Source organism: Coffea arabica, chromosome 10e, assembly GCF_036785885.1.
Source record: "Coffea arabica cultivar ET-39 chromosome 10e, Coffea Arabica ET-39 HiFi, whole genome shotgun sequence".
NCBI lineage: Eukaryota > Viridiplantae > Streptophyta > Magnoliopsida > Gentianales > Rubiaceae > Coffea > Coffea arabica.
In genome coordinates this window covers 47,904,283-47,965,230 of record NC_092328.1, presented here as the reverse complement: position 1 = coordinate 47,965,230, position 60,948 = coordinate 47,904,283, and the positions used below count along the sequence as shown (strand labels likewise).

At 34.7% G+C, this 60,948-nt stretch overlaps 4 protein-coding genes across 10 annotated transcripts; 3 read left to right on the top strand and 1 right to left on the bottom strand.

Annotated features, from left to right (window-relative positions):
- Positions 1-305: 305 nt before the first annotated feature.
- Positions 306-12,628, bottom strand: LOC113711712 (protein ALTERED SEED GERMINATION 2). Of its 4 annotated transcripts, none has more exons than XM_027234879.2 (20): positions 12,276-12,628; positions 10,665-10,733; positions 10,230-10,307; positions 8,593-8,727; positions 8,405-8,512; positions 8,137-8,265; positions 7,463-7,578; positions 7,262-7,379; positions 6,075-6,180; positions 5,267-5,409; positions 4,981-5,151; positions 4,784-4,894; positions 4,148-4,259; positions 3,023-3,372; positions 2,470-2,560; positions 1,795-1,890; positions 1,586-1,656; positions 1,376-1,503; positions 876-973; positions 306-633 (listed from the first exon to the last, which is right to left on the bottom strand). In XM_027234879.2, the coding sequence occupies exons 1-19, from the start codon at positions 12,345-12,347 to the stop codon at positions 892-894; spliced, it is 2,286 nt and encodes a 761-aa protein (XP_027090680.1). In that variant the 5' UTR covers positions 12,348-12,628; the 3' UTR covers positions 306-633; positions 876-891. The 4 variants fall into 4 exon arrangements, 3 of the variants coding, with proteins under 3 accessions (XP_027090680.1, XP_071923469.1, XP_071923468.1); XR_011821905.1 differs by having other exon boundaries at positions 416-633; positions 823-973; positions 4,148-4,262; positions 12,276-12,524; XM_072067368.1 differs by having other exon boundaries at positions 416-633; positions 4,148-4,262; positions 12,276-12,524.
- A 3,641-nt stretch (positions 12,629-16,269) lies between these two features.
- On the top strand, positions 16,270-20,509 carry LOC113711717 (uncharacterized protein At5g43822). 4 transcript variants are annotated; one of them, XM_027234902.2, is made up of 7 exons: positions 16,270-16,414; positions 17,268-17,426; positions 17,528-17,646; positions 18,127-18,306; positions 18,854-18,910; positions 19,726-19,793; positions 20,011-20,509. In XM_027234902.2, the coding sequence occupies exons 2-7, from the start codon at positions 17,295-17,297 to the stop codon at positions 20,052-20,054; spliced, it is 600 nt and encodes a 199-aa protein (XP_027090703.1). In that variant the 5' UTR covers positions 16,270-16,414; positions 17,268-17,294; the 3' UTR covers positions 20,055-20,509. The 4 variants fall into 4 exon arrangements, with proteins under 4 accessions (XP_027090703.1, XP_071924177.1, XP_027090701.1 ...); XM_027234900.2 differs by lacking the exon at positions 16,270-16,414 and adding an exon at positions 16,437-16,986; XM_072068075.1 differs by lacking the exon at positions 16,270-16,414 and adding an exon at positions 17,015-17,184.
- Positions 20,510-30,725: 10,216 nt separating this feature from the next.
- LOC113711718 (abscisic stress-ripening protein 1-like) lies at positions 30,726-31,850 on the top strand. The gene is made up of 2 exons (XM_027234903.2): positions 30,726-30,944; positions 31,405-31,850. Exons 1-2 carry the CDS (start codon positions 30,741-30,743, stop codon positions 31,585-31,587), a joined length of 387 nt encoding a protein of 128 aa, XP_027090704.1. The 5' UTR covers positions 30,726-30,740; the 3' UTR covers positions 31,588-31,850.
- A 733-nt stretch (positions 31,851-32,583) lies between these two features.
- On the top strand, positions 32,584-33,886 carry LOC113711719 (abscisic stress-ripening protein 2-like). Its single transcript, XM_027234904.2, has 2 exons — positions 32,584-32,846; positions 33,413-33,886. The coding sequence occupies exons 1-2, from the start codon at positions 32,724-32,726 to the stop codon at positions 33,599-33,601; spliced, it is 312 nt and encodes a 103-aa protein (XP_027090705.1). The 5' UTR covers positions 32,584-32,723; the 3' UTR covers positions 33,602-33,886.
- Positions 33,887-60,948: the final 27,062 nt, after the last annotated feature.

Genomic DNA, 60,948 nt, shown 5'->3' with positions numbered 1-60,948 from the left:
CAAATTTAAGATTAAAAGTGCTCATCTACGTACATGGCAGGCATTTCCTCCTTACTTATTGGCAACGCAGTTTCCTTGTGACTTCAAACTCGCTAAAATTGAACTGCGATGGCCACACAGATCATACGGCTGTGTCATTATAGGACCACCACGTAGTTAGGTTATTAGCGCACAAGCCAAACTTAAATCATCGATCTAACATTTGCTCTATCTATTATTTGTTTGCATGCTGACCCCTCGACTTCATGCGCACAGGTGGTGCAAGCATTATTGTCATTCGAAATTTTACAAAAATTGGCACGAAAGACTCGAATTGTAGAATCTAATAAAGCATTACCCCCAAAAGGTATAGCCTGCCATGTACAGTTTCACTCTTGCACGACCAAAAATATAAGGATACACTATACAGCAGTGATGCACAAAGTGCAACAGATATGTATATATACACATATATATAACGTTAAGGGTCAAAAAAGAAGACTCAAAGAGACAGCCATCAGCTGCCAACAGAATTTGGAAAGAAACTACACAGCGAAGAAGAGACAATGCTTGACAACTTTAAGCCAAAGTGCTTCACAAAGGTCTCATTGGCATCCACAATGACCAACATAATAACTTCAATCCCTGATCCCCCTGAATGATAAATGTTGCATGCTCCAAAAATTTACATCCAGCATCCGACCACATGCAAAGAGATCAATGAGGATCAGAGAGAACGTCATTTGTAACTATTGGTGCAGAGTTGTATTTCAGTAAATAGTGCAATTTGGCTAGTATTCCATTGTTGTAATATTTAAGAGTGGAGCGAGGGAGAGTATCTACAGGAATGCAAGAGTGGACTTTTCAACTATTGGAAGTGCTCGTTACCCTTGCACCTGAGGTAGGATGCTGCTAGCTCTGTGTGCACTCGAATGGATGCAAGCTGCCTTCTGCAAATTCATGCATCCGAAATCTTTCCAAGATTTCAAAGGGCCTGCCAAGTACCAAGGCAAAGGTAGACAGTCAGAAATCTTGTGGAAAGAACGATATTAAAATAGCCAAGAATATTTGACATGAGGACGGCAAAACAAAGAGAAATTGTTTGCTTAGCGTAATTCTTGGACATAGATCCAATTCTTCAATTTTTTTTGGATTCCTTTGAACTTCGTCTTCCCAGGAACTCAGAAATTATAAAGTACAATTTGATTATGGCTATTTTGAGAAGACAGCAATGCAGAAATATTAGGCACGACGACTAGGACAGAAACATCATTAGTGGCTTATGTTTGTGTACTTCTAAGACTGCTACCACTAATCTTTCCAAATGTCTGTATGACCATGCTTTTCTATATCATTTCTTTGGCGAGAAAGAGAGCGAGCGAGACAGAGGCCTTACAAGATTGCTTCCCGACTCTGACTTAACCTTCGCTGATTGTTTTCCATTGCATCTAGAACGTCTGAAGTCTCTGGTCCAGCCGCTCCACCAGCTACACTGGAAGGAACTGAAGCACTAGGTGTCCAAATCTGCATCAACACAACAGATGACAAACAAATTAAATCCTCACAGATACATGAAACAAATATGCCTGTTGTTTCTCATTCTAACCTTTATTGTATTGTCAATTCCACTAGTAGCCACAACACAATCAAATGGATGACACTGGATGCAATTCACAACTGTAGATCCACGAAGGAGAAGATTCAGATCAAATATACATCAAATCTACATATATATAAATTTTAATGGGAAAAAGACAAGTATTATAGAGCAGATCAATTGCCAATTGTCATTTAGTTTGAGCAAGTAATAGTTACCCGCATCATCTCCATGCAGTATTTTTACTAATCTACCAGTTCTCTTCTCCCATATGAACCATCTGCCATCGTCACTTCCACTAGCAATATATTCACCTGATTTGCAAAGAAAAGGCTGAGAAAAAATTTCATCAAAAGTCACTGAGCATAAACATGACTCCATGATCTAAAATCAGATAGTAGCAGCTAACGCATGTCAAATGCACTCAAGAACCTCAAACTAAATAAACCTCACTTTACTCTCTTCAACAACATTGCACCCATTGCTTTATACCAAACCACTACCAATACCAAATCGATTACAATAAACAATGAGAGGAGAATCTGTGTGAAAAAAAACTGTTGAATACATAAGACTGACAAAACAGCAACAAAATGAATCAAATGTATACAGCACCTATGAAAAGATAATTTTAAAAAAGAAATCTTATGTTCCTTAAAATACAATTTCTAGTTTTAGCATGACGAGAATTTATATACACAAGATCAAAGAGGTCCAAGGAAAGTGCATTGAGATTATTATTTAGTCTAAAGCTTATAAAAGGCATATGCCTTATCCAATATATATATATTATATTTATATATGTATGTATGTATGTATAATATTCCTATTTCCAGTCAAATTAATTAAACATGTTATGCTCAAATATCTTCTAAGTTAGATTCAGCAATTACCTCTTTGCCCAAGAAAACTGGCTTGTTTTATATCAGTGCCAACATTACAGTGGCCAACATATCTTTGCTTCATGTCTGTGACTGCCTCAGGCTGCAAGGAAAGGACAACAAATGAATTACAGAGAAAACAAGACAAGGATAGGTTCTGTCAATAACAGCAAATTGTGATAGTAAGGATATAACTATTGACTCTAATCTGAATCCAAACATGAGAAGATTCCTATATAATCTATTTAGAATGTGTGCATATGTCTGTGAGAGGAGACTACTATCAGATTTGTCCATGATAAATCCTGCACAAGACATTGCCAATGGGATTCAGAAAGCAAACAAAATATGACGAAGTCCACAGAACATAAATTGAAGATATTAGTTTCTGCACAAAAATTGTGGAGTTAGTATATGCCCAGATAAAGAAAAGAGGTATCCTGGATATAGGATCCACATTATTGTACAAATATTTCCTCGGAAAATGGGGGAGATGGCAGATGCTAAACAGAAGACAATGACAACAACAACAATAAAAAAAAAAAGTAAAACCACTATTCACGACCTCATAAGGTGCTTTATCATTTTGACACGATGATGCAGGTGATTCACAAGAACCATTTGCACGTCCTGTCTCCATATTTGCATCATCTCTCCTATGGATCCTTAAATTTAAACTCCCATGAAGAACATTGGACTCAATATCCCGTCCTTCTTCTTCTGGTAATGCTGTCTCAAAATCCAGCTCTAATTCCTCATCATAATCTGAATCTTCTCTTTCAGACCTTGGACCATCTTGTGAAGCATCACTATTAGCCTCAGAACGATAAAGTATGTCACTCAACGACAGTAACCTTGCAGATCGAGGTTCAGAATTAGATCCTCCATTGGTAGTCTTGTTTTTCTCAGCTTCAGCTGTCAATTAAATATGTCACGCAACAGGTGAACACATCATTAGCCGCAATGAAATAGCTACTATGATTACTGTATATGACATATAGATGGCATACTTGAAGCCTCTCAAAAATTAAAATTCAACAGTCCAGCAATACCATGGTAATAAAGCCTTAAACACTTCAAACACGACAAAGTTCAAGTTTTCTTCTGGTTAAGCATGACAGCTTCACCATATGATGATGGAGTACATGCTTTTAAAGCATTAGGGCACTATGGAAACGGGCTACAAAGGTAGCTACGAATGAGATAACAATGGCACATACCATAGCAAATGGAGTTATTGGTGGATAGCAGAAGTAATTGTTTTACAAATATGTGAGGGTTGAAAATGGGCAACATGTCAAAGAGAATTGAGATGGACTGGTACTTCAAGGGCAATCACCTGACAGCTATATAATATTATAATCAGTATCGAGCTATTAGCCACTTACAAATAGTATTTAGTCCACCAAAATTAATAGCAAATCAGGTCACTTCAAAGTGGGCCCCCTTCCCAAGGCGTCCACAACACCCCCCCCCCCCAAAAAAAAACTCCAGAAGAAGAGGAGCGAAGACAGATGTGATTGTAATGCAATCTTGTTTTAGTCCTTTAGAGTAAAACAGTGAAACATGACAAGCAATACACACAGAGAGAGTCCCTTGCCAACGTTTTAAACTTATGACTATATTATCCATCCACAATATATTCAGTGAAACGCATCTTCTTGCACTTTTACTAGGAACTAAAACTCACCTGCAGCTATGAGATTCTTTATATTCTCAACCTTTTCTAGAACTTCAGAATCAGATGGAGCCAATGTTTGGGCAGCAAAAGCAAAGTCAAGCGCTTCTTTATGCTTCCCCAACTGCTAGATAAGAACAGAAAGACCTTGCAGAATTAAACATAGAGCTACATACCAATGTTCAAGGTTTGCATTTTGAAGAATATTTAAATGCCAAAAAAAAAAAAAAAGCACGTGTCTGCATATGTTATTAGTCTGTCTGTAATAAAAATAGAACAAATGATCCTGATATACCAAACTAATTGAAGCAACATGCAGAAAGGACAGCTTATTTAAAGTTAAACATCAAAAAAAGATATGACAATAAACAGACTAACCACTACATCTTAAAGAGTTTCACATAAATTCCATAAAAGAACTCCAGAGAAAATTTGCATATGCTAGAAGTCTATCTGTTCCATATAGCAGCCAAAAATCACAAACCAAGTGCGACCATGAAAATTTAGCCACAACTTCAATCTTATCACTTGTCTCAGATTTTAAAAAAAAAAAAAAAAAATTAAAGCATAAACAGTGCCATCAGTTTCAACCCTTGTCTAGATCATTATTAATCTATGCCCATTCCAAAAATATCAAAGTTCACTTGCCTGAAATAAAGCTTCAGACATACAAAGCAGTGCCTTCAAAGAAGAAGAATTGATTTTCCTAGCTCTATAGCAATCTCTTATTGCCATATGAACATCATTTTTCCATTTCCGCTGAAAAACAGTGATATATATGTTAATCTAAGCAACATTATTAGCAAGTAAAACATTAAATTCTTGGACAATGATTTTTTAATAACCTTAAGCAACAAAGCTGCACGTATACACAAACACTCGAGCATTAATGAAGGTCCAATCTCATGACCGTGGCCATCCAAAACTTCATTACAAGCCTCAATTCCATCATAAGAGCTTGTTTCACCCTTCAGTGATTTTCCAGCAAACTGGATCAGTTTTCTGCACTTGTCAAGCTGGGGAAAACCCAAAAGGGAAAGAAAATTAAGTTCCCATCTCTTAAAGGAAATGACACAAGGCTTTAACAGACCGTACAAACAGAATAAAAATGGAGAACACACAGAAGCACACCCTAGCAGCAACATGGCCTTTACTAGATCCATTAGAGCAGACACGAGGAAATGACTGTTGCAATTCCACTCCATTGAGTATGGGAGTAAAGCTTGTCAGTTTTGTGATATCTCCTACCGTGTACCGCATACTACTTCCAGTTGCTGCAAACACAATGTAGCATCAATAATCTGGTATCCTATTTTTCATATAATAAAATCAGACCAACAAAAGAAGCACGTTGAATGAAAATTTCTAATTCCCAATTTTCCAAATGAAGTGCCCTTAGTAGTTTGCTAAGCAAAGCATAATATACAAAATCAATTTAACATGGATACAAAGGTCTTAAATATGCATATTTTCAATATGTTGTTTTTTTAATTGTCAATACGTGTTATAGTTGACTTGCCATTACAAGGTATTTAACCCTTTTTTTGGTTCAAGGTACTCAAGCCATTTTTCTAAAACCATCAATAATGTAAGCTTGAAGCCCTGCTCCACTGATAAAACGATCATCTCTCTTCCAACTTGAGGAATCAGAGCATTTGAAAGAATAGACGAGCAATTGTGCCTAAAAAATGAGGTGCCAGTTTTTCTATAATAATTATATTTTATCCAGACATTAGTAGTCCTTTCTTTATTTGTTGACATGTTGGACTCAAATTTCAAGTAAAGGTTATCCTCAATTACCGAGGAACATTTTAGATCACTAAAACATAAATCAGAAGACAAAAACCAGAGTAGAAAAGCTTTTCTAGCACAGAGCACCATCATAAATTAAACAACACGTGAATATATACATACACATGAGTTCCAGTGAAAACTATACCGGGATTTACATCCATCAGGTATACATGCTCCCCACTATAACTGAGAAGAACCTCCTCAGAATTGGGGCTAAAGGCAACGTGGGTTAGATGTATGCTAGAACGCCCCTGGACAAAAACGAGTAAATCAGAATTCGCAGGTATAGACTGATAAGACTCTTAACCCAAAACATAGTGCAATAACTGTCCCCCCAAAAAAACGATCAAAATATTACTTTCGTCTATGAATAGATCTAGAAACATCAATCCTGTGGATAAAAAAAATCTAAACACAAGTTTATCATAATGCCAATATTTGTCAAAAACAACCAAAAAATGATCTAAGCTGCTTTTGATCAACTTGAGTTCTTTCTACTAATTAAATCATTCATGTCTCTTCAGGTGAAGAACCAGGATTCCGCTAGAGTTTCTGCTTCTCAAAGAAAAGCCAAACAAGAACCATATTCTTCAAAAATCAAGTTGATTGTCAAGATAACTCAGCTTACAGTTATTTAAAAAGATAAACAATTAAAACACCTATTTCTGTTCACCTATTTCGTTACAACTAAACTCAATCAGTCTGATTTAGACAAGCTATGGTATGGTAAGCCTACAAAACACACTATATATATCCTGTAAAAATAATTGGATATTACAATTATGGACAAATCACAACCAGCAGAATAGTAACTTACAAGATTCAATGGAAATACAACCAAGATAGTTGTGCTTTTCTTATCATTATACCTTAAGTGAGAAACTTTTTTTTCTTTTATTCCTAGTAATTTGTGCATTACTATACCAAAGTTCTTCAGTATATTTTGCAATTCTATGCGTCACTACAAGAGCACAAGAGCTCACTTAAACAAGGTACTGCAAGGTAATTTTCAATGACTAGGAATAAAAGAGAGCAAGAATTAAAAACCTCAAATGCACCTTCCTGCAACAAAAGATCAACAGCAAAGCTTATACAATATAACAATGTAAATAGTCCGGTGCAAATCTCTATCAACAAGCATAAATAGTAGTTCCGAGCATAATAACAGTGCATACAAGCCAAGTAGAGCTCAGCTGATTTAGCATCAACACCCATAAAATACTAATACAAATTCATAGTGAGACTAATGAAAATCTTAGACAGATATAGAGTTAGGAAATAGCATAAATTGGGCACTATAAACATATAATTATTTGAAAAGGCCAGACTAACACGATCAGAAAGATGCATTGGACAAAAGTAGCTGACACAAGGAGGTGGCGGCAACTTCTTTTCACTGGATGATAATGGTGGCAGCATTCTTCTATCATACAAACGGGCAAATGCATCGCTGCAATTTTAATTGTGGAGATTAGTTTTAGCAGTAACACGTGGAAAACCACATATTCAATTACCATTAACTACAAAGTTTACCTCCCACCAACAAGGAGCAAATGCGGCCTCGTAAAACTGAGATCACAAGACTTCAGTGCAAGAGATTGCTTGGGAGGATCAGCTAATGACTTCTTGGCTCCCCAACGCAAGTCAAGCTGCCATGAATGTCAAACTTTATCATGAATTTGATAACTTTAAACAAACAAAGTTCAAGCACCATAAGCTAAAAGAACACTAAGGGAAATGCAAATAGAGGAAAAAAGGCTGGGTAAGATCAAGATTTAAACTTACTAGATTAAATTCTCAAATAACAAAGCAAAATAAGGATATTTACACTAAAAATAATTAGTTCAAGCTCAAAGCTTGATCAACTAAGAGCAGATATAGATACAACCACCAAATTCAAAAAGAATCTAGGGGAAAAACTGTAAAGAAAGGAACCAAAAAGATCATTCTTGATCTCTTAATCACAAGCCTGAAAGGCCCATAGTTTTTGGGACCAATAGAATGAAATGCCACATGACCTAACCCACACTCTCTCAGAAAACTTCTACAGAATGCGTTTAGTCCCATCTCAAGTAAACTACAGCATTGAAAAATCCAAGATTGCATCTCAAGAAATATTGGGATAATGGGAACAAAGTGATGGTAGAAACAAAGTGCCTGCAGGAAGGAAAAATCAGGGAGTAGGTGCATGAGGGTTAAGAACTAACTAGAATATTGCGACATTCTTGGTGAGAAGATCCTGCTGGGGGGCATGAAGCACCTTCCCGAAAATCGTGCTGCCTCAAAGTCCCATCTTCACTAGCACTCCACACAACATTTGGGTTTCCAACTTCTACCTGGCAATGAATATGTAATTAAACATAACAGCTGAGGAACAAGATTGCGAACTGTAATTGAACTTTTTCACTTAAATAATACATGACAAAGAATTGGAAATAAAGACCAACACCTTAGGGAGTTACACTGAGATCTTACAGCTAATTTTTTAACCCTCCTGGTGTGACATTGAAAAATTGCCGAAGGAGTAATCATGTTTTCATCAAGTCCTCTACCACTCAATCGAGACAAATTAAAGAGCCGAACCTGACATACAAGAATATACACTAAGTGAAAATTTCATCCACCCAACTCTTCACAAGTTATCAATACCAATATATAATTACTTCAGCATCTCCGGCCCCAGAAACCACAAGCTCATCTGAAGTCTCAGGAACAAATTTTGTACAGAATATATTAGTAGAATGCCCAGTCTCAATAGAGTGCAAAAGCTTCCGGCTTGAATAACTCCAAATGTTAATCTGCAATAGATAAAAGCATGTATGAAGTAAAACTTGGAAATTTTAAAAAAGGGAAAGTAAAAAGAACGTACAACTAAAATACAAGAAACCAAAATCATCACACCAACTTACAAGCAAAGAGTATTCTTTCATCATGGGAAAAACAGTGCAACACAAAAAGTAGAAAGTTGGCATCAACAATGCACAGTAAGCAAGGTAGTAAAACACATCACATGTAAACCAATTCTAGATGACATGCAAAAGTACTGCAGCGGCACCACATCATTTGTGCATACATCATTTGTGCATTCATTTATCAGACTAGACACATCACATCACAGCTAATAAATCCAAAATAGATACGTTCACTAATATATTTCAATGGAAGAATCTTAAAAATCCAATTTGAAGAACACAATTTAGAGGAGGAGGTATTCCTCTGATCCAGATAATTATTTTGAGTACAAACCTCATCATCATGATCACAAGTTAAAATTTGAAGCAATCCATAACCATTCTCCTTAAAGGCAGCCAAACCAGCACTAAATCCCTCCAGCATGCCATTTAAAGGCTATATTACAGATTGCTACACAATAATCAAGCAGCAAACACATGGACTGAACAATTATTCAACAATCTCTTCTTAATGCCTATCTAAACAGGTGACCATCATGCAGCCTCAGAATCTTCAGTTTAAAAACTCAAATCCTGTCAATGAGGTACACAAAAAAAAAAAAAAAAAAAATCTTCCTGTCACAATCAAATAATAGTATTTTTGTGTAATTTTCAGCAATTTTTTTCAAAAAGACCACAACAAAGTTGCATCCGCCCTTTTTCAGCTTAAATCCAATCTTCATCTCAAGAATTCCATCGTGGTACTGTTATTATAAGGCCCATCACTGGCTGAATCTACTTTTCATCAGCATAGACAAAACTCCTAAATTGTCACATCCTATCTTTTATCACATATGCACTAAGACACAACTATTAAATACCTTTCTGGTAACAAATTCATACAATTAATACAACGCAAAATTTTTTTCCCCACCAAAAACAGCAACAGCCAACCCAAAATTGAGTAATTTCATGTGCCTTGGCACAAAATTTTGAGCTAAGTTATGCTAAGATGAGTCACATTCAATATTTTTATGCATATCCACATCATGTTCTAATATAGAACAAAGCATCTCCAGAGTTAAGAGCTTCATACTTTTCCTTGTAAACTATGGAGAAAGGGAACAAAAAACTGACTAAAAAAGTATACGAACTAACGAAGAAATGTGATCCTTCATATAACTCCTGAGACATCCAGCTTCAAATTTTAAACAAATGTCTCTACTTTGGGTTATTCATCACATTTTCAATCCAAAGTGCTTCAACTTGTCCTCGTTAAGTATGCTATACAAAAGAGAAGTACTTTGTTCAAATTCACACCAAGAGTAACAATTGAACAAAAGCCTCCAACAGTGAATTTGCAAAAGCATGCATCACGGACAATAAATGAAAAAGCCACAAATTCATACCTGTGTATCATCAGATCCAGATATTAAAAGTGAGCCTTCTGAATTCCAAGCCACAGCATTCACACAACCCCTATGCCCCTGACAAAAATATGGAGAAAGTGAATTAGAATCATCATCTAGAACATACCAAAATAAACCCAACATTGTTCTCATAAAAACTTAAAGAGCATAGATTGGCAAGAAGTGTAGCTTCCAATTAAATAAGCAATAATACTCAGGAAATTAGATGTTTAGCAAACAAGAAAAATTAGCATTCAGGAATTGGCATCTTTCAGGTGGAGAACTAATGGAAATAATTAAGAGGAAACACAAAGGGACCATAATTTGGCTATCCAAATATATGCATGTTGGCCAGAAACACGACATGAAGAAGCAATATTTTTCTTTTTGTCAAGTTTCTACCAGTAGCAGAGTATCTGTTTAACATTTACACACCTCCAATTCTCTCTCCAAGAACAACCTTCGCACCATTGAGGAGTGCACTTGCAAACTGTGAGTAATGTCCTATTAAGCAACAAAAGTATCAGAAGAGCAAAGATATATAATTATTTTTTTTGTGGGGGGGGCCGGGGGGACAACAAATGAAACAACCAACACAATTGAATAAAAAAAAGAGTATATACGAATAAACAAATCAAACCAAAAGGCAAGAGTTCATATTGCTAGCTTGCATGACCTTTTCAAACTGGAGATATATATATACAGATGTGTACATATACATACATACATACATACATATACTGGATATGGAATTATAAAACTTTTGTGATAGAACAGGGATGTATGTAGTTATTATGTGATACAGAATTTTCGTTTAAGCCATTTTGAGCATGAAAAAGTCATGAGTAGACAAGAACCCAAGCATCGTGCTTGGATGAAATTTATCAAGTCTTCAAGAAGCAGCTCAAATATCAGATGGGCCATTCTCAGGAAGCACAAATATCAGATGGAAAACTTTGACAACTCTAAAGGATGATGCATGGCTCGCTCAAAAAGAATTTGCTTCGTCAAAAAACGACTCTAAGGAAAGTACGAACCAAAATGGGAAATGACAAAACAGCCCATAACCAGTGATGATGTTATCAGAGCTCATCAAAAGTCAATGTGAACAGAAAATACGTATGTTTTAATGTTTTCTCTCTAGCATGTAAATAATGATGATAGTCAGGTTTAGATCACATCATCCATGCATGGTGCACACGACTTGCAAAGCAAGTAAAAGGGTTTCCAGGATATAGGTCACTCATCACCTAATCAGCTGATTGAGCCAACTCCTTATTCACTTTATTACACCTCCAACAGGCCAATCTCTCTCAACCTACCTCTTTGTTACAGACCCTCACAAATTCAGCAATTCCACCTTTGAGCCACTTCTTGCTGTCTACTTTTTTATCATCGAGATGGACTCTGGCTATGAAGCTTGTTGAGGACACCTCGTCCATGCTTTATGAGGAAATGTAAAGTAGCTCACTTCCATTATGAATGAAAAGATAAAAAAACCACTAACACTTAAAATTCATTACTTGTCTCTACAGCATGAGCAGTCATTGACCCAAAGAATCTTTTGTAAACACTCCTATTAATTAATCAAGAATCACTATCGTCCAATTGCTGTATAAAAACAGACGCCAATTCCGCTCCACATTAATTTTCACTAAGCACATTTTAGTCCGAATGCCAGCAATAGCTTTACAAGAAAAACAATCACAACAATCAGCAACTAACTTGATTTAATTATACTCGATCACATTATGACGCAATCAAGGCAGTACAAAAATCCAGTATATAAAAAAAAAAAAACCAGAATATTACGTCACATTACCACCTGAAATACAAATAACTTCCAACACCAGAAACAAATAAAATTTGAAATTAAAGAGAGAGAGAGAGAGAGAAAGAGAGAGAGATTCCATAATATTCCTATTACAAGCAAATTCTAATGCACCATAGCAAATTGAGGAAAAAGCATTGATGAATAATGATCATCAACCAAAAAACAAAGAGAGAGAGAGAGAGAGAAGGAAGGAAAGAGCATGGATAACGTACGGAACGAAGGCCGAGAATACGAAAATCGATCAAGTCGGTGATGTTACCGTCGTGAAAACGCAGCGACTCCATTTCCGGAACCTTCCAATAATGGAACTTTAGACAGAACTAATTTACTTAAACAGCCCAAAAAAAGGGAGAAAAAAAAGACATTTAATTAAAGACGAGAGAAAACAAAAACCCAAGCCCTAACATAGCTCAATTTACAGTAATTGGAATCGAAGATGGTGTTGATGATGATAATTATGGAAAAAAAAAAAAAAAGTTTACACTGATGATCAAAATAGACTTGAAGAGCTGGGTGACGGAAGTGAAAAAATGCAGTGAGTCGGTTGGACTGGGCTGGGCTGGGCAGGCCTGGCCTGGGTTGGCGTAATAGCAGTAATAGCAATACACTGACGAGTGACGACGTCTTTGCTTTAACAACGTCATCTTCATGGTTTTTCCCGTCCATTTTATGTTTTTTTTTTTTTTGCTTGTGATATTTTTTGTCCCGGCTGGCTTTTCGAGCGTTACGGGAACACGGGTGCAAGGTGCGTGCCTCGTGTGCTAATCAGCTTTGTTTATGGCCCACATTAACATTAAGTTTCTTCGAATATTGTAACCCTGTTTGCCAAATGAATTTTTTGAAAATTTATCTAAAATTTTATTATAATTTACTGTATTTTTTTTTGTCAATCGTCATCATCTACTACTACTTTAATCTATTCTAAGGAAGTGATCTAATTTGATCAAGGGGAACCAGGGACTGAATCACCATCGGATTGCGTATCCATATGAATCTAAGAGAAATCACATTAGTGGTAATATGATGGGAGGCAAGATTTGAACCATTGATCTATCATCTCACAAAAACATATGGTGGCAAATTATTCTAGTGGTAGTTGGTTTCCTATAACTTATTGTCGAATTTGTAAAAAAAAAAAATTTAAGATGGAAAACTCTTTTTTCTTTTTCTTTCCTCTCCTTTCCTTCTCCCTCACCTCACCACTCACCGACCGTCGGCACCGCATCAGCAGGCTTTCTTTTTTTCTTTTTCTTTTTTCTTTCTTTCTTTCTCTTCTCCTTCTCCTTCTCCATTTCCCTCCCCTCTCAGCCACCGCCTCTCTTCCCGCATCCCTCTCCTGCCACCCTTCCCCTCCCCCTCCCCCTCCCCCTCCCCCTCAGTTGCGCGATGAAGGGAGAAGGGAAAGGTGGCAGGGGAGTGATGGGGGAGAGAGCCAGCAAGTGAGAAGGAAGAGGGAGGAGAAAGAGAAAAAAAATTCTCTTTTGGCGCCGAAAGAGGTGCTAGCTGGTGTTGGCGGGCGGCGGAAGTAACGATGGGTTGAAGTGAGGAAAGAAGAAAAAAAAGGGAAGAAGGAAAATTTTTAAGAAGAAAAAAAAGGGAAGAAGGAAAATTTTTAGTGTTTTTATGTATTTTGAAGTGTATATTTTATAAATTTTGAGAAGTTTTTGAGGTTACTGTAACTAAAGTTATTTAAAAACTTGTAAGAGAAAAACTAGGCAAAAAACCTAGTTGCCAAACAGGACCTATGTAATTCTTGCGGCTATTAATATTAGGATTAATCTTCTATACAATGAAAAAATATACACTTTTACTATTAAATGCATGACACATAGTTCAAATTTAAATTTAAAACTCAAATTTTGCAGATGTGTCGTGTATCCAACCGTGATAGTGTATACACCGTCAGTGTATATAATATTTACTCTTAATATAAACTCGTATGTTGAGTATAAATTTAAATAATGAAAACTCAAGTCCCATTTGAATTGCTATTTTTAGGAGTTTTTATTTAAAAAAAATGTACTGTAGCGATTTGATATATGCAATATAAAATATAATTGAAAATTGGGTTTACAAAAAACATGAAATTTTTTTGCAAAAAATCACAATCCAAACTAAGTTAAATCGATATTGGTTGACACGGTGTTATACTATTGAGTAACGAGCCTTCCACTTTCTATTTATAAAGAATTTGTGTGCTTGGGAGTCCCTGATGATTTAATAATTAAATAAACTGAGATTTACCATGATTGCAATTGTAAGAGACGCGAAAGTGAAAGCCTATGGATCGCTTCCGTAATTGGATAACCAGCACTGAAAACCATCTTTACAGTGGATAGTTACATTTTTCATAAATACATTTTTTAATCATATTTTTATCTCATAAATATCAAATCGTTACAGTACATCTTTGTTATATAAATTTCTAAAAATACCAATCCAAATAGGACCTGAGTTTTATTTATTTAAATCTATAATCAATATACGAGTTTATATTCAAAGTCGCAAGAATATTGCGTCTTGCAACTTTTAATATAAACTCATATGTTGAGTATAAATTTAAAGAAAACTCAATTCTTTACAACACGATAGATGTAATTCTTACAGCTTTTAATATAAACTTGTATGTTTGAATACAAATTTAAATAAACTCAATCTATAGATGTAATTCTTACGACTTTTAATATAAACTCGTATGCTTGAGTGTAAATTTAAAAGATTTTTCTATTCTGTGTCCTTAATGCACAGGATAAACATACAAAATATAAGGGTGGACACACTTTAACTTTTAAACATTATCATCCCACCGAATTCAAGAAACTTTAGCGAAAAAATTTTAAACAGCTAACACTTGCAACTAACACTTGGTTCCACCTCTTATATCATGTGCCCCTGGACACAGAATAGAAAAAATTTTAAATTTTTTCGAACAACTAACACTTGGTATTCCACCTCGTCATGTGCTTGAAGAGCATGGAATAGAAGAATCAAAATTTAAATTTATAACTCATACAATTAAATCAATTATACGACTTTACACTAAAGATAATAAGAATTATACGAATCAATTTGAATTGAATAACACTCAACTTGCGCGTCCTAGATCCAATCCAAATAGCTATGTTGATAAAAATTTCCAATCCAGGTAGCTAAGCTGATAAAAAGTTGTTAATGGCCTTTATTGACACCCTTATTTTATATATTTCCATCAACGAATTAAGCAAAGGAAAACATTAGGGGAAAGAAAAAATAAGAAGACATGGCTGCGGAGGGTTCGACTCCAGTGGGTTCTCATGTTAGCCAGAGGCAAGCGATGTTACAAGTAATTTTCATAACGAATGACTAATTATTATCATAAATAAAAGTTAGTGCATTAGGATAATTACATTATTGACAACCATACAATTATTTTGTAAAATATTATTATTAATTTTAATATACACAACTATTATAGAAATGCATTTGATGTTACTAACTACTCTTTTTTGCATGCCAAATAGTGTTGTTCAAACCAAAATCGATCATCCTTTTGTTTTTTAATGTTATGAATCAAACGCATTTATATTGTATTTTAGATTAAAAACATAACAAGTGTTTAATTTCATTTTTAAAACAAAATAGAAACAGGAAAACACTAATCGCAACAGAACGACTGTACATTAGGATTATACGACCTATTGGTCGTAGGTCCTATTAGAAACAATCTACGGCATTAATTTACAATCACAATAAAAAAGATCATTATGCCTCTAATAATAAGATTTAAAGCACGAGATTCATTGAAATGAATTTGAATAGAACACGGTTCAGGGTTTTGTCTATAAAAAAGAGAAGATGAAGTCCTTATTTATTTTTTATATATGAACAAGGGATTAATTAGGACGGGTGATTTCATCCAAAAGTTCCCACTTGTAAAAAGTGCTCCATCTTTTTCACAACGTACTTGATTCGAGGTTACAATCAATTTTATCCGAGTGTGGAAATGGAATTTAAAACTCATAATACTATTAAAATGTTTGCATGGTCAAATTGCTTTACTTCCCTCGAGTTTGAGAAACATATTTTGTAGCTAGAGTTTAACTTGTCTTTGTTCCTTTTCGGCATGGCATAATGAATAATTTCTGTCGCAAAGTTTCAAATTAAATGCTTTAGGTATTTTTGTTGTAAACTTAAATGCTTTAAGTTTCAAATTAAATGCTTTAGGTATGAAAACACGAGTAGATAGAAACCAAACAAAGATTGTTGTACACTATCAAGATAGACTGTTAGGTCTGAGGCCACGCTTATAGGCTGGATGTTGTAATATGGACCTTCACCAGTGATGTTCCAATGTATGTGCAAAGTTCCACAGGTAATGTCATTTACTGAACTGAAGTGGCTAACGAGTTCCAGTTTTCATGGCTGTAATGTAACACTGGAAATTTCATTTATATTAAAGACCATTTTGATTTTGAATCAAGTCTATCTGCCTTTCAAAGTTTGTTTATTTTGTTTTCTTATTTTTTTTGGGTGCATTTTAGATTTTTTTTTGCCTATGCCCGAACGCTCTAGTGAGCATTGCAGTCATACCATTTTCTAGGGCATCGCAAGGGCAGCTTCATTAACTAAAGTAGTAAAGTGATCGGGTCAAGCTTTGAAGTATTACCACACTTCAGTTCAAATACTCTATTAACTGAAGTGACTCTAAAATGTTCACCACAATAAAAATGGCAAATTTTCTCGACCTACTGAAATTTCCTAATTACCGGTGTACTGGGCTCTCTTCTCCTCCACCAGATACTAGACTCTCTGGTCTGATGCCCCATTGCCTGAATACGAGTACAAGCCGTTCTTTCCTCTTTGACGAAGCGGCGTAGCATTGGGAGAACAATCAGCTTCACGGTTCTTCATAAGCTTAGCTTAAAGGAGAAGGAAAAAAAACCCGTAATTTATTTCAAAATTTTAGTTTTTTTTTTTTTTTTTGCTTTTGTGGATTAATTTTCTGTCACGCAAATGGTTGCACACCACATGTTTGATAGAATGCCTGAATGTGTATCAACTGCATACAGATGCTGCTGAAGGGTCAATACATATATGTTGTAGTACCATCCCGGGAGACGAAGCATTTGCTTATAGATTAATGTCACTTTGATTGCGATGATATGATTCGCTAGATAGTGATAAAATTCATGGCACATAATTCTGCTACCACTTGTTTGATGTAGGATTGGCAGAGGTGTGGATTGAGGTAGATGGAGTCAATGGTGAAAAAGTATCAACAGAAGTTTAGGAAGGTGAAAGAAGAGATGGGTCGATGGGAAGAACTTCAATCTCGGTTAATTTCACAGTTCACCAGTGCTTCTGCCATCATCCAGAGGCTGCAGGTTTTCCCGCAGCATCCTGTCTAGACATGTTTGCATGTGTGCCTTTCTTCTTATTGTTTGATTCCTGATGATATTGATGTTGGGTTAGCTCTCTCATTTAGTTACTCCAAGATTCAAAGAAGTATGGTGCATTAGAATGCGTTCAGGGCATTCAAGATGTTGTCTTGGCGAAGCAATTGGAGTCACTGCAAACTATTCTGCTCTCCATGAATAAGACCTTGTATGGTTTCTTGTTTTACATTTTTTCTCTCCTTGAAAGTTCCTTTTATTGATCTCAATGCATTTTGTAACAGAAGTCAGAAAACAAATGTTGGCTAGGGGTCTCTTCCAGTGTTTATGTTTCTTTCTGATTCGACCAAGTTAGGAATAGATATTTTATCTTGTTTCTTAAAGATTGTGGTCACCTGTATGTTGAGACTTCTACTAACCAAACGTTAAAAGACGATTTGATTGGCCTCCAGATTTCTTTGTTCCATTAATTTCATTTCATGGATGCTGTCAACCTCTAGAACTCATTCTGGACCTCGTGGATTTATGTTTCAGCAATTGCTTATCCTATGTGTGTGTGTGCGCTTTTTCCCCCTCTCAATTGTCCCCTGTATTAGTCTTGATTTGCATGTCAACACACTCCCATATAGGAAGCTGACTTTCTGTTCTTCTTATTTTGTCTTTTTGCTTAATCCATCCGCCATTGATGTAGGGAAGATTTTCGTGGTGTTTCTTCATCCCTTGAGAAAGTTGTTCGTGATGGTAGGCAGCTAGTTAAAGGAGGTTCTGCCGTTACAACGGCAAAGCAACTGCAGCAAAGAGTTGGTGTCAAACCAAGTCTTGCAGATTGCCTGGAGGGACTTAGGCTTCTTAGCGAGATGCACCATTCAGAGTACGTGTTAGAGGAACTTTACATAATTCTCATAGTTAACTTTCCTGTGTGTTGATGTTAACTCATCAAGATTGGGCTCTGGAAAACAGAACCTGTTATTTGTTTCTTTATTTAAAATTTTCTCAGAAATGCAATCTGAGAGATGTCAAAAGTTGGGTTAATCTGATCATTTGATATGATTTTGTAGCTAATTTATTTTTTACGGTCTCCAGTTTTTTTATTCGGTCTTCTTTACTATGTAAGATTCAAAATAAGGTCACCCATGATAGTGTCAAATGAATGTTAAACTTCACATATTATGACAATAAATCACTGCCATTTCTTTCTTCATTGTAAATCATTTTGTTTGCACTTTCCTGGGATTATCTGATCTTGTTTAGACTAATATTTTCCTTGACTTTTGAAAGCATTCGCATTGCAATTTGTCGGAGTTACCTTTAAGATGTGCAGGATATTAGTGACCAGCATCCTGGAGTCCATGTTCTCCTTTTCTCCCTTCATTTTTCACACTCCATTTCCTAGTAACCAGTTGAACATTTTATTTCAGGTACCTTCTTAAGTCGTCTGTGATATTGGCACTTGCAAAGGTTTCCTTGACGCCAAGGTATCTCTTGATAGATGTGGGTGCTTCCCCCACCCCAGCCACCTCTGTGTGATTAATTCTTTTGCATTGGCAATTGCCCAAGTTAATGTGTATCGTATCTTGTGCAACTTATCTAAACTTGAGAAATAGGCATGGCCTGTTTTTGAAAACTGTCATATTATAATTGGAGGTTAAGGCTGGAGAAGTTGGCCTAGAATATTTAGCATATTTAGGGCTTTCAGTTATGTCAATTATTAGAAATAAGTCAGGTTCAAGGTCTTTAAAAAAAAAAAAAGGAAAATTTTGCGGTTTATGTTGGTTTAAGGCTTTTTATTAACTTTGAAAGTAATAAATGATGGCAGCCTGGAATCACCTTTCACGACTATGATGCATGAGAAGAGCACATTCATTATATAAATATTTGGGCTTGATCCTATGATTTAGTTAGTGTTTGATTTTGGTTACCATGATACACTACAAATCTTCTCAAATTGAAGTTTTGACAGTAAGTAGATGGGTGGAGCAGAAAAGTTTAACAGCTCTACCCTTAGAAATACTAAAGTTTAATGCGCCAAATTAGATTAGAAGTTGAAAGTGTCCAGTTTTATTAAATAGTGGAGCTTTTATTTCTTTGTTCATTGCACAGGATGGCTATGTGTAACATTTTTTGCTGTCCTTTTGGTGTGGTATATTTGTCTTTTTCTTCTCCTTTTCTGCCTTTGCCTCTCTTTCCTTTTGATGAATTAGTTGTTTACTGTAATTACCTCTGATGCCATCTAATTGAAACATCTTAGTATTCTAATTGTGACTATGCCACGGCTGAATTCTAATTGCAGTGCTAGTGACGATCTAAATGCCCTTCAGCAACTGCTCGATGACCAACCTAACATCCCTAGAGAGGAGGGTAGGTAGTTAAGAGTTTGATGAACAGAATTAATTGCTATGCTACTATCTGCTTGTGATAGAATTATGAAGCTCTTGCTAAAATCTCCATACGCATCACAATTTGATCATATTGTAGAACTCAACTTTTTAAGGACGTTTCAGAATTTTTAATATCTGTCCTTTACAATGTCAAATACTGTACATCAAACGCTGAATTCTGGCCTCTCTTGCTGCAGTACACGGGATATTTGATATCATATTTGCTGAAGAGATCTCTTGATGCTTTGTCCTCGTATCAATTTGTAAGTGCATTACAAATCTGTGTTAAGGCAGAAAGAAAGGAGGCACCATCTTTCACCATCTTTCAGGGATAGCGTTTGAGCATAAGCATCCAAAACATGTCATTCTTGGGTTGGTTGTGAAGCAAAAGCTGTCAAATTCAAGACAGGTTAATTGTTTGTGGATCATTCCCAAGCACGAGTTCTGTTTCCTGAAGATTATATATCAAAGAGTCTAATCTTCTGTGGGTGGATGGTAGTTTGGATGATTTTAAAGTGTAAATGAATCATAGATGGCCTCGAATTGTATGGAGAACTTGGTTAAGTTGTTATCACTATCCCGACGCGACATCATGAAACTCTCTGAGACGCAATGTAAGAGTTTTATTGGATGTTATTAAATTCCATTTGGAGGGAGTAACTCAATGCTTGTTAGTAAAATGTCACATTTCGATTGTGGGCTTTGTTTTAAACATGAAGTTGTAAGAATGTGTAAAAATTTCCAATGGACGGAGTCTAGGAGAAATATCAAGTCTAATAAGCTGATAGAACTACTATACCTTGTTGGTTGCCTTGTCACTAATAGTTGGTAGAGAAGTTAACCATCCATAATACCACATTTTTTCAAATTGTCATAACAAAGAGTCAATCATTTTATATATATATATATATATATATATATATATATTTTTTTTTTCTTTTTTTGGCGTAACTAAATTGGATAGATAATTTTCACACATGATTCATGAGGCATAATCCTATGCATCTTTGGAGTCTTGTATAATTTTAATTAAATTTGGTCAATAACACTAAAGAACTCGTGACGACAGCGTAGCAAAGTCTAAGGTCCGGTTTGATAACGTCATTTAACATTTAAACTTAATGGATTCAGATCTTAACATGTTCAGACGCGTTTAATAACTAAAAATTGAACATTTGAATTAATTAAGTGGCATTGAATTTTCTAGGCAAAATTTGCTCCCAAAATTAAGTGATAAGTTATTCACTTATTACTAATGTGATATACACTCAAATGTATTAAATTTAGGGAAAATGATCGGTTTCATCCTTCATATTTCACAAAAATATTCTTTTCGTCCCTCACTTTTGAAATGGAACAATTTCATTCTTGACATTTAAAAACTGAAATTATTACATCCCTAAACCTAAATTTCAATTTGAATCAAACCACCAATCAACCTGATTACAAATTTTGGGGGTGTAATTGGAAGATCATTTGGTTAACTCAACTTGATATTCATGTGACATTTAATGAACCTAAAAGAAAGATTAATCTTTTCTATATTATCATTGTATACACTGACGGTTTTATGTACAGCATTTCATTTTAATTTAAATTTAAACATCAAATTTTATATTTATGATACACATCTAGATTCGTAAGCGGATATACTAACGGTACATGAAAAGATTTATCAAAAAAAAAATTCTACTATTCCAAGACAAAGAATGGCATTTTATGTTATAATTTTTATTTTTTTGGTTTAATAAATGTCATGTGAATATGATGAAGTTGACCGAATGATCTATCAATTTTATTTTCGAAATTTATTGTTGGGTTATTGGATGGTTTGATTCAGTTATTTTCGAAATTTTCATGGAAACTCCCCTTGATCTCGGAACTCGTATTACTTGCCGGGATAGCAGAACTGTTTCCAGACATGAAGAAAAGGAGCATACCAACCTAGGGAGAGCATGTCTCTTTCAGCTTGGTCTCCACTGCCTGCATTATGCAACATACTTATCAAACATCTGTTATGGCCTAAATTCCCTGTTGACAGGCGAAGTTTGTCAATCTTCTATACTATGAAGGTATGTATAGTGGCTGGTTAGTTCAACCAATTTGGATGAAAATATTATCAAAAAATAGCGATGTGAAAAGGTCATCAAGTAGATGGTGATCAAAAAGCTCAATTCATCACTCGTATATACCGTATAGTTGAGTGTATCTTTCCAGGATTGAATTCTCACAGAGGGTGATCAGAAAGCTCAATTCATCACTCGTAATGCATGCAGCCAAGCAGGAGCCCAATATTTCGTCCTCTTTCCATTTGCTATTTTTTGGGCCACAGTCCTAGAAATAAGCATTTCATGAGTTAATTTTGGTCTACTGAATTGAATAAGAGTGAACTTTTGGGCCAAATAAGGCTCCAATTTCAAATGTGGGTGCTGTTCTTGGGCCTCAAGAGATTGGATAAAGCCTGCTACCTGACACCTAAGTGTCAAGGTCAAATAACCTCAAACAATATATTGCAAACAATGTAATATCTGCTCGCCATTACTTTTATTTGTTTATTTTTTCTTGCCTTCATATTACACCCTTTTTGCCTTTATATTGTCAGATTCAGAATTCAAAATCTGAATCTTATAATTGAAAGGACGCTAAGAGCCTTTTTTGACAAATTTTTATTTATTTATTTATTTTACATTCTTTCATTCTTGTTCATACCTTTTTCTCGCAGTCATACTTACCCTTTTCTCCTTCGTACCAAGAGATTCAGAATTCGAAATCTGAACCTCATAATTGAAAGGACGTTAAGAGCCTTTTTTTGACTATTAAACGAACCCTAATGGTTTTAGTACCCATTTAAAAGAGTTTGTCAATTTGTTGTTGTAGAGAGCCACAATGACTTTATGAAGGTGAAGTAAGCATTAAGTTTGACGGTGATGAATTTTACCTTTTCTTTTTCCCTTTCTTTTTGGTAGTATGATATTAACTCCACATTATAAGATTTTTGAAGTCTCCATTTTGTTGCAACTATTCAAAGAGTCATGAAATCTGTGATTTCATTTTCCAAGTGTGAATATTAGATGGATGGACAAATCAACCTTCTTTTTCCATTCTTGGGGCAGAATTTCTTCTCCCACAGATGTTGCCTATCTTTATCACGATAATGTACTCTTCTTGAGCGAGTAAATTAACTTGGTCCCCAAATGGAAATTTAGTTGGCACGTCTCACCGACCACGTTTCCTTAACAACAAAGAAAGGAAATATACAAATGGAAAACCTGAATCTAAACCTCCCCAGATAACAACATTCAAGGATGTGAACTCCTCACCGGCCAATTGAAATCTGATCCAGAGAAAAAAAACCCAAAAGGAAAATGATCAAATGAATTTAGTTATTGAAACCACCTTAGAAAATGAAAATAAAGAAATGCTTAGGCTCAATGTATCTGCCAAATGAAGCAATAATTGTCACTTAAAAATAGGGAGTCAATGCATTGAAACATTCAATCATACATCTCCCAAGTCCCAACCTTGCTTATAAGTGCAAACAAAGGGAGGCAAACAACATCATTTCTACCATGCAATTACAGTTTTGGAAACTAAACCACCTTAGCAAATGAAATTAAAGAAATGCTTAGGCTCCGCTCAATGTATCTGCCAAAATGAAGCAGTAAATTGTCATGTCAGATGATGGATAGTCAATGCATTTGAATCATTCATGCATCCATCTTCCAACTTTGCTTCAAATTGGGAACAAAGGGTGGCAAACAACATCATATCCATATGGTGGAGGCCATACCTGTGACTTGGTAGAATTGACCCTTCCAAACAGGCGTTACAGCACAATTGGTGAGAGAGAGGAGAGACTTGAAGGTGCATATGGCTATGAGTTACATCTGTAAAGTAAAAAAACCCAAGTTGCATCCTGTATAGTTTGTTTGGGGATGGGGTCTATGTCAATGAATTGGATGAAAGGAGAAGAAACTTCAAACTATGAATTTATAATTAGTGATTGAGCTTAATACTTCAACCCAACCATACCAAACTTCTTGGTTATTGGAGAACCAAATTATTTAATAGTACTTCTTTTTTTGGTAAATATCTAGAAAATATCTCTTTGGCTGAAGATCACTAGTTGTTATCTTGACCAAGAAGTATTGATTATTGATCACTGAGATAAGTTTCAACTGCTTAATCATGATCTTAATAGAGTTTTAATTTCCCACTACCCCTTGTCAATCAGCAAAATTGTGTTTGATAACGCGACTAATTACCCTTCCATATATATATTTCCTCCTTAATGGTGCCAAAAAATTAAACAGTTCTGATATCCCTCATTGATATGTTACCCCAAAATTAAAAAAAAAAGACAGAGTTAAAATCCAAATTCACCTAATTCAACGCATTGAAAATTTGTGGAAATGAATTTAAACCTCCTCTTTCTATCAAAATTTTTTTTTCAACGCCCGTTTAATCACGCTCCTAACACTATCCAATAACTAAGATTTCTAGCCGATTACTACTAAATCAGCGCCTATAGGCTATAAATAGCCTCCTCTCCACAATCCAACAAACAAACAATCACCACTCAGATCAGATATTTTTCATAAGTTGTTGGGCAAAAAATCTCAGCGGCCATTAAACTATTGTCAGGATCATGTTTTGGCCATCGAACTATTTTTTGTCAATAATTGACCACTAAACAATTTAATCAGTAAACCTGTGGCCATTTCGTCGGTAATGGCTCTTAATTTCTGAAATTAGCATGACACGTGGCAAAGCACAGGGCAAATTTGTCCAACAATTTACTGTCACGATTTTGGATCTTAATATGGATCTTGACCAAAAACACTCTGTCAAATTTCTAATTCCAACATCCATCTCTGGTGAAATCAAATTAATTTCAATTCTCAAGTAAAGATAGCGGATACTGCTAGTAATTAATGGGGAAGGTGCACGGGAACAACCGCGGATCCATGGTGCTAGACCACCCGACTCCTGGCGGAGGGCGTTCAGTTTAAGATTTGGTCAGCCTCATTCCGCCGCATTATACTGGACACAGTTTGGTGCGGGACGCGGCAGCATCATAAGCACAACAACACTGGCAAATTAACCATCCAAGAGCCCAAGCCCGAGCCTGACATTGATCTAGTTTTGCCCTTTCAGCAATGAAGAAGTTGATATACAGCAAAGACTTAAAAAATCTTACAATTTTCTTTGCAGGCATATCTGGAAATGATTGCGGAGCGCAGAAAGAGAGTTACAAGTGGTGTGGAAGATACATACGGCTTGGGAAGATTTGACAGAGAAGCCGGGGAAGGGGATGCCGGACCCAGCACCAAGTAGTCCAAGGCTGTCTACCTTTTCCCCTTCTCCTTTCTCCTCCCCGACTAGTGTGAAGAACACACACACCTACTAATAGCTCCAGTAAATTTCAACTGATACTGGCTATGTATTTGCATTAAGCACAGGCGTTTTGCCTGGCACGTGTTGTAAAATATATAGTATTTCAAAATATTCTTTGTCCCACATCGAAAAATGAGAAGTATTATTTTCTTTGTCCCACATTGAGAAGTGAGAAGAGTTGCAGTCTTTTGTCCCACATCGGAAGTGGGAAGGGTTGCACCTCACTCTAAAATCTATAAATAGGATCCATTCCCTCCTCAGAAAATCACCCCAGCAGCTTCAGTTGATATCTTTTGATAGCTGCTCTCTCTCTCTCTTTCTCTCTTTTATTTTTTGTTAGTTGATATCCTATTGATAATTCTGTTCTCATCTTCTTGTCTTTTATATATATATCTGCTGGTTTTAATTTGCTAGTTCTGGTCCTTCTAGTTTGCAACAAGAAGAAATCTTGTCTTTCTTGTTAGCAACAATTAGAAGAAAACTTGTTTAATCCTGGGGAAACATTTCAATTTCATGAAATAGTTTCTTAGGACAGTGCTACGCACGACTCAAGCAGATAGTGTTAACATTGTTGTAGCTATTTATCCAACAATCTAAGAAATTACGGCATCTGACAATGTTAGCACCCCACAGTTTTCATCAGCAACTGTTGCAGTGACACTACCTTTTGCGAAGCCATTTCCTGGCGTCTCCAGAATTGAGGTTTTTGTTGACGAAAACTTCAAAAGGTGGCAAGAACGTGTCTACTCTCTACTCGACATACATGGAGTGGCCTATGCACTGACGGAATCTCAACCTGCTGCTACCATAGATGTCAAGCTACAAGAGTCGTGGAAATATGCCAATAAGGTATGTCGAAATACTATTTTACAAACACTTTTAAATGAATTATTTGATGTGTATTGTAGCTATGTGCAAGCCAATAAGTCCCAGTATAATATACCAAAAAATCCCAATTACAAGCCTAATATTCCCAACTTTAAGAAAAAGAAAGGCAAATGCCATTATTGTAGAAAATCAGAACATTATGCTGCCTTGTATAGATACAATAAAGGTGACAAAGCAAATGGTAATCCTCCTAAGGTTAATTTAACCAAAGGAGATGAAATAATTGCTGCAGTCATCTCTCAAGTGAACATTGCAGCTAATGTTAAAGAATGGGTGGTAGACTCTGGGGCTACTCGGCACATATGTGCAAATCGAGAAGCGTTTTCCTCCTATACTTCAATAGGGGATGATGAAAAATTAGTCTACCTTGCAGACTCACGAACTGCTAAAGTTTTGGGTAAGGGCAAAGTACTATTGAAACTCACTTCAGGAAATACTTTGGCTCTTAATGATGTGCTGCATGTTCCAAATATTCGGGCAAATCTTGTTTCTGTGGCTTTGCTTGGAAAAGTTGGGATGAAAGTGTCATTCGAATCTGATAAGATTATAATGACAAGAAATAATGTGTTTGTTGGGAAAGGCTATTGTAATCAGGGACTTTTTGTACTTAATATTTCCAATGTGATCAATGAAAATGCATCTTCTTCTGCTTATATTGTTGATTCCATTTCTTTATGGCATGCTAGATTAGGACATGTTAATATTGGTTATATAAAGAAAATGCAATCATGTGGCCTAATTTCTGGTATTAATGATAATATGGACAAATGTGAAATATGTGCAGAAGCTAAAATAACAAAGAAAAGTTGTATAACTGTCCATAGAGAAACTGAGTTATTAAATTTAATTCATACTGATTTAGGTGATTTAAAACAAACAATGACTAGAGGTGGGAAAAGGTATTATGTCACCTTTATAGATGACTATTCTAGATATACCAAAGTTTATTTACTTAGAAATAAGGATGATACTTATAATGCCTTTTTATCCTATAAGTCTGAAGTAGAAAATCAACTTAATAAAAGGATAAAAAGAATTAGATCAGATAGGGGTGGAGAATATTTAACTTTAGATAACCTTTGTGAACAGGAAGGCATAATACATGAAATAACTCCACCTTATTCACCAGAATCTAATGGAGTAGCTGAAAGGAAAAATAGAACGTTAAAAGAAATGATGAACTCTATGTTAATTAGTTCTCATGCTCCAGATAATTTATGGGGAGAAGCTATATTATCTGCATGTCACTTACAAAATAGAATCCCACATAAAAAGACTGGCAAAACACCTTATGAGTTATGGAAAAATTATAAACCAAATTTGAAATATTTAAAAGTTTGGGGGTGTCTTGCTAAAATCTTGTTGCCTGAACCTAAGAAAAGGAAAATAGGTTCTAAAACTTCTGATTGTATGTTTATTGGATATGCTGAACATAGTGCTGCATATAGATTTCTTGTGTTAAGAAGTGATATACTTGATTGTAATACAATTATTGAGACAAAGAATGCTGAATTTTTTGAACATATTTTTCCACTGTCTAGTAAAATTTCTCATACACCTGTTGAAATAAATAAGGAAATTATTCCAATTGAGGAATTAAGAAGGAGCAAAAGGCCAAGAAAAGAATTTTCATTTGGAAAAGATTTTCAAACCTTTCTTGTTGATAATGATCCTTTAACATACTCCGATGCTATTTCTTCTCCTGAGTGTAAATTTTGGAAAGAAGCAATTAAATCTGAAATTGATTCTATCTTGTCAAATAAAACTTGGATTTTGGTAGACTTACCTCCTGGTGCAAAACCTATTGGTTGCAAATGGATTTTTAAAAGAAAATATAACTCTGATGGCTCTATAGAAAAGTACAAAGCTCGTTTAGTAGCAAAAGGATTTTCTCAAAAACAAAATATTGATTATTTTGATACATTTGCACCAGTAACTAGAATTGCGTCTATTCGAGTTTTATTTGCTTTAGCTTCTATCCATAAACTTGTTATTCATCAAATGGATGTCAAAACAGCCTTTTTAAATGGTGATTTAGAAGAAGAAATTTATATGTTTCAACCTGAGGGATGTATTGTATCTGGACAAGAAAATAAGGTTTGCAAACTAATTAAATCTCTTTATGGTCTAAAACAAGCTCCTAAACAGTGGCATGAGAAATTTGATCAAGTCTTGATAAAAGATGGATTCTCGTCTGTAGAAGTGGATAAATGTGTATATTTCAAAATTATAAATGATCAATATGTGATAATCAGTTTATATGTGGATGACATGCTTATATTTGGTACTAGTCTAGATATTGTAAATAGTACTAAATATTTTTTGTCTTCTAATTTTGATATGAAAGATTTGGGTGAATCCAAAATAATATTGGGTGTTAAAATCATAAGGAAAGGTGATGGTATAATGTTGTCACAAGAACATTATACAGAGAGACTTCTTAGGAAGTTCGAAAATTATGATGTGACACCTGTGAGTACTCCTTATGATGCTAACACTCAATTAAAGAAAAATAATGGTGACCCAATTGTTCAGTCTAAATATGCTCAGATTATTGGGAGTCTGATGCATCTGATGAATTTCACTAGACCTGGTATAGCTTATGCTGTATGTCGACTGAGTAGATATACCCATAATCCCAACCGTGAGCATTGGTTTGCATTAGTCAGACTAATGAAATATTTGAGAGGTACCATGAATTTTGGTATCCTGTATAGTGGATTTCCCACTGTATTAGAGGGTTACAGTGATGCTAATTGGATCTCTGATTCAAATGATACGAAATCCACTAGTGGTTATGTGTTCACCCTTGGTGGTGGTGCAATAGTATGGAAATATGCTAGACAGACAATCATTGCTAGATCAACAATGGAGTCAGAGTTTGTAGCTCTGGAACTGACAGGGACTGAGGCCGAGTGGTTGAGAAATTTCTTAGCTAATATTCCTTCAACTAAGGATTTGTTGCCTCCTATGTCCATACATTGTGACTGTCAAGCAGCGATTGCCATAACTAAAAATAAATCGTATAATTGTAAAAGTCAACACATGAGATTGAGACATGATGTCGTAAAGCAGCTGCTTAGAGATGGAATTATTTCCATTGATTATGTAAAGTCAGAGTTGAATTTGGCCGATCCTCTGACTAAACCCGTAGGAAGAAAATTGATTCTTCAAACTACAAAAGAAATGGGACTTCGACCAACAAGTTGTCAATAGAGACAGTAACCCAACCTATGTGATTGGTGATCCCATGAAATAGGTTCATATGGGTAATAACAAGTCAATATTGATGGTAAAGCACTTCAATTTAAGTCCCTCCAGAGAGAAGTACTTTGAGTAATTGTGAGGATGAGTTAAAACTCTTAATGAATTCATATCCCATTAGGGAGGTGTAGTTAAAGCAATACACACTTGATGAATTCACCTATATGAGAGTGGAGTGGGGCCGCTCCTATAAGATCCATTGGTCAAATCTTTAGAGCTCTCATGAATAACCAGGCAGGCGCATGGCCAAAAAGCGCAAAATCGCGTTAACAGCAAATTATGGGTTGTAATGTGATTGATAAAATCTCTGTCATACATCAAGAGTTATTGGTTCATAGAAATTTATATTTCACCAATAATTCTGTAGATCATGTTTTATCAATCTATGTTTAGTTCATAGTCCAAAAGACACCAATCTAATTACATTTCAACCAAATTCAGCAGAGTACTTTTAAAATTCTTCCTTTATCCAAAGAATTTTTTGAAATAGGAGGGAGATTGTTGTAAAATATATAGTATTTCAAAATATTCTTTGTCCCACATCGAAAAATGAGAAGTATTATTTTCTTTGTCCCACATTGAGAAGTGAGAAGAGTTGCAGTCTTTTGTCCCACATCGGAAGTGGGAAGGGTTGCACCTCACTCTAAAATCTATAAATAGGATCCATTCCCTCCTCAGAAAATCACCCCAGCAGCTTCAGTTGATATCTTTTGATAGCTGCTCTCTCTCTCTCTTTCTCTCTTTTATTTTTTGTTAGTTGATATCCTATTGATAATTTTGTTCTCATCTTCTTGTCTTTTATATATATATATCTGCTGGTTTTAATTTGCTAGTTCTGGTCCTTCTAGTTTGCAACAAGAAGAAATCTTGTCTTTCTTGTTAGCAACAACTAGAAGAAGACTTGTTTAATCCTGGGGAAACATTTCAATTTCATGAAATAGTTTCTTAGGACAGTGCTACGCACGACTCAAGCAGATAGTGTTAACATTGTTGTAGCTATTTATCCAACAACGATCTCCAAAAAATGGAACTTCGAATATTGTTCGTTGAGAGTCTTGAGATCTGCTAGATTTCTTAATTCCATTATCCAAGCGTGAAAAGAAATCGTCATCCAAGCAAATGTGCAAAGAAGCTGGAAATACTACTGAATTTGTTGAACAAATTTGCCCTGTGCTTTGCCACGTGTCATGCTAATTTCAGAAATTAAGAGCCATTACCGACGAAATGGCCACAGGTCTACTGATTAAGTTGTTTAGTGGTCAATTATTAACAAAAAATAGTTCGATGACCAAAACATGATCCCGACAATAGTTTAATGGCCGCCGAGGTTTTTTGCCCTAAGTTGTCCTATTATCAGTTTTACACCACTAAGAGTATCATGGCTGAAGAGAAGCACCACCACCACCTCTTCCACCACCACAAGGAGGAGAAGCCTGTCGAAGCCGTTGCCTACTCCGACACCACCTACTCTGGAGGCTACGGTGGAGAGCCAGCACATGATTATGAGAAAGAAAGAAAGCACCACAAGCACCTTGAGCAACTTGGTGAACTTGGTGCTGTCGCTGCTGGCGCCTATGCCTTGGTATATTTCCCATTTTTTGATCCTTTTGCTTATATAACTCAGTTTTCATGATAAGCCACGAAGGCATGCTTGTCCATAAGAGGCCACAAACTCAGATTTTTTTTTTATTAGTCCATAAAGACTAAACATTTTTGTTATTATTTCGTTTGATCAGACAATCAAAGATTATATACGTCCAATATCAAAAGGGTCGTTCAGTAAATCAGAAAATTCTCTTTCGAAAAAAAAAATTAAAGAATCTCTAGGAGGGATAAAATCGTATGGTATGGTCTAATTATAGTGTTGTGTTGAATTCTATGTTCTAATTGTACTAAAAATTTTGCAGTCAATTGACTGTATCATAAACTCTTATTACTAATACCAAAAATGAAAAAAAAAATCTCTAAACTCAGTAGGACATGGTTTTTGGCTTCACTAATTTCTTGTTTGTTTTTTTTTTTTCGAAATTTCCATAATCCAGCATGAGAAGCACAAGTCCAAGAAAGATCCGGATCATGCCCACAAGCACAAGATAGAAGAAGAGATTGCTGCAGCAGCTGCAGTGGGTGCTGGTGGATTTGCGTTCCATGAGCATCACGCGAAGAAGGATGCCAAGAAAGAAGAGAAAAAGGCTGAGGGAAAGCACCACCACCACCTATTTTAGTTTAACCACTCTGATTTTCATTAATCCTTGGGTGGTCTTTTTAATATTGTTCCCTTTGTCTATTTCCAGTATTGAGCTCTTACAACCAATAATCATGTTTAATAATCTGTTACTCAGCAAAAAAAAAAAAAGTGTTGTTTTTCATTTGAGAGATGCGCCTGATTTTGTTGGCGCTGCTGACTTGATTAGAGTTTGTGTGAAGTGCTGTTGTTATTAATGAAATGTTTGATTGCAGTATAAAAATTAGATATCAGTTTGGAATATGCTCAAAGGAGGATGAGTATTCTTTTGGGCTCTATCTGATGATCCGCATAGAAATTTGTTTTTCCCAACAATTTGTGACGTTACTCGAAATGAAATTTGTTATGGTGTTGATTATCAGATCGAGTGGCATGTTTAATGAGAAAAAAAGAAATCAATAAAAGATGTTAAACATCTGGATTGCATTTCCTTATTAAATTTAAATAGAGAAAAGCTCAAATTAAATTCGACTCCATAATTCCTGCAAATGCAAAGATGTACAGTTAAATCATCACAATTAAAGGTGGAAGTAAATGTCCTAAATTAGCATTGACTCCACAATTTCTGCAAATGCAATGATGTACAGTTAAATCATCACAATTAAAGGTGGAAGTAAATGTCCTAAATTAGCATTGACTCAAACCAATACACACTTATCTTAAACTTAATAAGGTTACAGATATGATCAATTTAGAATTGTTCATGATACAGGAGGACCAACTAAACAATGTTCTTAGTTAACATACAACTCCAGCAGATTGAATAATGAATGTCTATTATACTTAAACATTGAACACTAATTAAGTCAAAACTTTCATTTTTTTCTAGCATAAATGTAAATGCAACTTGAGGTTCATTTTTCTTTTTTCTTTTTTTTTTAAAAACTTGTCTACTTTCATCGAATAAAAGAAAACTAATAGAACGTTGAGGTATGGCCATTTCTTGCGCCCCTTCCGTCTCCCACTATTAGGATTTATCCCAACTGATTGGGAAAGGATCACCTATAAATAGCAATGTCATGAAATTCCTAGCACTCAATACTCAATATATATATATATATATATATATATTTATATCAAATTTTCATTCTTAACCATTACAAATTGACAACCACAATGGCTGATCAGACTCAGCACCACCATCTCTTCGGCCACCACAACGAGGAAGAAAGGAAACACCACAAGCATCTTGAGGAGCTCGATGAGCTTGCAGCTGCTGCAGCTGGTGCCTACGCTTTGGTAAAATTCTAATGTTCTTGATTTATGCTGGTTTATTTTCCCATAGATTAATCAATCAAATACTTAACCTTGCTGGTGTTCTTAACCCCCACCCCCCCCCCCCCCCCCCCCCGAAAAAAAAACACCAAAAAAAAAAAGGATTAATCATGCTTTTCATTCACAGAAGGTGAAGATTTATGCATCAATTTTTGGTACAACTATTGTTAGACGTCTCCCCTAAAATCAAGATTGATGATGGGTTAGACAGTAGCGGACATTCATTTGTATACTCTACTGTTAGGAGGAGAGGTTGCATTTTATTTTGGAGAACGTCAAAATCCAGTTTTCTTAAAACCCATATGATAGTGGGTTCAAAATGGACTAGATCTGCAAGTGGCTAAAAGGTGTTACATCATCCGCTATTTCTAAGATATCGAAAGATTGAAAACTAGAAGTGATTCCTGAGCAAACCAAGCCCAAGTACTATACTAAAACTTGTAGACATTAATTAATATGGTCTGAGCCAAAATAATTTCTGAACTTTGTTAGCTGATCTATGGTATGAATTTGCATGGAATGATGGTCAGCATGAGAAGCACGAGGCCAAGAAGGATCCGCAGAATGCCCACAGGCACAAGTTAGAAGAAGAGATTGGTGCAGCAGCTGCAGTTGGAGCTGGCGGATTGGCATTCCATGAGCATCATGAGAAAAATAATGCCAAAAAAGAAGAAGAAAAAGCCGAGGGAAAGCACCACCATCACCACCATCTATTTTGAATAATGATAAGGGTTCCTTCAATTTTCTTGCTAGTTTACATCCAGTTTTCTACTTTTACAAGAAAAAATTATGTTTGTTTTCTCTCTAAAAAAAAAAAGGTAATGTTAATTTATCTTCGGGATTTTCTCCTGACTTTATTGGCGCAACTGACCTAGTACATTTGTGGTGGAATTGGTCTCTGTCTTACGCGCAATTATTTGTGTAATAATTCTATCATTATGTTGGTGTCTTATAATCTATGTCATAATTGATGGATTTTCTTAGCCGAAGATATAACAAAACAACCGATTGATCACTGGTTAGAGTCATCAAGGGATAAGTGGGAAATCACTGTTGATCATTTTTAAGGTAAAAAAAAAAAAAGAAGTAAATTTAGAGCATTCGATCTTTTCTTGAGGCTTTACATGCATTTAAAGACTCCTGGAACAATTAAACTTGTTGCAAAAATAATTTTGTTGGTTTTGCGACATGTTAAATCTCAATTGTTAAAATTGGACACTTTGCTTGGTGTGACTGTATAACATCCAGCCCATTTGGAAGTATTGGGACCCAAAACGTATTGTGAGAATTCCAATATCCTTGGACCCTATTGGATGAGAGAGATTCTTGATTAAGTTCCTTATCTTCATGAAGGTGACAGGCTATCTACATTACTTCTCAATTTAGTTCCTTTATCTTCATAAAAATTGGCCAATGTATGGTAACATTTATGATTTAACTGAAAATTGTAGGAAACTAAAGAATGAATGAGTTACTTGAATTGCTCCGAAACTATTGGAAAGCAATCTTTCAAGTGCCAAAAAATAAATATTCTGTGGTGTTAAAGCAATGAGATGCGAGGAATGACTGGCTTAAAAAATAGCATCCACATTTGTTTTTCATTTAGAGGTATTTCAGATTTTCGATCAGGTTAATCCCTTAAAATTATGTAGAGTCTTACTTCAAGAATACACAGTGAACTTGTGTAACTCATAGAATCAATCACGGAACCTACTGATAACTACCAGATTACGAAACCAGTCAAATTAGCACGGGGCAAGCATCCATATTTACAAATGTGAAATATTGATACGAAAAGTTTTGACTGGCATTCTGTAAAGTTTTGATGAATATGGCACTATGAACCCTTATTGAAATATTGCCGAATTCCACATTATAGTAAGACATCTATTAGAAAATTGAAAATCTTGGTCCTTTGTCTTAATTAATGTCATTGTTCTGTTATCATGGCTAAGTCTTAGTCCCTTAACTATAAAAATTTGATCAATGTAGTCCGTTGAATAGAAAATTGGTCCCTAATAAATTTTAAAAAAATTTAGTAGCATCAGTTACACAACCTACACAGCACGGTTAGATATTCCAGGCACGATACTTGACTATTCTACTTGTGGCTTTGGTTAATGGAGGAAAAAAGGTGAGAAGAAGACTTAGGTCTCCGCCTGCAAGTGCTGGCCAAATGGTCAAAATGAATACCAACGGTCTTTGATGCTGGCCAAAAAAGCTGCTTAGAATATTATTCAATTTGATGTTACATGAATTGGACATTAGTCTTTGATGAAAATAGCTGCTCAGCAATGACAACGGTCTATAGACACATTAACAACCCACAAAGTAAAAATTTTGGCCTCAATTGGTAGGTGGAGGAGCGTACCATGTTTGTCTTTTGATCAACATATAATGTGGCCACAAATCTCACACCAAGATTTTGATCATGTTTGTCCCCGTTAAGGGCCATAATTTTGTGATGCATTTTTTTTTTTTACCCCTGAATCAGTTTTAAAAAATATTCAAATCAATATTGGAAGTTCCCTAGTAATTCATCAAATAGCTTCTACGAGCTGAGTTTCAAGCTATGTTAGCCGAACCCAAGCATGAGAATTGGTTGTTTTAGTGCAAAATGAAGAGTCTAACACTAAGAACGGCAAGGCAAATTGATTAACGGTTAAATTTCAACATTCATTGTGTCTTGGATATGATTTTTTTGGTCAAGCATATTTGCAAAAATTGATAACACGAATTAGAGTTCAGACTTCATAATTTTACTGAATCATTTTAAGGATTGAAACTGAGTAAAACTTTACCTCATTTCATTTTTCATTTTGCCCCCTTTCTCCCCCATCTCCAATTAAGGATCTTGGGCTTCTCAAGTTGCAGTTCTCAAGTAAGAGATTTTGAATTCAGAATATTTTACATATAATATAATCTTTGTTTTATCACATTAGAATTAGAATTGACATTCTAATTATAATATGATACAAAGATGAAATATCCTACATCCGATGGAGGAAAAGAAAAGGAATCATATATAACGTCCAATCCATCAAATTATCAATAACTTTGGATTAATCATTTTGATCCCGTGATTTTAGCTCAAAAGATATTGGGTCAGTCCGACTGGCACAGGGGCGTTACAAGTGGTATTAGAGCGAATCTGCGTGGAGTAAGTCTAGACTAGCAAGTTATGGTTCACATTGCGCAAAGAAGTGCAAGAAACTAAATATTATATGGAGTTAAGTGTCACGTCGGATGAGGGCCAATTTTAAAACCCGTATGAGCCACGTCTAGAATCCGCACATGACTAAGTGGATAATTTGAACTGTAACAGGCTTTATGACAATATTTATGCAAAGTTCTAATTTGCGCACAAGCTAACGAGTCACCTTTAAAATTCGCGCATGACTAATGAGAATGCAAAGTTCTAAAGAGCCACCTCTAGAATTTGCGCACAACCTAAAGTAGATTTTGTGAGAATGCAGAGTTTTAAAAGATGGAAAGAGTGAAATATCCCATATCGAATCCATGAAAAGAAAAGAAATCGTATATAACATCCGACCCATTGAATTACTAATAACTTTGCATTAACGATTTTGAGAACCTAACGTCAGCTCAAAAGGCTGTTGGGTCAGGCTATTGGGCGTGGGACGTTACAAAAGATCTTAATCATTGCATCGCGTTCTCAAAGACTAATTAAAATGATCCAACATCTGGACTCTGACGACTCGGTATACCGATGGGATGTTAGTTAATGATATTCTTGAATTATTGCAGAATATTGGTTGTTGAAAATTTTCATGGGTGCCTAAATGTTTAAGTGGTGCTGCCCACTGTTTTGCTAATCTTTTATTAGATTATGTGAGTATATGGGATCCTAGGTGCAACTCATACTACTTCTATGTTTATGTCAAGGGTGCTATTTATTTAAATTGTCATGTATTCTTTAATTTTATAGGGAAAATGACCAGCTTCATCCCTCACATTTCGCAAAAATATTCTTTTCGTCCCTCACTTTTAAAATGAAGCAAATTCATCCTGACATTTAAAAATTAAAACTATTACATCCTTGAACCTAATTTTCAATCTAAATCAAATCATTTAATAACCCAGTAATAAATTTCGAAAATAGAATTGAGAGATCATTCGGTCAACTTCATCGTATTTACATGACATTTATTAAACCAAAAAAAATAAAAATTATAACATAAAAGGCCATTCTTTGTCTTGAAATAGTAGAGTTTTTTTTTTGATAAATCTTTTCATGCACCGTTAGTATATCCGCTTGCAAATCTAGATGTGTATCATAAATATAAAATTTGATGTTTAAATTAAAATTAAAATGATATGGTGGTACATAAAACTGTCAGTGTATACAATAATAATGTAGAAAAGATTAATTTTTCTTTTTATATAATAATTTTTTATTTTTTCTTTTTAGGTTCATTAAATTTCACATAAATATCAAGTAGAGTTAGCTAAGTGATCTACCAGTTACACCCCCAAAATTTGTAATCCGGTTGATTGGTGGTTTGATTCAGATTGAAATTTGGGTTCATGGATGTAATAATTTCAGTTTTTAAATGTCAAGGACGAAATTGTTTCGTTTTAAAAGTGAGGGACGAAAAGAATATTTTTGTGAAATGTGAAAGATGAAACTGATCATTTTCCCAATTTTATAATAACTCAAATTGATTTGATTTAACTCAAATCTCCTTTAACCTCACATAATAAGTGGAACTGGTACTGAATTTGGTATCAAATAGTGACATTGAAAATCCCAACTCTTATGTGGAAGAACTCCCCTCCATTTTTTGCTATTCCACATTTGCTGCGGATCTTCCCTAATGAAATCGGCTTAAGTTTTTCTAGAAGAAAAAAATTCATTGGACCGCATGTATTAGTAACTTTTAGTCCCATAGCTTATTCACAAGAATTAATGCTAATGCTATTAATAAGCTAACTAGAAATCATCTAGTATAATTTGTTTCATAAAATTAGAAGAGGAATTCTATAAAAATTCAGTTAGGCTGGTAGATTTAGCATAGTTTACTAAAGCATGCAAAACTTTATTTGCTCCCCTGAAAATTCTTTGAATATCAACATAATTTTGTTCTAACAAAACCAATCGCACGTCTGCAATCATAGGTTGTTTAGATGGTACACTTGTACTTAGTGGCGGAGCCAGAAAAAATTTTCAGTGGGGGGCAAAAGCAACTCTAAAATTTTTTACCTACTCTTTTTTTAGTTTTTTAAGGAAAAAATATTCACCAACAAGTACAAATGATGCATATATTTCATGAAAAACATTAAAAGACAAACTGAAAATTATTAATGTAATAATAATTTTATTTCAAAAGTAAACTAAATCATTTACAATTGTTCATGACGAGTTTTCATATTTTGATAACGGTTTATAATCTTTTCATTTTGAATTCCACGAAGTATATGTTTCTCAATATAAGTAACTAAACAATTATTCATCCAAGTGTCTTCCAATCTATTTTGTAACCGATTCTTCACTATATTCATTATTGAAAAAACCCTTTCTACGGTAGCTAGAGCTGTTAATCGAGCCGAGTCGAGCCGAGTATTTGGCTGCCGAGCTCGACTCGAGTTTAATTCGAGCCGAGCTCGACTCGAGCTCGTTAAGAAAACGAGCTTTAAAATGTGTTTGAACTCGGTTCGTTAAATGTACATGTGGCTCGAGCTCGACTCGTTTATCACAAACGAGTCGAGCTTCACGAGCTCGAGCTCGAGCTCGTGCAAATTAACATTAATAAAAACCTATAATTTTTAATTTATATAATTTTGATTTCTAAAATGACAAATATGCCCTTCATTAACGAGCTCTAACGAGCTACTCGAGTATCAAACGAGCCGAGCTTACTCGGCTCGTTAACTAAACGAGCATGTTTCGAGCTCGAGCTCGACTCGTTAACCAAAATTAACGAGCCGAGCTCGAGCCTTAACGAGCCGAGCTCTAACGAGCTTTCGAGCTACTTGATTGGCTTAACAGCTCTAACGGTAGCTGTAACAACATGTAAAATCAAAGACAACTTTAAAAGTATGTAAACCAATACATACATAAAACACCAGGGGCACACTTGAAATTACATCAAATTTTTATAGGTATCATAGAAATTTAAGGGGGTAGTGGGGGCCTATAAACCAATAAATACACAAAACTCGAGGGGGCACACTTAAAATTACATCAAATGTTATAGGTATCATAGAAATTTAAGAGCCCCCAGTGTAAATTCGCCACTACTTGTACTCATTTGGCAGGTTCAATTCGACAAGAAATCCGCAACTTATTCAAAAGGGGTAACGTGAATTGCATGCGTTCTCCCCCTTAGGTTAGGATAGTGTAAGATAGTATAGATAAGGTAACGATTAACAAAAAAAAAAAGGGAATTGCACGTGTTCTGAAAATATTGAAAAATTGAAAAGCTTAGTTCCTTATCTTAATAAGTAAATCTTATATGCATTGATAGAGTATACACTATTACCGCTATATTTCTGACATTTGAGCAAAACTTGAATTCAAATTCAAATTTTGTGTAGTTATCATTTATCAAATACTGACAGTGTATAAACTATCAGTGTAGAAAAGATTAATCCTATCTTAATTAAGTCGTTGTTTAATTATCACGGGATTCATCATTCATGGCTAACAAATTCAGAGCTTTACTATTAAAAATTTGATCAAATTAGTCCCTTTATTAGAAAACCGGTCCCTTAAATTTAAAGATTTGGTCATTGTGACCATAAAAATTATAAAATTTGCATTGGACGAATTTCAATTTGTAAGGCAATTGATACACCTACATATATAGAAGACTTCGGTCAAAATGAATACCGTTGTAACTGTTTAGAATAATTGCTCAATCAGATATATTGGGAGATGTTAGTGGCTTATTTAAAAATGTCTATGCAGCTCCATTTCTCTCTTTAATTATGCTTTTAAAGGGAGGATGGAGTGCTAAATGTTTTTTTATTTTATGAGTGCTAGTATCATCATTTTCTCGTATTCTTCCATTGATTAGACATTATTGGTCTTTGTTGACGACAGTTACTCACCGGATTTGGGGCAGGGACGGTCATACAGTATGACCGTCCCTGCACGGTTAAGGGCCAAGATTTGCCCTCAAAATTTTGTACGGCTGAAATTACACCATGTAACTCGATTTTCGCGTCAAGTGTGGGACCCACCACTATCTATTCTGAAAATACATCCTGTGAAAAAAAAGTTACATCGTGTTTAATCAATGTTACGCGCAGTACAAAATGAGGACAACAGGCACAAACGGTTGCACCGTATCCGTTACTCACCGATCAGTAGGGTCTGCAGTTGAAATAGACACATCTCTACCATGTAGAAGAGCTGAAGTTCTTATGAATAGTGTGGGCGTCGTCCGCTGACTTGTTCTGCTAGGCTTTTTTTTTTTTGGCCTTTTTATCATATGGGTTATGCCATTTGTGTCTTTATTTACCATGCTGGTTTGTTACTTTGTTATTTGTTGTGTGTTTTGTAATACCCCTTTCATGTGCCATTTATTTCAGCTTTGCCATAATCTTTTGCTGCATGGCTTCTCAGACTTTTTGGCTATTATCTGATTGCATGTTGGCCATTTTTTTTTTGCTTTTGAAGGAGACAGCCCCTCACTCCAATTGACCTTTAAAATTTCCATTAACTCTTCTGTCTCTATTCCACATGAGCAAACAAGTAATTCAGTTCATACCAAAAAAGAAAAAAAAATAATTCAGTCTTGAACTTATAAGCATTTGCTTTCTGCCATTGCTAATTTTTCTAGATGAGCCTGAACCCATGCACAGTAGCGATGGTATTCTGAATAATACTTCATTGGCTGCAGAAAATGAACTTCTACAAATACTCCTATCAGGTAATTTGGATACAGCTTTTCATCATTAAACTTTAATGGATACTATATTTCTTTATCTTGCTATTTGCACATACATCATTCTCGATCTATTCTAAAATTTCTAACAAAAAATATGTATTTATATATGGTAGTTTTTTTTTTTTTGGCAGATACACTTCCTCATAATAACACTGCAGATGCCATATTTTCATCTGGAAGTAACCGAACTGGTACATAATTCTTTCTATGCAAAAAGAAATTTTTTTGCTTGTTTATACTGAAAATACCATTTGTTGTCTAACATATTATGTAATCATAGGTCGTAGACACCTTGTACACATACTATGTTTTATTGATGTCTAAGAATACTAATATTTAAGGGTCTGTTTGTTTGGGTGGAAAATGTTTTCCAGAAAATATTTTCCATATTTTCAGTTGTTTGGTTGTCAATTAATTTAGGAAAATAATTTCGGACAGAAAATAAGTTACACCAAGTGGAGGAAAATAACTTCCTCATCCATCATTGTGAAGTTATTTTCCTTTCGTAAAATCAGTCTTCCTTCCACAACCTCCGGCGGTGAACCATCGACAAAAGACCAGTCCCTTCTTCGGCAGCGAAAAAAGACCATCTCCAGCAACAGCTCATCGGCAAACCAATCCCTTCTTCGCCGGCAGCATCTCCAGCTCCAGCGAATACCCACTTTCAGAGTCTATACTATATATAAGAAGCACTTTGTGCTTCTACTGTTGGGGATTTCGAGTGCATCCGTTTGCTTTAAGCTCTTGTACCTTGGGCTGCTGTTTTGTACGTTGAGTGGTGGGACCGCTCTTGCTAAATTGGAGCCAAGCATTTGATGTGAGTTGACTGCTCCCACTGCTGCTTCAGCTTTTGCGGTGATTTGAACATCCGACTGCTGGCTGTGCAGCTGGCTTTCATAGCTTCTGTTGTACTTCAGAGCTGTGTGGATGGAGAAGGAAAAAAGGCTTTTTCTCTTCAAATTTTAGAATCTAAAATTTATTATAAATGAATGTTTACAAGCGATTTAACGTTGAAATAGGAAAACACAGAATCCCGCTTGCGGGTTTCAGCGTTATTATGCAGTCGGGATTTTTAAATTTTTTGTTCTACTCCACAATTGTGTGGTCTTTTGCTCTTCAAATTTTAGAATCTAAAATTTATTATAAATGAATGTTTACAAGCGATTTAACGTTGAAATAGGAAAACACAGAATCCCGCTTGCGGGTTTCAGCGTTATTATGCAGTCGGGATTTTTAAATTTTTTGTTCTACTCCACAATTGTGTGGATGTCGAAAAAATTTAACCAATCCCAAAAAATTTCAAATCCCTTTGATCATGTGTTATAACGTTTAAAGTAATTTCACTTAAATCATAATCAATGTTTAGAATTGAACTTAAACCATGAATTGAACTTTGTCCGACAAGTTTAATATTAAAACGTGTTTAATATTATCAAATGTCTTTATATTATCAAATTAAACACATTTTGTATTATCAAACATTTTGTTTATATTATCAATTGTTTAAGTAAAATGTATTCTGGTTTTTAATATAAAAAACCATCACTTGTGTTTAAGGGGTTTCTAATATAAGGATAACCATCTATATATTTATTTTAAAAAATTGATAAATTGATAAAGCTAATAGGCATTAAAAAATATCTAGAATTATGGTGGATATAAGAGAACAACTAGATAAATTTATATATTTATTAAGTGATAAGTGATAAGTGGATATATTTTTTTTATATGCATATGTGATAAACATGAGATATACTTTATTCCTCAATTTTGACCAAAGAGTTCAATCATGTGTCATAGGGGTTAAATCACTTGTCTCCCACTACCATCTATTTTTTACTGTTTTAGTCATTCTGATGCTTATTTTGTGGACCACTTTCTTCCTAAGGTTGGCTATATTTGTCATTTCCAGATTCTTTGTCTCGATTTTGCATATTTCTTGTTTTTTACTGATCATCGATGAATACATTGGCACCAGAGATTTCATGCAAACAATTTGCTACGTTCAAAAAACCAGTTTACATGCAAATTACAGCGCATCTTGCATCTTACAACTTGCTTCATACAGCTTGCTTCGAATCAGGTATTTTCTTATGCTAATCCAAACTTAGTTCACATGAGTTTTTCAGCTATTCCATGCAACTAGAAATTTCTTTTATTTTAATCTGTACTGAGGTGCTCCAATTTCTTATAATACGCAGTAGCAGAGATACTTTGATAAGCTTCGTCTGCTGTCTCCATGGAGGTTTTCTACTCTCTTTCCTTCGTTCAACTGGTTTTTTATTGTTTTTTAATATATTTAGTTCATAGCTCATTCCATCTGTACTGATAGTCTTCATCCTTTTTAGCTGAATAGTTTGTTCCTTGCACATCACCACTTATATACCTATCTATCGATATATATATAAACAATATATATCTGTCCATACGCATAGATTTTCCTCTGTCTATCTTTGTTTGTTGCTTGGTATATATGTATAAAAAACATGAGCTGCTCCAAGCTATCCATAACGGATGATCCTGATAAACTTCGTGAGAAAAAGGATAAGCGAAATCGTAAAAAAAGAGAAAAATTTGCTGCTCTATCTGTCGAAGAGAAACAGGCTCAGCGCAAAAAAAACAGAGAAGCTTATCACAGAAAAAAATTGGAGAAAATACTTTCCAAGTCCTTGCCACAACAATTTCAAGAAGCTTCTCAATCACCAGTTTCTGCATCTGTTATCCGTAGCCTTTCTCCTCAACAATGTTCTCATGGTACATAGTGATTAAAAAACTCTTACTATATTCTCATAATCTGTATGTGCATAGGATATTTATCATAACCTGTCTATTTCCCTTATTTTGTTGATGACTAGCTTTGAATGATAAAGTTATCCAAGCTATTGGTTCTCAAACTTCCAAACTCAATGAGAATGTTCATGGAATTATTGGTTGTAATCAAGGTTAGTCATAGAATTTTTTTCCCTTTACCAACTTTTCTTAGAATTCCAACCCCTACTTTTGTATATATTGAATTGCAAATTTTTCTACCTGACTTTCAGGCGATTCACGCAGTGAATTCTCACACTCTCATTTTACAGAACACTTTACAGGTACCATTTCTATCTACTTTAAATCAATGAATTCATGTCAACTTAGTTGTATATGTATTAGTGTTTCTTGCTATATTGTAGTAAATTAGACTGTGCATTGTTTGTTATCCAATGTGAATTTCATTTTTTTTATAATATTCATGCAACCAATCTGAACTCTGTCTATTGTAATAGGTGCTCCAAAACCTGGTATTCGGATTTCTCCCTCTGCAAATAACAGTGATGAACTAGCTTCTGCTCAGTTGGGTAGAAAATTAAAGGAACAGATTTCTTGCTTCTCAAGCTATGAGAAAGGTACATGGTGTACTTTGTTTTTGATATATCTTTCTTACTCAAATCATAAACAGTATTCTATTGATACAATACTCCATCTCTAATTTTTATACGTAGGATCTGCTTCTAACTGTGGTACACAACATACATGCGTAGCTACTGACATGCTGCACAATGCAGGTGATTTAAGCTTCGAAATTAATCATTGATTATTGCTTCTTATATATAACCATCAACATTATCATGATCAGTTATATTAGTATTCTTGTTTACTTTTCAGATAAATCATTCATATGCATGAACTGCTACAAATTCTTGACAGAAATAGCTGAACAAACTTCAGGTCAAATGTTCTTTGAGCTTTTTAAAAAAATTCCTACTGCGATTGTGTCTAACAATTCCATGAACTTTACCTTGAACAGATTTGTCAGCTATCCTCCCAATGTACCAGCTGTATCAAGTCCCTGATAATTGTTCTGCTAAAACAAGAAGAATTGCAGGTTATTAGCTTTGATCTGAATTTACTATCTTGTATATAGAAAAACTCAAATTACCATATGAGCTGCTTGACGATTCTCATTTCTCACTATTGTTTCTTATTTCTCACTCAAGTTTCTTATTTCTCACTATTGTTGTAAACTAATTTGCCATAAAAAATCCATCAAATAACCATCTCATTAAAATATATTAAATTGTTTAATTGCTTCTGATGTTGATCAGAAAACTTCAGTATGCATTATGTAACCTCAAACCACTTCTATTCATACAAATACCTTGATCATATTACTACCACTACATGTATAAAGCTTATGGCCTCTGCTTCTAATTATATATACTTGAATCATTCAGGCAAAAAGCATTCATCAGCGAAACAAGTGAAAGCTATTAATAACAAAAAGAAAAAAAACAGAGGTACAGATTACAAATCACTGATTGTTCCTCTTTTACCTCCTTATGTTCAGTTCCAACCTTTAGTTTAGCTGAACTAATTGCTAAATCTATAGGTAATCAGCCTGTTGATGGAGTTCATGCACTCAAATTTATTAATCATCAGGCAGATAGATTACCTGCAAAAGCTGATTGTCAGTACTGTGGAGGGAAAAAAATGCACTCTGAGACACCCAATTTCTGTTGCTCAGACGGACAAGTAGTTCTCCATGAGAATAAATTGCCAGATATTCTTGTAGAATTGTTCACTGGTCATTCTGATGAAGCTTTATCCTTTCGTACATATGTCAGAACATATAATAATATGTTTGCCTTTACTTCCTTTGGTGTACACTATGATAAATCACTTTGCAAGAGAACAAATGGCATTTATACCTTCAAAGTTCAAGGACAAAGCTATCACTTTATCAAAGACCTTATTCCACATGGAGGATCTGGATTATATCTGCAACTGTATTTTCATGATACAGATCATGAGCTTCAAAACAGAATGGCAGTTTCAGAAAGATTAACAGAGAGTATAGTAATGAAGATCATGGAAGTCATGAAGTCTAATCCATACGCATGTTTTCTGCGCAGTCTAAGAAACGTTCCAAATTTGGATTCATATCAGATAGTCCTGAAATCACATTCACAGAATGATCAACGAGTATTCAACCATCCAACAGCTTCTCAGGTTGCAGCTCTTTGGACAGAAACAGAGAGTTCAGGAACAAGTTATGCTAGACACATTAAAATTTATACAAAAGAAGGAAGGGATCACCTCGTCCAGTACTATTATGGCTGTTACGATCCTCTCCAATATCCACTATTATTTGCACTTGGTGAAACAGGCTGGCATCCTGGAATCAGAAGATTTGTCAGAGAAAATGCCAAAAAGAGAAAAAGATCTGTTCAGAGAAACAAACCTACTGCTGTCCTCACCAATTTCAAATCTGCTGAAGACATGATATCTGCTGAAGAAGAAGGTATTCCTAAGATGAATAACTAATACATTATCTATATGCAAATGTCTTATACATTACTTATGTACATTGCTCACATCTTGCTTACATAATTACTGATCCTGAATTACTTGTTTTGAGAACATACTACTCGCATTATCTTCGATTAGTCTCACATGATCCTATATCTTATCAATGTATGCAACTTCATATAGTGAAACCAGTTACTTATACCTTATTTTTGTAACTTTCAGTTTCCAATGATCCTGAAAACAATGGTGAATTTGTGTCAATGCGAGAATATTATGCTTATAAATTGCAGATCAGAGACAAATATTCTCCAAACATACTTAACACTGGTAGATTACTTCAGCAATATGTTGTGGATATGTACATCAAAATTGAAAGTCAGAGATTGGATTACTATAAAAGCAAACAAGAATTCATAAGGAGAGAGCAGCTGCAAGGCGTAATGGATAGTGTTATAACAGGTCAATGCCAAGCTTCAAAAGTAGGCCAACGAGTAGTCCTTCCAGCTTCATTCATAGGAGGCCCTCGAGACATGAGAAGGAGATATGTTGATGCTATGGCTTTGGTCCAGAAATTTGGCAAACCAGATTTATTCATTACAATGACTTGCAATCCTTCATGGCCAGAGATAAAGAATCTCATGCTTTCAACAGATGAAGCACATAACAGGCCGGACCTGCTCACTCGAATCTTTCACGCAAAGCTTGATGTTTTAAAACAGGAGTTATTCAAGAAAGAAATATTCGGATCTGTTGCTGCTTACACATATGTCATAGAGTTCCAGAAACGCGGTTTACCTCATGCTCATTTCCTTATAATTTTGAAGCCATGTTCAAAACTTTACTCGACAGATTCTTATGACAGAATAGTTAGTGCAGAGATTCCAGATGAAAGCAAAAATCCACATCTTTTCAACATGGTTCGCAGACACATGATTCATGGCCCTTGTGGAAAAAGAAATCCAACCAATGTTTGTATGCGAGGAGAACATCAGAAAAAATGCAGGAATAATTATCCAAAACCATTTGCCGATAAGACTTTTCATGGAGATAACACATACCCTACTTATCGAAGAAGAAACAATGGATACAAAATGATGGTCCGTGGACATGAGCTTGATAACAGATGGGTTGTTCCATACAATCCTTACCTTCTTGCAAAATTCAACTGCCATCTGAACGTGGAAATCTGCTCTACAGTCAAGGCAGTAAAGTACATGTATAAGTATATCTACAAAGGTCATGACAAGATTCATTTTGTACTCAATTCACAGGATTCTAATCAGCTGAATTCTGATGGTCATGTCTGTGCAATCGATGAGATCAAAGACTATCAATCGGCTAGATGGGTCTGTGCTGTGGAAGGTATATGGAGAATATACAGGTTCCTGCTGTTTCAAATACATCCTGCTGTTATTCACTTACAGCTTCACTTACAAAACTGTCAAGCATTGAATTTCAGAGAAGACCAAGACCTACGTGATATAGTAGCAAATAGATTTGCTAAGAGAACCATGTTGACAGAATTTTTCTACATGAATTCTACTGATTCTCTAGCTCAGAATCTCAAATGTACTTACAAACAGTTTCCTGAGCACTTTGTTTGGTATCCAGGAAGGAGGAAATGGGAACCAAGAAAGCAGAAAGACTCTATAGGTAGGATAGTAACAGCCAACCCAATGGAAGGAGAACGATACTTTCTCAGATTGCTACTCACAAATGTCAAAAGTCCAACTTCATTCGATGACTTAAGAACAATAAATGGAGCATATGTACGTACTTTTCGGGAGGCAGCAATTCTCAGGGGTTACTTTGAGTCTGATAAGTCACAACAACAATGCCTTCAGGAAGCAGCTATGTATCACATGCCATATACTTTGAGAAGATTATTTGCCACACTACTTGTTCATTTTCCTCCTTCAAATGCCAGGTATCTTTGGGAACAATTTGAAGAGCCATTATCTCAAGATATCAGCAGAACTCCACAAGTATCAGTTGATCAAATTCGTTTCCAGGTACTGTACCAGATAAATCAGTTCCTACAATCAATGGGAAAAGATATCAATGAGTATGCTTTAGTTCCAAATATCATGAATTTTGATAGCTTGAACAACAACACTCGTGATATAATAGCTGAAACAACAATCTCTGTACCAGAGCATGACTTATTAGCAATTGAACAATTAAATGCTGATCAGAAAAAAGTTTTTGATATTATTATAAATGCAGTTTTTGTTGAAAAAAAAGGAGCCTTTTTCATTGATGGACCAGGCGGAACAGGAAAAACATTCCTTTATCGAGCACTACTAGCAGAAATCAGGTCAAAAGGACACATAGCTCTGGCTACAGCATCCTGTGGAGTTGCGGCTTCGATTCTTCCAGGTGGAAGGACAGCTCATTCAAGATTCAAGATACCAATTAGTGGAACACGAGATAAGCAATGCAGAATTAGTAAACAAAGCTCATTAGCAAAACTGCTGCAATCTGCAATTCTGATCATCTGGGATGAAGCTCCAATGACACACAAGACTTCAATTGAGAGTGTTGACAAAATTCTCAGAGACATAATGGACTGCAACAATTTGTTTGGATCAAAGGTCATTGTTTTTGGAGGTGACTTTCGTCAAGTCTTGCCAGTAGTAACAAAAGGATCAAAATCTGAATTTATCGATGCAAGTATAGTGAACTCATACATATGGCCACAGCTACATAAGTTGCATCTGACTCAAAATATGAGAGCAAGATATGATGCAGAATTTACTGAATATCTACTCCGCATCGGAAATGGAACAGAGCCATTTATCTCCAAGAATTCTATCCAGATACCTGCATCAATGCTGATAAGATATACCAATGAGGAAGAATCAATGAACACATTGATCCGCACAGTGTTCCCAGATTTGAACGCTTTTTGCCAGGACAATTTCTCTGCAATTAATCGTGCTATTCTGACAACAAAAAATGACTTTGTGGATCAAATTAATCACAGGCTCATTGTACAGTTCAAAGGACAATTGCAAGAATATACCAGTCGAGACAAGTGTATAGATAGCTCTGAGCAGACAATCATGGAAGATTTGCTAAACAGTTTGACTCCAAATGGTTTCCCTCCTCATAAGCTGCTTCTCAAACCATACTGCCCTATCATGTTACTGAGAAACATCGATCCGCCTCAGGGATTATGTAATGGCACCAGGCTGATATGCAAATCCTTGAGCTCCAACATTATACATGCAGTCATAACATGTGGAGAATTTGCTGGAAAAGAAGTCTTCATTCACAGAATCTGTTTTAGAGCAGAGAATAATTCAGACTCACCAGTATCATTCGAACGAATTCAGTTTCCTGTTCGACCCTGTTTTGCTATGACAATAAACAAAGCTCAAGGACAAACACTTGATTTTGTCGGCATATATTTGCGTGAGCCGGTTTTCTCCCATGGACAGCTATATGTAGCAATGTCAAGAGCTAAGAATAGTAGTTCTATTAAAATTCTGATTAAACCATCAATATTTGACGACCAAGAAGACTCAATTACAGAAAATATAGTATATACAGAAGTACTAGATTTAGCTTATCAATCACTGTTCTAACCATTTGTATATCAGTTATTTGTATATATTCATGATTTTACACCTTTCTTTCGCTTCATCCAGCACTTAGCTACTTATATTATGAGTTGCAGGAGGAAAAAAATATCATCTCATTTGCTGAAATAATTCCTGGACTACAAAACTGGACAACTATGGTTCAGGTTCTAGACAAGCAAAAGCCATTACTCTCAAAGGCAGGAAACCGATATCAGAAACTCATATTAATTGATGAGCAGGTAATACAAATTCTCAATTTTATGTCATGTTCTTTATTACTCAATTTTGACATTGACATCAAAACAACCATGACTATTCTCAGGGGTCAACAGTTGAAGCAATGATTTATAAATCAGACATTGAGTTCTTCCGAAATCATTTCCAACTTTACAAGCGATACATTCTCTGCAATGCTAGAGTTGAGTACACACCATCAGAGTATTCCACTCATCCAAATCAATGCACATGGTACATAGACAACTCTACTGTTGTTCAAGCAGTGAATGAAGTCGAGCCACCTCAGATTCCAGCTGTGTTCAGATTCTCACCCTATAGAAGATTTTACCAACATATGGATGACAACACAGATATAGGTAACCAACAAATCTTACTACTAACTTGCTACTGCACACATTATAGTTATAACTCAGCACAATTGAAAATCAGATGTCCTAGGCATTGTCGCTGAAGTTCATCCTCGGATACAAAGGGCCACTACAGCTACTAGAGAAGTGGTACTTATAGATAAAAGGTAACTAAAACTATCCATTTATTCTATATCAGTTCTAAACCAGCACACATTGATACAAATAATCTCTTCTAACAAATGTTCATCTATCAATCAAATACACTACAGCATGATGCCAGTTATCCTAACACTATGGGGTGAGCATGAAACAGATGAAGGCCAAGCACTTGCAAATATAATTGACACAATGCCACTGATTGTTGCACTTCGGATTAAAGTATCATCATATCACAGTGAGTATATAAGAAATTTCTTATGCTCCACATATTTTCTGACTTTGAACATACTGAACCTGGTAAATATTGCAGCACGTAAATTGAACATACTGAACCTCGTAAATTGAACATACTGAGCCACGTAAATATTGCAGCACTGAACCTGTCAACAAAATTTGGATCAAGCATTCTTCTCAATCCTCCAATACAACAAGCTGCTGATCTCAAGCACTGGTGACAATTCTTCTCAACAAACATCATTTGAAAATATTTTCTATTAACTGCATATTATAAACATTGTAAATAAAACTTCTCTATTCATCACAAGGGCTATTGAGAATGAAACAGAAATCAAAAAATTGATAGCAGAAAAAGCATACCACAACCGAGTTAAGCTTCTACCACAGCCAAGGGATGACGAGCTGACCACTATTCAAGACTTCCTGGCATTTCCTACGGTAAATTCTACAACCCATCATTTATACACAATAATATTTTCAGATTTCTAACTACTCACTATAATTCAATACAGAAAAAAGCTTACTGGTTGCGTGGTACTCCAAAATTGCTAGACAAAAGCCAGCGATTATGGTATAATGCTTGTCCACAATGCCATAAATCATTCAGAGGAAAGCCTATCTGGAAAATTGTTTGCACCTCATGCAACAAACATGTGAATATAGTGACAAGATCTCGATTAACTGTAGAACTTGCTGATTATTCTGGAGTTTTAACGCTTGATCTTTATGATAATGATGCCCTTCAGTTACTACCTTTCACACTTTCGCAGATGCAAGAGTTAGAAAACAAGGTAAGAAATACTGTTTCCATAAGCATATAGAATATTGTCATCAACAAATAAGTATACTGTATCTAATGTCAACCTGTTCATTTTAATTGTACAGCATGAACTGAACTATCAAGCTATTGAAGAGGCCATTAACAACACTATCATAACATGCTTTGTGAAGAAAATGCCAAACACCCATGCATCTGGCAGTACTGAAAAATACTCTGCCATTATTCTGCACAAATCCCTTCTAGCAGAGATTATATCACAGATTCCTTCAACCACTGGCTATTCAGAACCAAATCCAGAACTGCCTTCCACCAGTATTGATGAAAATGTGGTCAGTACTGCTCCAAAAGACACAAATGTGACTTCCAGTTGTCTCTCTACTCTTAAGATCAGTGAGAGCCCAACTAAAAAGCAACGCAGTGACAAGTATCAAAAGCAAGATTGAAAATGCCATATATTGGTTTTTGCTATTACATACTTTTGAAGCTCTGCTGGGTTAACTTTTGATAGCTGAAGCTTTCCTGTATTTTGTGATGGTCAAATATTTTACCAGCTTTTGTACACTTGCTTAGCTTTCTGTTCACTTTTGCTTAAAGATAGTTAGCTAAGCTTTTTGAAAGTGCAAACGTACCACAGTATCATGTATAACTTTTGATTTGTACAACTTGGCTACTCAACTTTCTATCCTTTAACGTTTCGTTCATCAAGTGTTAGTAATACCAAGCATTTGATGTGAGTTGACTGCTCCCACTGCTGCTTCAGCTTTTGCGGTGATTTGAACATCCGACTGCTGGCTGTGCAGCTGGCTTTCATAGCTTCTGTTGTACTTCAGAGCTGTGTGGATGGAGAAGGAAAAAAGGCTTTTTCTCTTCAAATTTTAGAATCTAAAATTTATTATAAATGAATGTTTACAAGCGATTTAACGTTGAAATAGGAAAACACAGAATCCCGCTTGCGGGTTTCAGCGTTATTATGCAGTCGGGATTTTTAAATTTTTTGTTCTACTCCACAATTGTGTGGTCTTTTGCTCTTAAAATTTTAGAATCTAAAATTTATTATAAATGAATGTTTACAAGCGATTTAACGTTGAAATAGGAAAACACAGAATCCCGCTTGCGGGTTTCAGCGTTATTATGCAGTCGGGATTTTTAAATTTTTTGTTCTACTCCACAATTGTGTGGATGTCGAAAAAATTTAACCAATCCCAAAAAATTTCAAATCGCTTTGATCATGTGTTATAACGTTTAAAGTAATTTCACTTAAATCATAATCAATGTTTAGAATTGAACTTAAACCATGAATTGAACTTTGTCCGACAAGTTTAATATTAAAACGTGTTTAATATTATCAAATGTCTTTATATTATCAAATTAAACACATTTTGTATTATCAAACATTTTGTTTATATTATCAATTGTTTAAGTAAAATGTATTCTGGTTTTTAATATAAAAACCATCACTTGTGTTTAAGGGGTTTCTAATATAAGGATAACCATCTATATATTTAGTGCAGCTGGCTTTCATAGCTTCTGTTGTACTTCAGAGCTGTGTGGATGGAGAAGGAAAAAAGGCTTTTTCTCTTCAAATTTTAGAATCTAAAATTTATTATAAATGAATGTTTACAAGCGATTTAACGTTGAAATAGAAAAACACAGAATCCCGCTTGCGGGTTTCAGCGTTATTATGCAGTCGGGATTTTTAAATTTTTTGTTCTACTCCACAATTGTGTGGTCTTTTGCTCTTCAAATTTTAGAATCTAAAATTTATTATAAATGAATGTTTACAAGCGATTTAACGTTGAAATAGGAAAACACAGAATCCCGCTTGCGGGTTTCAGCGTTATTATGCAGTCGGGATTTTTAAATTTTTTGTTCTACTCCACAATTGTGTGGATGTCGAAAAAATTTAACCAATCCCAAAAAATTTCAAATCCCTTTGATCATGTGTTATAACGTTTAAAGTAATTTCACTTAAATCATAATCAATGTTTAGAATTGAACTTAAACCATGAATTGAACTTTGTCCGACAAGTTTAATATTAAAACGTGTTTAATATTATCAAATGTCTTTATATTATCAAATTAAACACATTTTGTATTATCAAACATTTTGTTTATATTATCAATTGTTTAAGTAAAATGTATATTATCCTTTAACGTTTCAGCAGATTTTGTACAGTTCAGCAACTTCCCCTACATTCTTATTTAAACATTGTTACCTCCGCTTTTTCAAAATCCAAACGTACCAGAATTTCATTTATAGTTATTAACATTTGCATCACAGAAACTAATCTCCCTTCACTCCCTTTCTTTTGCTTTGTGCTATCAGTCAAAGCTGATTCGATATTTACAATCATTTATTCATTGCACCTTCATTTCCAAAACAGCCAAACACCATACTACAATGGAACTGATTACCACCTCACCAAATACAAAAACAAATACACCAGGTACAAATATTATCCAACTAAAGTTGCTAAACACAGTATCTAACCACCAACTTAGACATGGAATACACTAGAGTACAACAGCAAACATTTCCATAATACAAATCATAAAAACTCATAAAAACATACATAGCTATCCGCTAGAAATTTCTCCCAGCTGCATCAGAAAATCCACCCATAGCACTTTCAATTGCTTTCCTCTGCTCTTCAACTTCTACTTCCATACGACCAGCAATTATCTGCAGAAACGGCAATTCTCCAATATTTCCTAATGTACTTTCCAGCACACGAGCTTTCTCTGGATGCCGATAAAAACATTTGAACAAATCATATATCTCATTCCTAAGTAGAATATTATTTGCTAAAACTCGATCTGCACCCCTCAACATCCCATTATCTTCAGTATGGCCAGGCAAATTTCCCCGCACATCACTTAGTGATAACCGATTGAACATAACCTCAATACCTGGATGCAAATCACGCAATACTCCAATACGATTATCAGTGTAACTCATCTTAAACCAAGAAAAAATCACAAACACAAATCACAATATACCAACCAAACTAACAAATTTATATAGAACAAGTACATCAGAAACCAAAAACAGACAAATACAAAAAACAAAAATATACTGTAGACATGTGAACCAAACAATAATAACAAACACATATATACCAGACAAAAAAGCACTATACACACGTGAATCCCCTACTCTTTCTACGAACCAAAACAAAAGCAATCAATAGTCAACCTGTCTCATTACATTGTCCAAACATCTATATATGTGTTGCATGGAACAGCTGAAAATTAACCAATCCAAACATCTTCAAACACAGACCTCTATCAATTTTATCATATCCAATCCAATATCCTACAATTATTCACCATTCATTAGTTCCAAATCTTATAGATAAACATCAGATAATATACTTCATTTTATTACGCATTTAATCCAGATGCAAATTTTCATACACATTCATCAGTTTACAGATACAAATCTGTAAACACGTTCAATTCACAAGCTTTGCTTATTACTTTGCCGCATTTGTATATTCTTGGCAAACACAAGACACTCATACAAATCAAAACATTAGTACTTTATACAACAGACAGAAATACATATGACGCTACTTTATGCAGCAAATACACGATTATCATATCCTTCAGAAACTGACAAACACATCTTAATGCTTAAAAACCATACGCCAAACACCAAACTAACAAACACATTTTCCCAAACTCCAACTCCTTAATCACTTTCGCCGCCCATGTCACTAGAAGATGGCGGACTGGGAAAGTAATACTTTTCTTCTAACACTTCCACCCTCATCCTGTTGGCAATCAACCCCAAGATAGGATAGCCTCTTCCAGTCCTAAGCGCAGCTTCCAAAACTGAAGCCCAATCATGATGCCTGTAAAGCTCTTTAAACAAATCACACAATTCATTTTTCAGCAAAACATTTGCCACCTGAGCTCGTGCAACCGGTTCTGCCGGACGATTCCGACAGCCATTTCCCATAGGATAAGCTGCTCCACGAACAACAGCTACCTGATTAACCTCTTCGTCCACCTCTGGATAATATAGTTGAACAGTGGGAAATCTTGCGCTCCCGCTCGCCATTTGCACACACTAACTATCTACAGACAAGTACCAAATATATACTACTTCTCCCTATATCAGCTTCAACTATGTAGGGAACAAACAATACTACACCCGTGAATTCCTGTACTTTTTACCCTCCTCCTACCCTGCAAATTACACGTCTGATACCACCTGCACACCAAAACATCTAGCTGCTATCCAAATGTCAAGACCAGATATATTCTAACACCGTCAACTAACTGCCTTTCTACGCTAATACAACACGTAATAAGCATATAATAACTCAAACATATTATAAACATATAAAATATAAATACTAATATATAATTTAATTTAATAAATATAAAATATAATACTAATCTATATATACTAATACTAATTCACATATAATTTAATAAATTTACATATGCACAGCACTAATAATAAACTCAATTTCTAAAATGTCCAAAAAAATCAAGAATTTAATTAAAATATTTAATTTAAAAAAACCGGATTGCTCGATTAGTACCATAACTTTTCCGACAAATTAAATAAAATTTTTGATGTGTTTAAATTAAATCAAACGTTTAAATCAAATGTTTAGATAAAATATTAAAACATGTTTAATATTATCAAATGTGTTCATATTATCAAATTAAACACATTTTATATTATCAAATGTTTAAGTAAAATGTATTCTGGTTTCTAATATAAAAAACCATCAATTGTGTTTAACTAATTTGCTATATATTTATTCAAACAATCACTAATTGCATTCTTAAATAACTTTTTAAAACCATTTTATTCAACATACAGATACAAAACTTTAGTACAATTACACCCTCTAATATATAATTTAATTTAATAAATATAAAATGTAATACTAATCTATATATAATTCAATAAACCTATATACAAATATAATATATACTAATTCTAATTCACATATAATTTAATAAATTTACATATGCACAGCACTAATAATAAACTCAACTTCTAAAATGTCCAAAAAAAATCAAGAATTTAATCAAAATATTTAATTTAAAAAAACCGGATTGCTCGATTATAATTGAAATTGTCAAGTCATCCATACCATAACTTTTCCGACAAATTAAATAAAATTTTTAATGTGTTTAAATTAAACCAAACGTTTAAATCAAATGTTTAGATAAAATATTAAAACATGTTTAATATTATCAAATGTGTTCATATTATCAAATTAAACACATTTTATATTATCAAATGTTTAAGTAAAATGTATTCTGGTTTCTAATATAAAAACCCATCAATTGTGTTTAAGTAATTTGCTATATATTTATTCAAACAATCACTAATTGCATTCTTAAATAACTTTTTAAAACCATTTTATTCAACATACAGATACAAAACTTTAGCACAATTACACTCTCTAATATATAATTTAATTTAATAAATATAAAATATAATACTAATCTATATATAATTCAATATATTATAAGAAGACGTTTTGGGTCCTGTTCATTGGGCATTTTTGTCCTTAAAATTTCATCTGCTCACTTCAGGGGCATTTTTGTCCTTCTAGCTTTTTGTTCTTCTAGCCTTTTGGCTGTTCTTTTTCGTGGAGCTAAATATAGAAGAAGACATTTGGAGGGATACTGTTCATTGCATACTATTGCTGGGATTTCGTGTGCATCTCCATGCTTGAGGATGTTGTACGTTCGAGTGCACTTTGTGATGGTTGTGCTTTGTACGTTGCACTCTTGGTTTATTGCTTTTGGGCTGTGGAGCCCACGATAACATTCCACTGCAACATTCTGCTTCTCATTGTGGTTTAGGCTCCTTCACATATTATATACGTTGGAGATTTCTGCTTTCTTGCTTGTGGGCCGTGGACCCCACATTGATTGTATGCATAGTTGTGTGGAGTGGGAAGAAAAAAATATATCTCCTCTTGAAATTAACTTGAGTTAAATTAAATGATAATGGATGTTCCCAAATTATTCAATTAAAAATATTAACTTTTTTAAAAAATTAAACTCCAATTAAACTGTTGAATGAAAATTAAATTAAACTTTTGGAAAAAATTAAAAATAAACTTCAATTAAATTATTGAATTATATGATGATAGACCTAACAATCATAAAAAAAAATGAAGAATTATTGTAGACATAATAATCGCAACTCATAGATTTAGAAATATTAGATTTCTGAATTAAAATTAAAATTCAACTCGAATAAAAAATGGAGTTAAATCAAGAATGGAGAATTAAAACTCCAATTAAACTCCAATTTTGAATTAAAAGATTGAGAATTAAACTCCAATTAAACTTCTGAATCTAAATTAAAATTAAAATTACACTTTTGGGAAAGATAAAAAATAAATTCAACTAAATTATTGAATTAAATGATGTTTTCATCATTTAAGGTCATAGACCAAACAATCATGAAAAAAAATGAAGAATTATGGTAAACATAATAATTTGGAAGTCATTAGAAATGTCCTTACATATACATAAGAAGCACTTTGTTTATTGGGTTTTGGGTTCCTGTTCATTGGGCATTTTTGTCCTTAAAATTTCATCTGCTCACTTCAGGGCCATTTTTGTCCTTAAAGTCTTTTGGTTGTGGTTGTTCTTTTGGTTAGTGTTCATTGCAATTCGTTTGTTCTGTTCAAGAGCTATTGGAACTGCTTGTTGCAAGGCTTAGCCAAATGTCAGTGGAACATCGGCTATTTTGCAGCATTTACAAGAAGCATTAATGAGATGTGATGTTGATTTCTATTAGCCAGCTAATTTTCTCTTGTTTAATTATATTTTCGTGCCTCAAAATATTCATTGAATGGACTATATATTTTCAACTCATGTCTAATAGTGTCATTTTACAATAGCTTTTTACGTTTTCCCTCTGAATTCTGTGGGCCATTACTAATTCAAGCCAATTATGCCTTTATTCTGTCGAGCATTATCAAACCAATACCTACCAAACCCACTCTCTCATCGGATTTGGGGCAGGGACGGTCATACCTGCACGATTAAGGGTCAAGATTTGCCCTCAAAATTTTGTGCGGATGAGGGGGATTTTTCTGAAAAACTTCACCAAGCTGAGCCGCTAAGAAATTCAAGCATGTGGTTTAATGATATAATGGTTCGTTCACTTGGCATTTCAGAGAAAGCTTCAAGATCTGCAAAACACCACAGGTTTGTATAGTACCTCTACTTTTTTTTTTTTAAATGACATTGAAATTTTTAACCTGATTTGACACCATACTCAATATTGCAGAGTTGCACTTCAAGGGTTGCAAGCATTATCTGACAAACTTGATGATTTGCCCTACGAAAATGAGCAAGACAGTAGTTTATCTATTTCTCAAGTTGACTCACATTCTGAAATTCATGATCTCACTCAAGGTCAAACATCTCAGAAGAGTATAACTCTATTCAATCCCGTGACAGTTGCATCAAAAGGGCGTCCTCGCACCTTACGGATGAAGGGTGATTTAGAAAAGTCTCGTAAAATTAATAAATGCTCTTGTTGCAAAGAGAAGGGGCACAATAGAAGTACGTGTCCCAAAGTAAAGAATTGAGTGGACTGTTAAGAGCAATAAATGCTCTTGTTTAGAGCCTGTAGTTTGATGAATTATCTTTTCATTCATTCACGTGTACTGTTTAGATGTTTAGATTACTTTACTAGAATGATAGTTTGTTATCAAGTTTGCTTGTCCAAGTTCAGATTACTTAAGTAGAGTGATAGTTTGATGTATTTATCTTTTCATTGATACATGTTCACTTGTCCACTTCAAATATTTGACCAGAATATTTGTCCACTTTAAGTGACTTGACCAGAATGTTAGTTTTAACTAGAATGTCATTATATTGTTATATTTATATTCAAAACAGATTTAATAAGAATTTCCACTAGCATGGCTGGAATCGACCTACACTATAATTTTGCAATATAAAGAGGAACTTAGTTAATTTTTCTTATTTTTTGACATATTTATTTCATCTTTCTTTTATACTACAAAATCGATTCTTGAACAAATATTGAATTAGGGTTTACACTTTGTAAAAATTAAGTAAAAGTGGGTTTATAAAAGACATCATACATATAAAAGAGAGAGAGAGAGAGAGAGAGAGAGAGATTAAAGAAGTCTAACCTGTGATCCCAATTTTGAGTTGATCAGCGGAGGAATTTGGTTGCAAATCGAGAATACAATAGAAAGAGAAGGAAGAGGCAGAAAAAGAGGTGAATAACCTATTTTTATTTGATAATAGGTAATGGTTACAGGTTATAACAGGTTGCCAATTTTCATTAATGAGGTGACGCAATATGGTGAGCCGTCAGTGTAAAATAGGTTTACACTGACGGTGTAGGAAAGATTAACTCTTAAGTTAAATGTCCAGAGTATAAAAGCTCAAATGGAATGAACGCGGAGGAATCCATCAGGTCAAAGACACCTGGTTGGGTTGTGAAATAAGCATATATCTTATCTTATCTTATCTTAAACTACATAAAGCCGCGAAGGCTTTGCTACAGTCAATTGTCCGGGTTTCCCTGTAATTTGCAGCTCATTTTGTCCTTTTTAGTCTTTTCGTGGGCTTCATCTAGCGCAATTGCTTCTGCTTCCGCTTGTCCTTGTTGCTTGTTTTGTTGCTTTGTTCCCATTCTGCCCTTTCGCTTGGTACGCCTGTAATTTTGTCCCCAATTTTGTCCTTTTGTTTCTCCCCGATCTTCCGCTGTTGCCTGAGTTTACTGACGAATGTTGGCTTTTCTCCCCAATTTCGTCCTTTTCTTTCTCCTCCGTTTTCCGCAGCTGTAATTGTTACCTTTGCTCCGCGATTTTGCCCTTTTCTTTCTCTTCCATTTTCGCTGCAATTGTTATGTCTAACTTTATTCACCAAAATGTTAGCTTCTCCCTTATTTATTAACTTTTATTCACCAAAATGTTAACTTTTATTTATTAAGTTTCTTTCGCATATAACTCCCTTAACTTTGTATTGTATTAAGGTTTCTTTCTTCAAAATATAATTTTCCCTTCTCTTTTATATTTATTACGATATTCATTATTTAATATATATATATTAGCAAAAATGTTGATTCTGTGAAAAAATATACGAACCACTAAAAAATTATTTGTGCACCTAATATGTATAGAACGGTATATAAATTCCATATTTATTACGATATTCATTAATTAATATATATATTAGCAAAAATATTGATTTTGTGAACAAATATGCAAACTCAATAAAAAATCTTTATCCGTCTAATATGTATAGAACAGTATATAAATTCTATATATAATATGATACCATTTGATCAATAAATAAATTGCTTCATGATTAAATAAATGTTTTATCATATATGCTATTCAGTCAAGCATTATTAATTTTTGATATCAATAAACTAATGGACTCTTTGAAATTGTGTTATCTATAAATTTTAGAATCTTATTAATTCCCAAAAAATTAATGCAAGTACTATTCTTTCCAGCAACATTTATT

Bases quoted from the DNA above. Each gene is read 5' to 3' on its own strand.
- LOC113711712 (XM_072067368.1), bottom strand. From the start codon at position 12,347: ATGGAGTCGCTGCGTTTTCACGACGGTAACATCACCGACTTGATCGAT. The intron at 8,728-10,229 runs GTATGAATTTGT...TATCTATTGCAG, and splicing joins CTGGATCTGATGATACACAG to ATTAACATTTGGAGTTATTC. The intron at 1,891-2,469 runs GTAATTGCTGAA...TTTGCAAATCAG, and splicing joins CAGTTTTCTTGGGCAAAGAG to GTGAATATATTGCTAGTGGA.
- LOC113711717 (XM_027234902.2), top strand. From the start codon at position 17,295: ATGGAGTCAATGGTGAAAAAGTATCAACAGAAGTTTAGGAAGGTGAAA. The intron at 17,427-17,527 runs GTTTTCCCGCAG...TCTCTCATTTAG, and splicing joins CCATCATCCAGAGGCTGCAG to TTACTCCAAGATTCAAAGAA. The intron at 18,307-18,853 runs GTACGTGTTAGA...ATTTTATTTCAG, and splicing joins AGCGAGATGCACCATTCAGA to GTACCTTCTTAAGTCGTCTG.
- LOC113711718 (XM_027234903.2), top strand. From the start codon at position 30,741: ATGGCTGAAGAGAAGCACCACCACCACCTCTTCCACCACCACAAGGAG. The intron at 30,945-31,404 runs GTATATTTCCCA...TCCATAATCCAG, and splicing joins CTGCTGGCGCCTATGCCTTG to CATGAGAAGCACAAGTCCAA.
- LOC113711719 (XM_027234904.2), top strand. From the start codon at position 32,724: ATGGCTGATCAGACTCAGCACCACCATCTCTTCGGCCACCACAACGAG. The intron at 32,847-33,412 runs GTAAAATTCTAA...AATGATGGTCAG, and splicing joins CAGCTGGTGCCTACGCTTTG to CATGAGAAGCACGAGGCCAA.